The following is a 72,089-nucleotide window of genomic DNA, read 5'->3' as shown; positions in this document are numbered from 1 at the left end:
TGATACGCAGGATAGCTGTATACAACCCCCATGAAAGGGTCCTTCAACCCCAAAGGGATCGTGACCCACAGCTTGAGAACCACTGATATACAGGAATGCTGGGAGAGCCAGAGGTGTCAGATTCCCTGGCATTGGAGTTACAGACGGTTGTGAGGCACCTGTCATGGGTGCTGGAAACTGAACTCAGGTTCTCTTCAAGAGCAGCAAAATCCAAACTAGAGAGATGGCTTGGTGGTTAGAGCACCAGCTGATCATACAGATGACCCAGGTTCAATTCCCAGCACCCACATGGCAGCTTACAACTGTCCATAAATCTTGTCCCAGAGATCCAACACCCTCTTCTGACCTCCTCGGGCATCTGGTGTATATACATCTCATATAACAAAAACGAACACATAAAACAAAATGCTATATCTTAAGAGGGAAAAAAAGGGCTGGAGTATTGACAAGGAGGGTCAGAGCAAGGACAAGAGGACAAGGAGGGTTCTTGCGGAGGACATGAGTTTAATTCCCAGCACCCACATGCAGTTTACAACTGTCTGTAATTCCAACTGAAGTGGATCTGCCACCCCGGGGCACCAGGCATCTACATGGTACACACACAGACATGCAGACAAAACATTCACATACATAAAAAATTAATAATAAAGAGTTATGTGTCACTTGAATAGTGTCGTGTTTTTACAAGAAAGGGGAAAAAGAACTAACAGCAAGGACTCTTAACACTGGGCAGTCTCTCTAGCCTCTGAGATATTTCTGGGGCTTGTGGGGTTTTCCTTTTTTTGTGTGTGTGATGAGTGGTAATTGCCTTTATGCTTGACCAAGTCAGCTCAGTGAGTCAACCAAGTCTCAAGGGAGGGAGCAAGGATGGAAAAGTGGAAAAGAGGCAGTTAGACGACATTATAACACGACTCCAGCCGGGGCTGAGGCTGACGCGGGTTTATTCTTCTCCAGCCTTCTTTTATACCATTCTACGTACATGCAAAGAGTAAGGTCAGTTCTAAGGTATAAACGGAGAAGCTAGGGAAAACAAAGCATGGACAAAGGTCATGTGATTACTGTATTCAGTGTCTTATCAAGACCCTCCAGGACACAAAGAACACATTCCTCAGTTTCATTCATCTTGAGTCTACTTCTGAGTCTGAGTCCTAGCCCAAAGTCAAATTCCTGCCAAATTCCTAGAAGGCGGCCCCAAAAGCTCTCCACAATGCGTGTTCCCATGTATGTGGGCACATGCCCACGTGGAGGTCTGAAGTTGATATCAAGAATCTTCCTTGATGGCTCTGACCTTTTAATTTACTTTGTTTCAAAATTGCTTGAGAGCCAGGTATGCCTTTAATCCCAGCACTCAGGTAGCAGGGAAAAGGTATCTCTGTGAGATCAGGGCCAGCTTGATCTATAAAGTGAGTTCCAGAACAGACAGGGCTGTGTAGAGATACCCTGTCTCAAAAACAAAAAACACATGTGTGTGTGTACATGTGCAACAGAGGGACAACTTGTAAGCATCTGTTGTCTTCTTCTCCTGTGTGGGTCATGGGGGTTGAACTTAGGCTTGACAATAAGTGGCCTCACCAACTGAACCATCTCCCAAGGCCTCGATGGTTTGTGATGGCAGCTCCAAGAGAAAAGGAAGTACAAGGATGTCTGTAAGGTGCCTAGCACACACTGCAGCTTCTGGGGTCGCACCCTTACCTCCCGCTGATACACAGGGTCCTCCTAGACTCTGGCTCTACCACCTATGGAATTAGACACAGGATGACAGTTTCACAAGGGCTGCCGAGAACAGTAAAGGTTGGATGTGGCCAGGGCTCAGTCACCTCAGGTCTGTTTCTTCTGCTTATCCTTCCCAAGCAGCTGGTCACGTGCCTGGTTATTTATGACTGAGAAACAGAACAACTCCGGGAACCAGAGAGTAGCTGCTTCCTGGATTTGGGTCTGGATTTGGGTCAGGTGGTCTGGCTTTGAGAGCTGGTTTCTGTCTTCACCTTTAGTCCTTTCTTCCTGCATGGAAGGCAAGTAACAACTGTGACGTCCACAGGTTCTCTCTAGGTCAAGTGGCCGCCCCAAGACCAAGGTCTGTCACTTGGCTCATAAACAAGGAGAAGAGCACAGGAGAGTGACACACTCTGCCCATAGCTTTGGCTCTAGGGAATGTACAGGTCATAAGTTATTTTCGTTTGTTTTTTTGAGACACAGTTTCTCTGTGGAATAGCCCTAGCTGTCCTGGAACTCAATTTATAGAGCAGGCTGGCCTTGAACTCTCAGAGATCCATCTGCCTCTGCCTCCAGAGTGCTGTGAGTAAAGGTGTACATCACCCTACCCAGCCAGGTGGTGAATTCTAGCTATGTCACAGTTGTCACCCGAATCTACTTCACTCTGTCAGTTCTGGGGCACCTGACTGAGACCTCAATAAACCTCAAGGGTAAAGACAGCCCCCATCTCCTTTGGCCAGAAAAAGATATGGTGTAGAACGCAGATGCCTGCCTTGATAACCCAGCATGTATTTCTTCCTGCCTTCCCACCCTCGGCCCACAGAGGCTCTGGGAGTTGATCGCACCAACTTCAGGGTGTATCATTACTCTCATTCTTTTTTTTTTTTTTTTTTTTTTTCTTTTTTCTTTTTTTTCGGAGCTGGGGACCGAACCCAGGGCCTTGCGCTTTCTAGGCAAGCGCTCTGCCACTGAGCTAAATCCCCAACCCCCATTACTCTCATTCTTGTCTCCTCTCTCCTTCCTAGCCTCTGACATCTTCTCCAACATATAGCTTGTCCTCACTGCCATCTACCCTACTCTGCCTTGAACTCATGTTTCCCCGAAAGAAGTTTAGATGAATTCTCCTTTGCCTTCCAGCCAGGCTCCCTCAGGATCTTAGGAACTTGCCAACAGATTGGATCCCCAGCTAGATCCAATCAACTGTACCCAAGAGGCAGCACCCCAGGGTTCCACCTGGCTGTCTCTGAGGGGGATATGCCAGGACAGTTAGTTACACCAACAAGGCTGCCGGCCTGAAGGTTACACCATCTGTCTCCATGCCGTCCCGTCTCCATCCCCCTCTGCATGTGCTAAGCTTACAGTCTTAGCTACAGGCAGCCAGATGAGGTGTAGGCTGCCACTCCCTCCTGCCCCACCCAGGGCAAGCAAGATCAATCAATCATATCCCTCTCTCCCATTGGCTAAGCCCAGAAGCCAACTCATTCTTCATAGTATGTTCCAGGACGCCATCCTAAGCAAAGTTGGTGGACAAGAACAAACTAAATGAGAAGGAATGATCTTGAAGTCGCCGTGGGCACTGGCGCAGTCAGGAAATGAGTCAGCACTCCTTACCTGAGCAGGGTGTGGGTGTGGAGCAGCGGGTCAGTGTCTCTGGGGAGAGGTTCGAGTTACCTATGATCCTCTGGATCTTGACATCAGCCAGTTTGTGAGGAACACCTTCACCAAGGGCAAGACCAGGGTGAGGTGCTGACTCACTAGCTCTGAGGTTGAAGTTCATCATCACCTCATGCAGGAGCTCCTAAGCCTGATAGAGACAGGCTCTCTGCTTAGAGGAGGCACTAAGGAGTCAACAGAAAGGCTGATGGGCCAGCATAGCTGTGCTTTGAACAATAGCAAGCCTTCTCAGAGCTCTTGCTTGCACAGTCAGTAGAGGGGTGTGTCTGTTTCTGTGTGTGTGTGTGTGTGTGTGTGTGTGTGTGTGTGTGTGTTCCTTCTGTTTCTTGACTTATTTAGACACATGAGTCGCACAAGAGTAAAATCATTTTCCCACTCATGGAAGAGAGAGAACCACAGTGAGGGTCAGGACCTTAGCCCTGTCAGGCTTCCCATAGTCCCACAAGTTCAATGATACCAGATTTATCTTCCTTCCTTGACAGGGTCTTACTGTGTAGTCCCAGCCTTACTAGACCAGGCCAACCTTTAACATTTAACATATTTCAGGTCTTCCCTTTAGGTCTGTCTGTCTGTCTTTCTTCCTCCCTGTCCCCCTCCCTTCTCCTCCTCCTCCTCCCCCCTCTTCTTCTTCCTCTTCCTCCTCCTCTTCCTCCTCTTCCTTCTCCTCCTTCTTCCTCTCTCTCTCTCTCTCTCTCTCTCTCTCTCTCTCTCTCTCTCTCTCTCTGAGACAGGATTTTACTATATAGCACTGACTGTCCTGGAACTCTGTATGTAGACCAGGTTGGCCTCAAACTCATAGAGATCTATCTATCTCTGCCTCCCCAGTTCTGGGACTGAAGGCATGTGCCTTCTGGCTATTTTTCAGATTTTCAATAGAAAGAAATTCAGATTTTTTTTTAAGGCAGAACCTCATTCTAGCCCAGGTCAACTTGGAAACCATTCTTTAGCCCAGCCTACGCCATGAGGTCCTTCCTACATCAGCCTCTGAGCACAGTGACTGTACACATGAGCCACTACTTCTGGCTGAAATTCAGATTTTTATGTGAAATGTTTCCATTCTTGAACTTTAGCAACTAACTCAGAACACTGGGGACATTTATTATATATAATATATATGTATATATAATTTTTATTTTGTTTTGGACCAGTGATTCTTAGCCCAAGACCATCTGCATGTCAGATATCAGATATTTACATTATGATTCATAGCAGTAACAAAATGAAAGTTATAAAGTGGCAATAAAAATAATGTTATGGTTGGGGGCCCCACAACGTGAGGAGCTGTATTAAAGAGCTGCAGCATCAGGAAGGCTGAGAACCACTGGAGGAAGAACCCCGGGCTGTTTTTCAAGACCTGCCTCCCTGAGGAGGGCTGAACAGGGACATCACTGCCCTTCTAGAGACCCCTGAGACATGCAGGGTAAGGCATGTGACCTGCCTGCTTTCCACCAATCACGCTCCGGGGCACTCACATTCACCAGGACCATCCGATCGTCGGTGGAGACGGAAGCCAGCAGGCCCGGCCAGCATGAAGAATTGCTTCTCTCTGTGGAGCCCTGAGTGACCTTGAGTGACTCCCCCGGGATGGTTTTAGACCCCTGTGGTGACGCTTCCAGGTTGGTAGCACAGGAGGACCAACGCCCCCGTCGTCCACTGTCTTTCCATACCCACTTCGATGCTGAGACTCTAATGGCCTCGTGTATGCTATCGGGCCATAAGAAAGGCCATGCTTGAGGGCATCAGAGGTTCTCAAGAGAGTCGGGGACAGCCTGAAGAATGCACAGGAAGGCACCAAAATGGCCCTATGGCCAAGGGCCTATTCCTGGTGGCTAGGAACTAGGCTTGGGGAACAAGCCCTGGTTACTGGAGCAAGTCACAGTTGGCCCAAGCTCTCTTCCCTTAGCCTTCCTAGACAGATGTGGCTAGGTTCTGGAACACTGCTAGGCCAAGGCTGGAGTGAGCTATTGAGGCAGACACATAGCATGGCATCCTTCTCAGCTCCCTATGGCTTTGGCATAATTGCTTTTCTTCTTAACACCGTATTTAATAATGAGCTGAAGCCAGTTGGGTCTGGGTGGGCAACCGTTGTCATAGGCAGAGTCTATGAAAGCACAAACTCCACCTCTGTGGCTGCTAGCCAGCCAGGTGACCTTGGGGAATGTCTTACCTTTTCCCCTTCCTTCTGACTTTCCCTTCATTTCTTTTGCAACAATTCCCAAATTAGTCAGTCAATGAGGAATAGCAACACACCCTTTTCACAACCAGACATTGCCTTGCGGGGTCACTTTCACTCTGGGTGTTGCTTTGTCTAATACTAAGGAAAATTTCCAACATAGAGGATAAATCCAGGACCTCTCTCATGCCAAGCTAGTCTTCTATCATTGATGATGTCGCCCATCCTCTTTTTATTTGAACTTGGCAATTCTCTTGCCTCGGCCTCTCAAAATAGCTGGGATTTTGCCGACAAGCCAAGCTTTTTTGTTTGTTGTTTTTGTTTTGAAGCAGGGTCTCTCTTTGTGGCCCTAGCTGGCCTGGAATTTGCTGTGTAGAGGAGGCTGGTCTCAAACTCGTGGTGATTCCCCTGCCTCTGACTTCCAAATGCTACGATTATAGTTATACGCCATCAAATCCAATGTAGATTCTCTTTCATGTATTGAGACAGAGATTTATATGTGGTCCAGGCCAGCCTAGATCTCACCATGTAGCCCAGGCTGGCTTCAAACTTGAGATTCTCAAGCCATTTGAGTGCTGGGATTACAAGCGTGTGTTCCCTTTCCTGACTTAAACAGTTTTGGAATCGTCTGGAATTCGGGGTGAGTGGAAGCTACCATAGCCTTCATCAGTTTAATCCTTGCCCCTCTAGAAAGTTGCCCTTAGATTTTGTTGTGTGAGAAGAAAGGAAGGATGGGTGCTCCGAGTCAAGTTCTGGGCACACAGCAGGGCCTTTGAGCAACTGAAGTTTTCCCAGGTGGGGGACATGAAAGGGTTGGAATATAACTTCTACAAGATAAAGACTGGTGGAATATCAGCCCTTGCTGGGCTAGCCTACTGGTCCATCCAGGGCTCGGTAGCAGGACTCTGTCTCAAAGCATGCGCTAGGCTGGGCATGATGGTATACATATTTGACCCCAGCACTCTGGAGGGAGAAGCAGGTGGATCTCTGTGAGTTCGAGGCCAGCCAGGTCTACATAATAGTATGTAACCTAATACCCTGTCTCAAAAAAGTAGGAACAGAATGGATAAGCAAGGGCTATGCATGTGGCTCAGATGTAGAGCGCTTGCCTAGCATGAGCAAGGCCTGGGGTTAATTCTCACTGTGAAGACGGGAAAGGGAAGCCAGCGCACAAACCCCACGCTCGCAGGCTTCAGGTCTGTGGGCAAGAGTCCAGTGTGAGCGTGCTATTTCAGAGCCCTGCTCTGTGGAACTCTGTTACAACAGACCCAGCTCGCAGCCAGGTGATGCTGTTACTACCAACACTGTAGACCAGGAACCTGCAGCCTACTCTGCCCTGGCTATAGAGGGAGGGTTGGGAGAGTGGTCTGGCTGAAGCAGAGCTAGGGAAGGTTGGAAGGGGACACGGATGGCTCTGTGGTGTCAGGCTATGTACCAGAGGCAGCAATGGCTTTGCAAAATATCTCATTTAATATATGACCAAGAGATTGCTAGGTACCTAATCTGTGTTAAATACTGCAGTTGTCATAGCTTTGATGTCTAATTATGGTCATCACAGATGGGTGACCAAATTGCTTCCAGAACACCCTTTGTCAGAAGCATCGCATGTGTCTAGTGCCAGGATGAGGCTGAATCATGGGGTGAGATGGGAATCTGCTACTGTGTCAGGGTCTCTTAGTGTGGTGGCATTTCCATGACTGGGCAGCAGCTTCCTGTGAAAGAATAGATGACCCTGTGTGGGTGTGTACTGACTCAGACTTCCCATCAGGGAGCCCAGGCTGGCTCTCAAATTGCTGCCTGCCCTCAGTATTTCCTCATTCAGCACTTTGTGGAGCTCAAGAGAGTCCCTGAATGAGGGACCTGATAATGAATATGGTGACTCAAGGAAGGTGCAGCCCTTTGATTATGGAGCTGTGAAACTACCCTGCCTGGTGTGTGCCTTCTCATATTTCTTCTGGGTTTGTGGCTCCCTGTGGCCATTTACAAAAAGTTTTTGCAAGTTACAGGAAGCCAGACATATAGCTAGGTTTTTTTTCTTTTAAAGATTTATTTATTTAATGTTATGTGAATCCACTGTCACTGTCTTCAGACACATCAGAAGAGGTCACCAGATCCCATTACACAGATGGTTGTGAGCCACCATGTGGTTGCGGGGAATTGAACTCAGGACCTCAGGAAGAGCACTCAGCGTTCTTAACCGCTGAGCCATCTCTCCAGCCCCTATAGCTAGGTTATTAGAACACCTGTCTATAGCATGCTCAGAGCCCCGACCGAGTTCAGTCCATGAATTCAGCATAAACTCAGCCTGCCGGTGCATGCCGAGAATCCTAGCATGGGGAAGATGGAGACAAAGAGGATCAGGAGTTCAAGGACATCCTCGGCTGCATAGTGGGTTTGAAGCCACAGTGGAGTACGGAAGACTCTATCTCAGAACAAAAATTCAAGAAGCAAGAGTTCAGAGGTCGACTGCACTATAGCTGTAAGTCTAGCTAGCACTCAGGAAATTGAGGTCAGATTAGGCTACATAGTGAGTTCTAGGCCAGCCTGAGCCACATAACAAACCTGAAAAAAAAAGGGGGGGTGGGGGAGGAGGTAGCTCCTCGGCAGAGTGCTTTTGTAACATTCAGAGGGCCGGGAGTTCAATCCTTGGCCCAGCAAAAAGAGAGCAGTCAGGGGGTAGGGTGGGGGTGGTGACTATGGGATGGGAAGATGTGGCAAGTGAAAGAGTGTGTGTGGCTGCAGTGGAGGGGGCGCAGGTCAAGAAGAGGGTTCAGTGGCTGAGGTGCTTGCTATGCAAGTGCGAGCCCCTGAGTTCAGACTTCCAGCACCCACGTAAAGGCAGGTGTGTCTGTGTGACTATAATCTCAGCCCCCAGGAACAGAGACAGGTGGATCATGGAGAGCCACAGCGGGCCACAGCCAGGAAAAAGTAGCCACATCTGTACACCGACACACTCACGGACACACAAAACAGACGTTAGACAACAAAAACGGGTAGCAATGTAGCGCCTAAGTTGGTACAGTGCTTGTCTGCCTCGCGCAAGGCCAAGTTTGACTTCCAGCACCCCATAAACTAGATATAGTGGGGTGTGTGATCCCAGCAGCGACCCAGAGAGCAGAGGCAGGAGGGTCATGAGCTCAAGGTCATCTTTGAATACATAGGCATGCATGGGCTATGGGGAACCTTGCCTCAGAAAATTAAAACCAGCCCAAACAAACAAAACCACACTGCAGATTGGGCAGGCTTCGTGGCGACCCAAGACTGTACTCTAAGCGTTTGGATGGCTGAAGCAGGAGTCAGAAGGACTAAGAGTTGAAGGCCATCTGGGGCTTTAGCACAAGACTCTGCCTCAAAACTGAAGTGATGCCATGGAACCCCTACTGATTTCTCTGTATCTAGCCTTCGTAATTCCCACAAGTCTGCGTTTCCTCTGCCTGACCCCACTCTACAGCAGCCTGTGGGATTCCAGGACTCCCCAGCTCCCTTCCAAACCGCAGACTTTTGACTGCTCTATCTGGCTGGATCTCTTTCCCTGTGTTGCACCAGACATTGCAGAGCTCTCACATCATCTTGAGGAAGGAGAAAAAGGCAGGGTAAACAGAGGGGAAGTAGGAAGGGAAAGGAGGTCTCTAACCACAGAGTCTCCCTCCCCATTATTTAGGGAATACTATATCAGTTTCTGTTATCAAGCCCACAGAGATAAACCTTAGCTATGTAAAACAGTGCATTACCCAAGTACAAATTCATATCCCAGAGTATTACATCATCATCATCATCATCATCATCATCATCATCATCATCATTAATGTGTACAAGTGTTTTACCCTGTAATGCATGTGTGTCTGCACCCTGTATTTCTGATATCTAGGGAGCCCAGAAAAGTATGTCAGATCCCTGGAACTGGAGTTACAATGCATGCTGGGGGTTGAATCCAAATCCTCTGCAAGAGCAGCCAGTCCTTTTTACCTCTGAGCCATCTCACCCGGATCCCAGAGTCTTTACCGAAGCCTCTTAGCAGTGGAGGCTCCATCATCCCAATAAGATGAGCCACAGCTACTTGTAAGGCTGTCCCCTTTACCAGGGCAACATGTCTTCTGCATAGAGAAATATTTCCAAAGAACTTGAGCAAGCACACGAGGCCTTGAGGTCTTGGCTCTTTCCCAGATATTTTCTATTTTCCCAACAAGCAAGCGTAAACATTTGTCTACAGGAACATTTTAGCTTCCCCTGTAACCCTTGTCACCCAGAGACTTAACTTACTGGCTCTAAACTCTACCCAGGGCTCCTCGGGAGCCACCCCCACGATCTCATTCACTGAATAAGAACCGGTTCCTTAGCAACACTCGAGATGGAATTTCAGAGACTGCCAAAATCTCACATAGAGCTATTGTAAAGACCCGTAAGGGCGACTCTCCTTTGAGAAGCCTCCAGACACCTGGACATGTCTTATTCTTTCCCTCTGTGCTTAAATCTGCAATAAATCCTTTAAAAATAAACCCTGCTTCCTATTGGTTTGTCCTGAAATTCCTTCCCGAAGTGAGGTCTAGGACGGAGGTCTCTGAGACAGGAACTGCCCATGTTGCTGTGGGTGGCAGTGTGGGCTGTCTCCTACAGTCTATTAAACACTGGGTCTGGGGGACCCTGGGAGTGTTGACTCAGCCTTTAGAACTTGAAAAGCTACATGATTTGTCTAACACCCTAATCTATGGGATTTATGCCTCAGCCCCCAAACCATGCAGCTGCCTTGAAATGGGGAGAGGGGGGTCACTCTTCTCTGACCTGGTCACTCTTGTTTAAGGGCAGGGATCAGAACCTATCCTGCTCCCCAGGGTGGATCATCTTTGTCCAAGTCCTGCTCTCTCCCCAGCTCCATTAGACTGTAGCCTACTGTCCACCTCAGAACTGGACAGACTCTTCTCAGCAGCCATCCAGCCCGGGCCTTTCTTGCTCAGGTGGCCCTGGAGTTCGTGAGGCTGGCTGCGACCACTGTGACTCATAGGCAGGCTGAGTAGAGAAGAGTGGTGGACATCAGAAAGCCGGGGGTGACCTAGCAAAGCAGCCTGTCTGCCCACTCTCCCTGCCTATGCAGGCCTCAGCTGTGGCCCTTGTTTTCCTCAACGTGGACACAGCATTTCATGAGATAAAGCTTTAACTCTCTAGATGAGCCCAACAGCCAGAGCTGCCTCCCTTTGTGAAAAATCCATGATGGCGTGCACCTGTTGTGCACAGTAAAATTGGAAGGTAAAGGCAGGAGGATTATGAGTTCAAGGCTAACCTGTGTTATATATCAAACTGAAGCCAGCAGAGGCTATATGAGACCCTATCTCAGAAAACAAGGAAGCTAGAGATGGTTCAGTGGTTAAGAGCGTAAGCTACCCTTGCAGATGATTTGAATTTAGTTCCCAGTACCCACATCAGGTGACTCTCAAAGGTTCATAAGTTCAGTCCTGGGACATATGGCCTCCAGAGACGCTTGCACATACATCACACACATACACATTCAGGTTTTTTTTTTAAAGTCTTTCAAAAATAATGAGCAACAACAAAACAACAACAACAACAACAACAACAAATATGGAAGCAGTGCCTGTTACAAGGCCTAAAAAGAGGGAGTGCCTGCTGGCAACCTTGGCAACCTAAGCTTGATCCTCAAAATCCAGAAAGAAAAGCACTGACTCCACACAGTTGTCCTCTGCCTTCCACCAGCACTGTCACACGTGCATGCCTCTACATACATCACGCATGTGCACACCTCTTGCACATGTGAGTGCATGAGCACATACATACAAGTAATAAGGTAAAAATTAAAAAGGAAATCCGTCAGTGGTTAAGAGCACTGACTGCTCTTCCAGAGGTCCTGAGTTCAATTCCCAGCAACCACATGGTGGCCCACAGCCATCTGTAATGAGATCTGATGCCCTCTTCTGGTGTGTCTAAAGACAGTGTATTGAAATAAATAAATAAATAAATAAATAAATAAATAAATAAATAAATAAATAAATCTTTTTTTTTTTAAAGAAAACCATCAATTAACAGATGTGGGTGTTCATGCCTGTAAAACTAGCACTTGGGAAGTAAAGGCAGGAGGATCAGGAGTTCAAGGTCAATGTTGGTTATTGGATGAGTTTGAGGCCAACTTAAGGCTACTGAGACCTCATTGTATAAAAAGGTCTTCAAAAGACGCCACCAACCCTGAAGATCTGAGTACACTCCTTAAGACCTACATGGTGGGAGAAAACCAAATCCTGCAAGTTGTCCTCTGACTTCAATACATGTACCATGGCACATGTACACCTACAGGCACACACACCATTTTAAAACATCTCGAATGAACCTTGGTGCTTTGAATGAGAATGGTCCCTATAGGCTCCTGTATTTGAATACTTGGTCTCCAGTTGGTAGAACTGTTTGGGAAGGATTAGGAGGCGTGTCTCTGAAGTGCTTGCTCAGCATAAATAAGACCTCGAATTTGCGGGGGTTGGGGATTTAGCTCAGTGGTAGAGCGCTTGCCTAGCAAGCGCAAGGCCCTGGGTTCGGTCCCCAGCTCCGAAAAAAAGAAAAAAAAAAGACCCCAAATTTGACTTTGTAAGCACCCTGAAACTAGGCATGGTGTCTGTAATCCCAGCAGTGACCCACAAGATGGAGGCAGGGAGGCAAGGTCATCTTTGAAGACACAGTAAGTTTGAAGCAAGCACGGGCTGTGAGAGACCTGTCTCAAAACAAGTACGAAACAACAAAAAGCCACTACAGACTTGACAGGTTTGTGAGCACTTGGATGGTGAAATGGGGTGGGGAAATAAGAGCTGTAGGCCACTCTGGGCTGTATAACAAACCCTATGTTTGTCATGAAATGAAAACCATGTCATGAAAACCCTACTGATTTCACGATGTTCTGTTGTGAAAACAATCAAGTTTTTGCCTTGATCTTAGGGAGAATAGAACAGAGTGGAAATTCATGTTTTAGTCTTGTTTGTTTGTTTTTGTTTGTGGGGATGGAATCCAGGACAGGGCACAAGCTAGGCAGAGGGCCCTGCCATTGAGCCACAGAGCCAGGTTAGAGCGAAAACTGTGTACACAGTCTTTTAGCCACAAGAACCATCCACCTTGTTTTATGACAGGGTCTTGTGTGGCCCAGACTGGTCTCCAACTCACTAGAAAGCTGAGGATAACCTTGAACTCCCGATACTTCAGCCTGTTCATCCCATGTCCTGTTGATACAAGAACTATCTCAGAATAAAGAAAGGAGCCAGCCTGGCTCACAACCTGTACCCAAAGTCTAGTCCGGCCACCCATGCTCAGTGGGCCGACTAAAACTGGAAAGCAGAGAGGTTGGAGGGGTGGCTCATCAGCTAGGAGCACTTGCTCTTGCAGAGGATCTAGGTTTGATTCCCAGTGACATAGTGGCCTCAATCATTTGTAACTCCATTTCCTGGGGATCTGATGCCTTCTTCGGAATTCTGTGGACACCAGGCATGTATGTGGCATGCCTACACAAACACTGATACACATAAAATAAATTTTTAAAAAATTTGAGTTTTTACGTGGAGAGCAGAAAAAAAAAATCTCTTCAATGTGGCTACCTCGGGAAGAGGGGCAGAGAGAGCCAGCGAATTCTATTGAGTCCATCTTCCAGGCTCCTGAAGTGAGATCAAAGTTTAGAGGTCCAAGGAGATGTAGGTGGTCTTTGCTACTTTGTGGGTTCTTCTTTTTTCCATACTTTTTCTCCCCTAGTTTCACCCCTACCACTAGATAGAAGGAAAAGAGGGACAGAGGGAAGAGAGGAATTAGAAAAATCCCTGAATCTAATCTTTTTCCCTTTGTTTCTTCTTTGAGCACAACTGCTAACAAACTACAACCAATCTGTCTAAATGACCAACAGCCACCGACCCTAACCATGGTGGGGAGGGGTCCTGGCATTTATGTACCCTCTGAAAATTTCCCAGAATTCCGAACATCACACAATCACAGAAATTATCTTCAGCTGGCAAAACCATGCCTCTGCTAGAGCTCGAGGCAAATCATAGTCGGCTGCTGCGGACAATCCAAAGCAGCCCTGTCTCCTTACACATAGGATTAAAACAAATGCATATTCTTATAACATTTCTGTGTTTCTTAAAGAAGCAAAAACTCCAAACTTCTCACTACACTGATGTGCACATCTAAGCAGTGAAGGCCAAGGTGTGGTTCCTCATCTCCAGCACGTCACTGTCTGGGCTTTAGCTTCATCTGTAAGACAGTCTGACAAGTTGTTAGATCTGTGTAAAATCCCTTTACAAGTTTTCCACCTGGTTGGTGCATTTTCCTTCTCCCAGCATGATTTCCTGGGGGGAAATCCCCATTTCTCTGGGATCCATTGTTTTAATAGTCTGAGATTATCTTTGTTTACCAGGTCAGTTACAATGTCATAATGAAAGCCAGGGGCTTGTGGGTATGTACGCTGAGGGTCAGAGGCCTTGGGTTCACACACACACACACACACACACACACACACACACACACACACACACACAGAGACACACACACAGACACACACACGCACGCACACATGCACACACACACATACACACACACACGCACACGCACACGCACACGCACACGTACACAGTCTAGTAACTGGGTTTCATCCTCACCAGCCTCAGTGCTGTCTCTAAGGGATGGAGCTTCTCCAGGAAGAGGATGTGGCTTCTGGTTAGAACAAAGGCTAATGCACAAGAAAGTTACCAATGCAGCTGCTTTGATGTTGAGGCTTTGCCTTTATTAGACATGGAAGGAAGCCAAGGAGAGAGCTCTAATGCAAACTGAGATGATTAATGTGGCCCAGAAGAGGCAGGAATCCAAGCAGATTCAGATACAAAAGCCAAGCTAATTGTGTGAGTGAAAATGCTAAGGGCACAGAGTCAGGGGCCAGCACCAGTCTCTGGAAAATTTTCCAGAGTGGTTCAGTGACTTAGTAGACGTTGCATTGTGTCAGCGCCAGTTGTAAATAGCTCCAACAGCTGACACCAAAAGCTTCCAGCAAACTGGACTTTGAAAAGCACATCACTGGATTATTGGGCTCATTGCAAGGGCCGAGGGCCCAGTCAGTCTGGCGGAGGCAGCCAGCTAGGTTGCTAGGCTGAGGGGCAAAAAACCATCTGGATTTTTCAGCCTAAAGGAATTTCAGGAATCAGACACAGCAGTTCAAACCTAAAGAAGAGAGGCAGAGCCCCAGGGGTCTCAACCCCTTAGAGCAGACCATGCCAAGAAGAAACCCCAGCGAACAGATTGCAAACTTGCACCTTCTGTTCTTGTTCTAGAACAGTGGTTCTCAACTTTCCTGATGCTGCGACCCTTTAATACAGTTCTTCCTGTTGTGGTGGCCCCCAACTGCAAAATTATCTTGTTGCTACTTTATAATTGTAATTTTGCTACTGTTAGGAATCACGTGTAAACACCTGATGTGGAACCCCCAAAGGGGTCATGACCCACAGGTTAAGAAACACTGTTCGAGAAGCTACTTCAGAACAGCCTCCAAGAAAAGAGGTAGTCAGAGCATAAGATGAAGAAGTTGCTGGGCTGTCCACTGATTTTAGCTCAGGCTGGCCTTGAATTTGGACTAGCCCTTTTGCCTCTGCTTCCTAAGTGCTGGGCTTACAGGCAGATGCACTGTGCCTGGCTTGTTTACTGCACTTGTATTCCAAGTTGGCCTTGAACTCACTGCGTACCAGAGGGTGACTTTGAACTTCTGATTCTTCTGCCTCCACCTCCTGATTGCTAAGATCACGGGTGCTCAGTGTCGTGCCTATTGTACGTGGTGCTGGGGACTGAGGAGGGCTTCGTGTACACCAAACAAGAATTCTGCTGCGCGAACGACATCCCTCCATTAGATACTACTTTGTTTATTTTTCTCTGCGTAATGGCCCTGGCTTTTCTGGAACTTGCTTTGTAGATCAGGCTAGCCTCAAACTCACAACAATTTATGACTCTGACTGTGGAGTACTGGGATCAAAGGTGTGTGCCATCACATCCAGCTGCTATTTTTTGGATAAAAGATCTTTCAGGCTTTATTTATTTATTAATTTATTTAGCTCATGATACACAGAACTCTGGTGACCAAGGGATTCAGACATTTACAAATGTTGCGCAGAAAAAGAAAGGGGAGGTCCTTGGACAAGGTCCTACAGCTATCAGCAGCAGCAAGGCTGTGTGACAGTTGGAAGGTGTCCCAAGGACCATTAACTCTAACAGACACAGGAAATTCGACTCCTTGGGCCTACAGAGTAACCGAAAAGGATAAAGGCCTGACATTCCTGCCTTCCTTTTGTGTTCCTCCTCTCTTGGAACTCAGGGTCAGGCTGCTATTGTTTGTTTGTTTGTTTGTTTGTTTTTGAGACAGGTTTTCTCTGTCTTGACTGTCCTGAAACTTACTCTGAAGATCAGGCTGGCCTTGAACTCAGAGATCTGCCTGCCTTTGCCTCCTGAGAGCTGGGATTAAAAGTGTGTGACAGCACCACCCAACAACACTGCTGCTTTACATCCACACATGGACATACGGGCCAGTCACAGACTGTTTAAGAAGGGACTCTCTGAGCTCCCTTCTAGGCTCCAAGATACAAAATATAAGACATGTAGGCACCTGATTGCTTCAGTCCAGAGAAGGAGCAGAGAGTGTTCTATAAGACCCCTTGTAATCCAGGACCAGTGCAGCCCTGAGAACAGATCAACCCAAGATGAGCTCACTCCCTGCCCTCGTAGCTTTGAAACTTTTAGATTGGCATACACTAATTATAATGTGTATTTATATTATTATAAGTTATAATATATAATAATTTCATTGTAATGAAATCAGTCACCCCCATTACTCTTCCTTTACCCCTTAGCAGTTCTGCTGATTCTTTCCTCTTTCCAACTAGCTTGCTCCTGCTTTTATGCTCACCCAGTCTGATGACATTAGAATTACTTCTAATGGACAACTTCCCAGTGTCTACACCCCTTGAGGGCTCTTAGCAAGCATGAACAGCCTTCGATCTTCAGGGAGGGGCAGGACTTTGTGACCTCCTCTTCATCCTTTAAAGTATACATGTAATAGGTCAATCCTGTACTAAGTAAGGATTGATAGTCTTAAATGTCTAGCAATGACATTTTCAGATTCTTCCTGTCTTAAATTGTGTTTGTGTTTCCTTGAGTGTGTCATGCCCGGCATACCTGTGGAGGTCAGAGGACAAGTTTGTGTGGCTGTCAACTCTCTCTTTCTACCATGTGGGTCCAAAGATTAAACTCAGGCTGCCAAGCCTGGTCTAGCGGCAACCTCTACTCACTGAACTACCTTGTTGGCCCATGTGATTACTTAAGTCACAAAATCTTGCATTCTGTGACCTTTCTGGTCTACACCCCCTCTTGAAGAAGGATGAATACATCCTTGGGTGACAGATACACTCATTCTTGAGACCCTATGTCCGATAGATTTTTACCTGCCTCAACACATAATTGGCTCTTTGTGAACCTATCACAGAATTCACCTTGGCTCTAGTGTGCACTCCTTTGAACACTGAGGACAGACTCAGACATGGATGAGTCATGACACCTGAGGGGCTCTCAGTCTGAACAATCACAGAAATATGATCTCAATATAGTTAGGTCAGAGCTACTGTGGGGGCAGGGGAGCAGCTTTCCTGATGAGCATGGGGAGGCTTCCCAGAGACATGCAAGTTGGTAAAGTGCAAAGCATTTCTGAGAGAGGCCGGATGCTTGGTGCGTCCTAGGAGACGCAAGTGCACGTGATGTGGGAGGTACCGCCATACGAGCTGGAGCTGGGATTGATAGGAGCCAAGATGTAGGGCTGGGGAGACTCGTGAGCAGGGGTCAGAACCAGGGAGCCGTGGAAGCAACACATAAACAGGAATGTCATGGGAACGGGGCATGATGACGCGCACCCGCCAGACGGGGTAGATCCAAGAGGATCAGGAATTCAAGGTTACTCCATCTACAGAGTGCGTTCAAGAGCAGCCTGGACCACACAAGCTACATGAGCCCATCTCAAGAAACCTTCGGGGCTGGGGATTTAGCTCAGTGGTAGAGCGCTTACCTAGGAAGCGCAAGGCCCTGGGTTCGGTCCCCAGCTCCGAAAAAAAAGAACCAAAAAAAAAAAAAAAAAAAAAAAAAGAAACCTTCAGAAATGAGAAAGGCTAAATTAAGGGAGGCAGTGTGGATGGACGTGATGATATGCGGATGATAGAAAACATAACTAAAGAGGCAGATTACATTCCCTCTGTAGACGCAGTAGCCATAGGGAAGCATGGGCTTTGACTTTCCCGCACAAAACTCTCAAAATTAAGCTTTCAGGGGGCAAAACACTGAGGCACTCAGTGAACTAGAGTAACCACCTGAAGCCCAGGGTGGGCTGTAGGACCAAGTTGGAGGCAGAGGGAGACTTCAAGTCACAGTCATGTCTTGTGGGAAGAGACACCAAGGCATCGAACAGTAGGCGAGTGTGAGAAAACACATTGGTTGTAGGACTTGCCTCACCTGGAGAAAGAAAAGGTTCAAGTTACCAAATTTAGGTCTGTAGCACTGGTCTTCTGAATGTGAACTTTAAAAGCCAGACTCTCAAAATCTGGATAGGTGTTGTTACAACTTCGTTTGATGGCTGGAAGTGGTGGCTCCTGCCTCTAGCCCTGCACCCTGGGGAGGTTGAGGCAGGTAGATGTCTTTTCAAGTTCAAAACCAGCCTCGTCTATGGTTCCAGGTCAAGCAGGGCCACACGGTGAGACCCCCGTTTTAACAAAATAAAACAAACAAACAACAACAACAAATCCATTTACGGTCAAGGAGACAGCACAGCACAGTTCCTAACCTAGAAAGGAGGTTTTGTTGGTTAATGGTAGGGTTCCTTCAGAGTTTAAGATTCTATACGGGTGAAAGCTTTTCTCTCCATTTTGGTAGAGCCCAAGTCCTATGAGCCTACAGCATGAGGCTGCTGGAAAGCAAACTCTGTTCTGAGTGGGTGTTCGCTGGCATGCTTGTTCTAGAATTTGAGGACAAGAAACAGCTCCAGCAGAAATTCTTTCCTTTCTTGTTCCTTTGCCACCAGCACAGAGATATGGCCGCCGACTCCCCCTGCTTCCTCAAACAGCTGTTTGTCATTTATGGGAAAGCTGCAACACTAAACCCTCAGTAGATTTTTTTTTCCTGGCTGTGTTTGTACATCTCCTAGCAACGGAGGGAGTTACACAGCTTGTTTTCCTATGTGACAAGCCCTGAAAGAGAGGCAAGGAGCCAGTACAAAAGCTGTGAGTTTACCAGGCCTGGCCTCTCTTCCTTCCTGGAAGGAAGACCTAACTCAGATCCTGAGGATACAGACAGAAACTGCCTCTCAACTCCTTCCAACTTTTTCTGCACAGCCCGTGACACAGAACGTTAGAACCGAATACCTAGGGCAGTCACTATCAAAACATGTCTGGCTGTCATACTCCCTGAGATGAGATAACTGGTTGCTGGTCTGTTTCTACTGGCTTTCCCTGCCTCATCCACTTGGGGGGCTCAACACAGGGCTCATGTTAAGGAGAAATCCACTTTGCCCCTGTCCGTTGCAGTAATCCGCATTAGGTAGTGCTGGCTAACCAAACAGTAAAGTCTCCTCGTTGACCTGTCTGTATTGTCCTGTTAAACCCACTGGGTTTAGCTTGCTCTGGTACATTCAATACCTTCTGTCCTTGTCTGTCCTTGTGTATCCGGCACTATGTTCAGCTGGTCAGTTCTAGAGCCAAGTTTTCGGTGTAGGATTCACCTTGCTCTGCATGTTAGCAAAGTCACAGTTCTGCCCCACACTGTCTCCTCGGGTGTCACAGGGTTCATGGAACTGTAGCTTTTGTAGAAATGATAGGTAAGGGATAGACACGGTGAAGCTCAAAAGGTACAGTACATATGTATGTATGTATGTATGTATGTATGTATGTATGTATGTTTGTATGTGTGTATGTTAAGCTGTAAGTATGAGGACTTGGATTCTAATCCTTAGCACACAAGTCAGGAAGCGTGCACATGTAAGCCCAGAACTGGGGTTAGAAAACGGTGATTGGGGGTTGGGGATTTAGCTCAGTGGTAGAGCGCTTGCCTAGCGAGCGCAAGGCCCTGGGTTCGGTCCCCAGCTCCGAAAAAAAAAAAAAAAAAAAAAGAAAACGGTGATTACCCAGAGCACACTGATTGGGCTAGTTCAGAGAACTCTAGCAGGCAAGCCAGCGCAGCAGGTAAAGGTGCTTGCTGCCAAGCTTGAGCCTGAATACACATAGTGAAAAGAGAGAATCAGTTCCCACCAATGTATGCATGAGCCACCCTCATAAACGTGTATGTATTTATGAAATGAGAGCTATGATGACCAAAGTGGATTTCATTAACATTTGAGCACACCCTTAACCTGACTTCATTCCATTCACGACCAGCAAAATGCAGAACATGTATAAAAATACAAACAAACAAACAAAAAACTACGGCTTGTCATCTCAGACTAGGCCATGCATTAGGTCCTAATTTATTCTGTGTTTGTTTGTTTGTTTGTTTGTTTGTTTGTTTGTTTTTGAGACAGGGTATAGTCCTGGCTGTCCTGGAACTTGCTCTGTAGACTAGGCTAGCCTCAAACCCAGAGATCCACCTGCCTTGCCTCCCCAGTGCTGGGATTAAAAGCACGCACCACCACGCCTGGCTTACCCTGCTGTCTACTTAGCATCTCTTTTTGCCAGGACTCTCAAAGATGACTGTGCAAAGTATGTGTGAAATTGCTGGACCCTACCCATTCTATGGGTCTAAGTCAAGGTTTGAGAACGTACATTTCTACAGGGCATGTCTTTAATCCCAGCATGAGAGTTCAAGCCCAACCTGGGAATAAAAACTGAGATACTGTGGAAGGGGAAGAGGAGGAAAAGGAAGAGGAGGAGGAAAAAGAGGAGGAGGAGGAAGAGGAAGAGGAAGAGGAAGAGGAAGAGGAAGAGGAAGAGGAAGAGGAGGAACAGCTCTGTGCCTAAAGTTCTCTTTTACCTCTTTCAAATTCAATGGTCCTGGGATATATAAATATGTGTATATATGTATGTGTGTGTGTGTGTGTATGTGTATATATATATATGTATATATATATATATGTATATATATGCATTTGTATGCGTTCCACATTTTGTTTACTCTTTTTTTTTTTTTTTTTTTTTTTTTTTTTGGTTCTTTTTTTCGGAGCTGGGGACCGAACCCAGGGCCTTGCACTTCCTAGGTAAGCGCTCTACCACTGAGCTAAATCCCCAGCCCCTGTTTACTCTTTTCTTGGCATTTCATTCTGTTTATTCTTTCCATCACCATTTTGAACATAGTACTTGGAGACAAAACAACAACAACAACAACAGCAACAACAACAAGAAAGGAAAGGAGTCCAATTTTTAAAAATGATTTAGCTGTCTACATCTGGAGCTACGTATGTGTACGTGCCCACAGAGGCAGGAGGACATCAGATGTCCTGGAACTGGAGTCACAGGTGGTTGTGATGCACACACTCGTGATGTGGGTTCTAGGAACTAAGCCCAAGACTTCGGGGAGGACAGCAAGTGCCCTTAACACTGGGCCATCTCTTCACCATTCAGAATCCAAAGTTTTCACCTTAAGTTTAGTATCCTCCCGGGTGGCAGTGCATGTGGATTTCCGAGACCTTTCAGCAGTAGTTTACTGTATGGGGTCTCCTTCCCCATGTATACAGCACCTCTCCTCACTGCAAGGGTGGAAACAGTAGAAAGGTCCAAAGCTGAGCATTACAATGTTTCACAGATGAGTTCTGGGTTTGAATCTTTACCCGGCTACAAAAGCCTGGGCAGACAACAGCACCCAGAAGACATTTACATGTATTTACCCCAGCAGGGCATTTTACCAGCCTAAAAATGGAAACATTCTTCAGGATAGCATGGTACTTTCCCATTCGTGATGTGTTTTTTTCAGGTTTAATCAACAGTTGGCAGAACAGACATGGCTTTATTAAAGGGCCAGCTGGCTCAAGTGTGAACCTGTTTTCTGACTGCCGCTGACCACCCCTCCATGCTGCATCCGTTGCTTCAATCCTCCAAACACCTTCTCCTGCTGCCAGGTTCATGTCAGGCTCCTCATTGGGTACCCCCCACCCCCAACATGGACACTAATAGAAACCGTGAAGAAAAACAGACAGACCCCATCACAAAACCAAAACCATGTTATTGGCTAGGGAAAATGGCTAATTGGGGTTTCTCCTAATATTTCATATATATATTTGAACTTTTGTCAAAATGTACATACTGTGTGCACCCAAGGGCACTTCTTTCACGTAACACACACCAATCTCCAGCATTTGCAGAAGGAAAGGCTGTTATGCTGGCTAAGATTATTCAAGAGGCTGGTGTTTGTACATGTAATTCAGAGCATCCTACTCTGGCCCCTACCTGCTTCTGTACTGTTTTGCTTCACCATATATTCACTTTATATGGGTCCCATATACAACACCATGTCTGAATTCCTAGGAAAGACCAACAATGCTGGCCACTGAAACTCTTCCTATTTAGGAAACGGTGAGAAAAAATAATTTGTTACTGTTTGTATAGTATTGACAATTTCACTTTTATACACACTAAACTAAGATGTGACCATGGTGTGTGTACAAACTTGTGCTCTTAGCTGCTCAGGAGCTGAAGGACAGCCTGGACAAAGCAGCAAGACTCCATCTCAGAGCCAAAACCTGCATTCAGTCATAAACCACTCATAGCAGCAGCAACTTACATGGTCTCCACGTTGCAGATTAAAACTACCCAGAGCCGGAGGCCAAGTCGGCCAGTTTTACAAAGTCTGGACTACGTCTTTACTTTCAGTAGTCGTGCATGTTAGCTAAGTAAATCAGCTTTGCAATGAAAACCCACCTGTCTCTCCGGATTCTAAATAGCTTCAGAACACAGTAACCTCACTGTGTCAGTGTCCAGTGCTATACACTAGAGCCAATGGCTGATGGGCTCAGGTCCACAGGGATTGTTACAACTGTTTTCCTTCCCTGAGCCAGTAACACTTCAGACTTGATATTGTAGAGAAAGGGCTACATTCTGGAGGAGGGGCTTTTGAACCCCACTACCCACTTAGGATTGACAGTGAGTTAACTACAGCAAAGAGGGAGGGATCACGCAGAAACTTTAAGCCAGTGGTTCTCAACCTTCCTAATGCTGGGACCCTTTAATAAAGTTCCTCATGTAGTGACCCCCCAAAACCATAAAAGTATTTTCATTGCTACATCATAACTAATTTTGCTACTGTTATAAATCATAATGTAAATATCTTATATGCAGGATGTGTTTTCATTGTTACAATTCGAAAATAATTAAAGCATAGGGATTAATCACAAAATGATATGTAATTTTATATCATGGAATATTTATTTCGAATTACAAATAAATGAAATTTTGTCCTGAAGCATGGTGTAGATGGTTAACAGTTTTAATATGACACAGGTAAACTACGCAGACAGTGTGTGTAAACATCCAACATCGGTGTGAAGGTTGAGGCTGCTTCTTTCTCACCTAATCAGAAATTGCCCAGCAATCTTTGCAAGAGAGTGCAGCCTAGACCTCTTCCTACGATAAATCTATTTCTGTTTGTAGACGTGAAAACCAACGAGCTGGAAAACCCTGTTCCGCAAAGATGCGTTGTTGGAAATGGAAAAGGTACAATAGAGTCTCAGACAGAACAGGTGTGACTGCGGACGCATGATCCAGAATCTTGTAACCGGCATTGTAGAGAAATCAGTTCTCCCCGCATCTCTGTTAATAACTTCACTGAAGTCATTTTTGCTTCCTCAGGAACATATTCAACTTTGGCTGTGAATGGGCTTCTGGAGAGCACAAGTGGGATGTCAGGTAGATTAAATACGAAGAAATTCTTCAAGCATGTGCGAACTTCTCACAGAAATTATCACCATGACCCTTTTGTCTGGTTCAATGTCATGTTTCCGATCATAACTCCGACAACGTCTCTGGCCGTTGGCAACGGAAAATCGTCAGCAAAGGCGTGAGGTCCCATAGCTCTGGCGATTCTGAGCGCCATCAAATATGAAGCTTCCACGGATGCTATGTTTTGTGTGTGGTACTTGCCACCAGGGTCAAGTCTTGCTTTCTTGAGTCCCTCAGCTTTGCTTCTAAACTAGTTGGTATCCTTGGTAGAGTTTGGGTGTTCGCTATCAAGATGGCGCGCTGTCAAGATGGCGGCTTAGTTTGTTTAGCTTCGTAGCTTTGACTGACAGAACTGCAGGACAAATCCCTGTCACGATCCCAACTCCTGCTGTAATGTGGTGCTGTTATAATTGAGGTAAAACTGAAAGGACTGAGTTAGCCAAAACCAGCCTGACTCCATGACAGACTGCAAACTGGCAGTTTGGGAGACTAGGCCTAAGTTTCTGTTTCTCAGAAATGAGGACCCAGATCCAGGAACCAGGGGTCAGCAAATGACAGATGTGGGCAGCCAATCCCAGGGCGCCTGGTCATCTGGCCTGAAGCAGGAATAGGTAGCTAGAATGAGTAAGCAACCCCCTGGGAAGTCTCCAGAGCCCAACCAATTGTAGAACCAGTCAGACGCGTAGAGATAGAGCTGACCAACCAAGGTAAAAGAGTACACAGCCCTCCCTGGAATTCTCCTGACAATAAAACTGGTCCTGCAAGGCCAACCAGAGGTCTCCAATCCAAAATGTGGAGATCCCTGCAGGCAGGAAATTCAGCTGAATAAATGCTCTTTGCTTTAGCATACTATTTGCGTCTAAGCTGTCATTCTTTGGTAAACTTTGGATTTGGGGGCTTGTCCGGGATTCTATGGAGACTCAACCCCCACCCTTCAAATCTATCGAATCATGGACGAGCTGAGTATTTTGGGGAAATTTCTCTCCCCACCAATTGGTAAGTTAGGAGTGTTCCATCTGTGTCTCTATCTCTGTTTTTATGTTGTCAATCTGGAGAATGAGGGGGAGCGGATGCATACTCTGTCACCAGGCCTGGGATTAAGGAAGACGCTCCTGGAAACTCATCTGGGAGAATTTGTTAGTGCTTATCTGATTTCTGAATCTGCTGTAGGTCTGTGGGCCTCTTGTGTGCAAGGAGAAAGACAGCCTGCCGGTGAAAGACCATCTATCTATCTGTCTGTCTGTCTGTCTGTCTGTCTGTCTATTTATCAAGACTGTGGGTCTTTAATCCTCATATGCACAGAAAGGAAGAGCATCTGAGTCAGCCATCCTGTTTTGCTTTCATTTACCTGGGAATACAGTTCTACGTTTGTCTGTAATTTTTTTTCCCCTTGTGTATAAATTAGGTTTTGATTTCTAAGATGGGACAGGCTTAGTCCTGAGTCATTTCAAGGACTTCTGCCGAGTTGTGGAAGACTTAGGTCTATTCTTCCTGGCAAACTATCCATCTTTTGTAAGAATGAATGGCCCTAAGTAGGATGGCCTGAGGATGGAGCCTTCCATCTCCCCACCCATCAAACTCCATTGGTTGTCCTTGGGGCACTGTCTGCCGTGTCTGTTTATGTCTATAGTTTCATTTTGTTGCTTAATTGCTGCCCTTGGTTCATATTCAGAAGGGAAAAATTGGTTAAGGAAAAATAGCCTTCCTTTACTATCTGAATTCACAAAGGAGAGAAAAGTTTGCCATGCAGGAGGTCTGAGGCATGCCCAGCCCATTGCCATGGCTCCAGCCCTTACCTTTCCTAGCCCTGCAAGAACGATGTGTGCCCCCACATTTTCTGCTCCATTCTTCTGCCAGCTTGAATGGCTGTCTGAGGGCTCATTTAACCTGCCTGAGATGTCATCCTCAGACTCCCTGGGAATGCCAGCCAGTCTTAGTTTGGACCGATTGTTTCATACTCAAACAGATGGCTCAAACTTATCTGCTTGCTGTTCACCCTTAACTGAGTCTTAACACAGGGATTTCTAAACTGGTGCTGCTCTCAAAAGCCTTGCACCTGCAGCTAGAGCTGAACACTGCTAGAAAAAACCGACCTCCTGTAATGAATCAAGGTGGCATTAGGCAAGAGATTGCTTGATGATGAAGTGTAAGCTGCTCTTAAAGGGACACGAACGGCTTCCCAGTTTTCCTGGTAAGAAAGCTGACAGGTGGGGTTGGGGATTTAGCTCAGTGGTAGAGCGCTTGCCTAGCAAGCGCAAGGCCTGGGTTCGGTCCCCAGCTCGGGGGAAAAAAAGAAAAAAAAAAAAAGAAAGCTGACAGGTGATCCTGCTGCTGAACTTCGGCCCCACGAGAACTGGATTCAGCACACAGCAAGGTGCTCCTTCCTTGAAATTATAGCTTAAAGAAGTAAAAAGGTAAGGGGTTGGGGATTTAGCTCAGTGGTAGAGCACTGGCCTAGCAAGCGCAAGGCCCTGGGTTCGGTCCCCAGCTCCGGAAAAAAAAAAAAAAAAAAGTAAAAAGGTTTTGTCTGATTTAAATATGAAAATATATATGGCCACTGCATGTTTACCTGATTAGTCATATATATAGTTATGCATGCCTTAGTAATAAAATATTAATTTGTAATTTATAATATATGGTTAATAATACGTAACATCAGTAACAGAAAGTTGGTTTAAAACAACTCAGAGTTAAAGTCATCCTGGGCAACAATACATGACATGAGCCAACTAAGGTCTCTAAAGGTATCTTTAAATTGGGATAATATTTTGTCCTAGAAACCAGACAAAATTTAAAAACGTGTCTTTAATGAGGTGTTAAAACTGAACCTTCATTTGTTGGTATACAAGAACTTTACTTGCTAGCAGACAAACTTTGTAACATGAAAATAACATACTTGATATTGACTTTAGAAACACTAAATTGTTTAAACTGCTTTTTAAAAAATAAAGCTAGGGGGTTGGGGATTTAGCTCAGTGGTAGAGCGCTTGCCTAGCAAGCACAAGGCCCTGGGTTCTGTCCTCAGCTCTGAAAAAAAGAAACAAAAAAAATAAATAAAGTTGGTTTTGTCTTCTAAAAGTTGTGGTTATGCTCTATAACTTCATTCTTTAAAAAAGGATATTTTATTTTGGTATTGCAAAGGAAATTTTTAAAATATATAAAACCGTGAGCCATTCTAAATTTTATTAAATAATTAAAATGTCTTTGTTGGTATAATACAATTTTAAAAAGTTTTATTGGACAACAATCAGGTTTCAATCAGGTTATAAACCTATGAAGGGAGACATTTTGATGAAAAAAGCTCAGGCAGTCCCTATAATGATGGCTATATATCTGATGATAAAAATAGTGGATATGGTAACAAAATGTTTTAAAACAAAACAGAAATGGGCTATAATTCTTGGCAAGAGAAAAAACAGAACTGTTGGGAAAACTGCAGTTTAAGACAGTTATTCAAAATGCATTAGAAAAAATATAAAAATCTGCCATAGGAAAAATGATAGTCCATGGTCAGAAAAGTTATTGCAGCTAAAATAAGAAACCTTCTTGTTCAGGGCTGGCATAGCCAGTTTGCAGAAAATACAGCTATTGATTAATGCAATACAATACCAACTAGAAATGCATTCCTGAGGCTTTTATTTGGTGTAGCTTTGTCTTTTTTTAATGAAATAATTTGACAATTTAAAAACTATATTGAAGGGTTAAAACATTAAAAAGGTTAAAAGTCACTGGCTCTTGGAATCCACCCCACTTCCTTTCAATTTGGCTGGACTTTTGCAAGGTTCTAACAGCCCAAAGAGCTGATAAGAATTCTCTCAACTTGAACTTTTTAACATTTTCCTGTCCTGACACTGGTTTCAGCATAAACTAAATCATACAGGAAAGTGTTATGTTTTGTAATGTAAGCCTCCTCATGGAGTATGTTCTCAAGTTTAAAAGTATTATTTTAATACTAGAAGATCTTCAATTCAAAACTGTAACTTTTAAGGCTCAAACCTAACAGGGATAGTCAGTAACCTTATAAATGTTCAGAAATATGTATGAAGTCATGCTAAGTACTGATGCAGTTAATTCTAAGTTAAAGCCTTATTTAGACTCCCATTTTGTGTTTGCAAGGTACAGCTTAGAACAGCCAACTAAAACAAAGATTGTTTAACTCAGATATACTATGTAAACATTGACTCTCAAACCTGATCTGCTGAATATGGCATTTAATATGTTTAAACTTACCATAATGGTCAGAGATTCCCAAGTCCTAACAGTGACTCACCAAGGTCTCCAAGAAGAGATGGGCACAATGACAGAGGACATCATCTAAATTGTGGTATAATAACCATAACTGCCCCAATGCCTCACTAGCTGTCAGGGCCTTGCCTGAACTGTGCACAGCCAGACTTTCTGGGATTCCAAAGACAATATCCTCATGTCACTAAAATATGACATCCATTACTCCCACCTTACAGACTGAGATGCTAAATCAAAAAGGTCCACGTTTTGGCAATAACTTATGGATCTTAGGTTCCAACTGACCCCTTGGTCAATGACTTGGACTTTGGGAAAAAGAACTGACAAACCAATGATCTGATTCAGTTACAAATCAGAGGGGGAGAATGAGAGGACTGAATTAGCTAGAGACAGGCTGACTTCATGACAGGCTGCAAATTGGCAGTTTGGGAGACAAGGCCTAAGTTTCTGTTTCTCAGAAATGAGGACCCAGGTCCAGGAACCAGTGATCAGTAACAACAGATGTAGGCAGCCAATCCAAGGACACCTTGACATCTGGCCTGAAGTAAGAATAGGTAGCTAGAATGAGTAAACAACCCCCTGAGAAGTCTCCAGAGCCCAACCAATTGTAGAACCAGTCAGACGCCTAGAGATAGAGCTCAATCACATGCAGAGCCCCTACTGCAAGCTTAGCTCTGTGCTGAGCCATAGACCAGAAAAACCAACTCTCACTGTGACTGAAGGAAATGACAGTCATAGAGGGAGTAAATGACAAGCTGATCCTGAAAGGCTTGATGCTGTCTCCAGGGAGGACCTGCCTGGAGTTGGATAAAGGAGTTACATCTCAGTTCTTAAGACTATCGTAAATAGTTGACCTCCAGCCTTGCAAGGGTCTAAATTCACAAGTCTGAGAATCACTGCTCTAGGCTTTATTCCAGTACTGCAAACAATTAGTAAGTTGCCTAGAAATATTCTGGGGTAACTGGGTCATACACACAAAGAGACATTAAAGGGGACTGACTGGGAATATAGTAAAAAAAAAAAAAAAAGAGTAATAGGTTTTCCACAATTAAAGTACATATTTGTATGAAATGTCAAACCCACTATCATATACATAATATACACTAATAAAAGGCTTGCACTTTTGCAACAAATGTTCTGTTCCATGACAGACTCTGAAAGTACTGTATTCTAGAGTAAAAGGGGAAAAAATTCTCTCTGCTTATACCCTTGTTTGTATCAGACTAACATATACCTGGATGTACAGAAATATTCTAATGGTATATTTATATTTACAAGCAGAGAGAACTCTGTTTCATGTAACAGAGTTCATACCATTACATTCTGGACCACAAGAACTGTATCTTAAATGTACCCAATACTAGTTTATCAATAGTAACTGCAGAAAAAAATATCCCCAGGTCTGGAAAGACCACTCATCTGTTAAGAGCTGCTCTTCCATCCAGAGGGTCTAGGTCCAGTTCCCATCGCCCACATGGCAGCTTACAACTGGATTTTTCTGACTCCCTCAGAGATGCATGTAAGTAAAACACCAATGCAGTAAAATAAAACTAAACTATACACAGAGAAACCCAACAAACAGACAGTCCTAACTGCGATTTTTAATGAAGTTGCCGAGACAATGCAGGCTGACTTCATTTTCTCACTACCAACACCCAAGGGAGCTGATATCAAGGTACAAACTGCTAAAGGTTAAGGAATGTAATGAGACCACCTTGGCTTAATGGTGCTACTAGGAAACACTGATTTAAAAAGCACCCAGTTCATGGTCAGAAGTGGTACATGCCTTTAATCCCAGAGGACCTCATTGAGTTTCAAGGCCAGTCTCATCTATACAGTGAGAACATCTCGACAAAATAAAAATATGGTTTGGGGCTAGGTTTGTAGTTGACACCTGATCTCGAGCACTTCTGTACTTAATTTAGTGAACCACAAAAGGAACAAACAAGGATAACTCCTTTCATAAAAAAAGGATCAACTTGAAAGATGGGTGAGATGGTGCACACCTTTAATCCTAGGACTCAGGAGGCAGAGGCAGGCAGATCTCCAGAGTTCCAGGCTAATCTGGGTTACCAAAGAAGCCATCTCAGAAAGCCAACCAATGAAACAACCAATTTGAATCCACCTCTCTTGTGGATCTGGTGCTAACAGATGACACAGTCCTATAATCCCAGCACAGGGGAGGAAGAGCAGTTGTTCAAGGTCATGCTCCACTCCACAGTGAATTTTAGGCCAGCCTAGGTTATGCGAGATTATTTCTTGGAAAAACCTCAAAACCAGTGTAAAGGGAGAGACTTGCAAACATCTCACAATACAGTGTCATAGCTCTTTGACCTTAAGGCCTTCTGCTTCTGAATTTCTGAGTGACTTTGTGTTAAGACACAGTCCACTCATGGCTCAAGAACAAGCAAACATACTAATGAAAGTACAAACAAATCCTATAAATCACCACCCTTATCTCAAAAACTTACACCAAAGCATCTCTCTAGCACTTGTGTAAAAAGCAGGTGTCAGTGGCTCTAGTGTGGGAAAGCGGAGACGCTGCGTCCATCAAACACCAGATACAGTAGGTGGAAGTCAGTCTACCACAGTTCACGTCAGGTATGGCAGGGGAAATTTCTCAAGGCCAGGCGAGTCAGCCTACACATCCCAAATCAAAGCTATTAGGAACTGGGCGGCAGAAGTACTCCTTTAACCCCAGCAGTCAGCGGGCAGATGGCACTTGGGTGTGAGGCCAGCTTGGTTTACAGTAAGTTCCAGAACAGCCAAACCAGTGTTGAGGAAAAAAAAACCCAAAACTAAACACCCCATCTCTCAACACTAGGCTTTGGTGTTGTCACATGTGAAAGACAGGGCTCTAACTGACCAATGCACCAAGGGTAGTCAGTCCCACTTACCTCATTGACTTACAAGGACCAAACAGGACATTTAAAGACACCAATACTTGGTGATGTCATTCTCCTTCCCCCTTAGCGCCCTAACCCACCCCACCCCCAGACCAGGCTTGTCCATAACTCCTAGCCTCTCCATTTAAGCCCCCTGAATTCTGGGATTGTAGGCATACATAGACAGGTATGCAGTGTTCCTGCCATTTATTTCTTGACTTCCAAAATAGAACTCCCATTTCTGTAAAATGATGAAATCCTTTACTTTTTAATCACCACCAGTGTTCACTGGCAGACGCCGCCTCTCCAAAACATGCAAGTGGCTTGTTTCTGACAGATGCACATTTTGAAATCTCTGGCAAAGGATGGTCCAAAAAGTCCCTTCTGTTTTCTCCAGGTAGCCCTAGCTGGCCCACAACTTCCAGAGCTACACTGAAGCACTGGGACTCAAAGGCATGTGCCACCTCCGCTTTAGGCCTGAACCTAACCAGCGTTCTGAAATGTAGACCAGCCCATGTTTGGTGTTCGGCTGATCATGGAGTATGTGGTAGACCCATTAGTAGTACAATGTGTTTGCATGACAGGCAGGCTTCCGGTTCCATGCCCAGTTATTGCTAAACAAATTGTAAACAAGCCAATTAAAGCATGTACTAACTATAATCAACAGGAATAGAGAAAAAGCCATTAAAACTTTTTGATACTTGTGACATGTCTCAATGACTGGGTCCCAAAAATGCTGTAACAGCAATGTAGTCAGTGGCCCTTCAAAGTGACACAAGCCGAGAATGTAGTGCAATAGGTCTTGGACCACCCACTCCCCAAATGGGCCAGCACATCTGGTCTAAGTTTCTGACTTAGACCCCACACCCTGGCCATTGTCTTATTCACCATATAAGACAATTTGGTCCAGAAAGACTAAACAAAAGACAGCCCAGGGAAGTTGGAGGACCACTTAGTGCACCCACACTGATGCTGCACAATCTCCATAGCTCATTCTAGTTGAGTTACAATAAACTATTCTTTATTATCCCAGCAATTTCCAGGGAAAACAGCCTACTGGCTTAGACTACACCATCTCTGTGGTTCATGATTTATAACAATTCATCTCGTTACAGTACACTCTGAAATATTTACAGTATGATAGACTTAAAGCAGAGAGGAAATCACAGCAAAGGTAAGCCTTCTAGATCCACTTGTGGGTCATTAAGAGTATATGCACAACCACACGGGAGAGACAACCAGCCTCTCCCTTCATATATATTCCTTTTTATTTTCTTATTTTACCTTCCCAAAACAGAGACACTCAACAGTAGTTAGAATGGTCATCTCCCAACAGTTAAAAAGCTGCATCACCCAATGGGTGAACAAAGGAAGAAGTGGAAACCTAAAGTTCAGCTGAGCCAGCCACTGTGGAGCCTTTAGTGGTGAGGTCTTCCAATCTCAGTGATGTCTTCAACATACACCATCATTTTAGTGGAAAAACAATTGATTTGGTGAAATGAGATTCATTTCCAGACAGGTTAGTAACTGCATTCACTGAATTTCACACTCTTCTTTGTGAACTGTGAAGAAAATGAATGGTAGCTAGAAGATCAATGGATTCCAGCTCCAGGTGAAGATGGGACGACAACATCACAGGACGGACACATCTCTAGATTCTGATTCACAAAGCTAACAGCGGTTTCGAACCTGCAACTTAATGACAGACCAATGACACCACAGCCTTTTCAAATGGCAAAAATACAAAAAAGTGTTACAAAAATATTTCAGAAAAAGTGCATAGTCTAAGTGCATAGTAAATAAAAGCACTGAAAAATATCTTGCTCGAGAGGGAGCTCAGCTTGGAAAGCTGTTGCCAAAGCCGAACACTTTTATTTTACACAAACTATAGTCAAAAATAGCTTTATGAGACTGATTTCCGGCTAAAAGTATCAAAGGGTTTATTAGTCAAGACACAAATACTTTAATTGTCAAGCATGGTTGGGAAAGAAACATGTAGCTGCCACCCCACCATCAGATCCACCTCCTAAGATTATTTCAGCCTTATGGTAATAACACATCTCATGGTGACAGAATGTGGCAATCATGGAATTAATTATTGCTGTTCAAAAAAAAAAAAAAAAAAAAACCACTACAAATCAATTCTGACACAATCTTACCAAACATGGGTCAATTTACAATTCAGGATTATTATACAAAATACCTACAGTTACACAATAGGCTCCTGGCAGCATTTTCAGACAAATGTTCTTTTAATTTATCTTGACATGCTTTAAATGAATAAATTACACCATTTAAAGAATTAAGTTTTCCCTTCTCTTGGATCAGAGAAAAAACTGAAGAGCAACCAAGAACAACCTGGGGAAGCGTGCACAGGTACCTAGAGAGATGGGGCTTGAGGGTCGACAATCACTAACTTCACACTGTATGACAGGCTTACAGCCACTTCACAAGGATTTTGAAGAAAAACATTCTGTAATATAGTTAAACCCTTTAACACTTTCCCTGTCATCAGTCCGTCTGCTAGTCTGGCAGAAGTCAACGCCAAAGTGCCCGTAGCTGTAGCACTGGGTAGTGTGCCTGCGAGCTATGAACAAAACAAAAAGTCAAAGAATGCCTTTCTCTTTAGATCAAGGGAAAACAAAATCTTTTTCAGCAAAGGAGTATCATAGAACAAATGGCTTGAAGTAGTCTATCAAAACTTAGGGAAAGCTAGGCGTGGCGGCTCGTGTTTTCAGTCCCAGCACTTCACGGAGACAGAGGGAGGAGGATCTCTGAGAGTTCTAGGCCAGCCTGGTCTACACAGTTAAGTTCCTGGCTGGCTAGAGCTGCAAAACGAGACTCTGTCTCAAAATATAAAACAAAAACAAATAACTGGGGATGGATATATATGTGTATACACACACACACACATATATATATGTACACACACACTTCATAGTGAGTTAGCAAGGCATTTTTGTTGTTTAAAAAATTTCACTTCCTTACAGAAACAGTTTTTAGTTTTTAATGAACTTGTAAACAAAAAGCTCCCATTTCAAAATAAAAACAAAATCCCAGATCATATAGATGTTTACAGTGATTACATTTATCTAAGCAACACACATACATGTTCAGTTGTAAGACGGTAACTAAATTTCCGTGACAAATATGCTTTTTTTAATAGCAAGAACATTATAGAGTTAATGCAGAGTCCTAAAGATAATCTAGTAGTCGCTATGTTTTTTTTCGTAAGTCTTCACTTTAGATGCTGTTATTTCTAGCACAGTAAGCAGGCAGAGTCTTTCAAATGCTCGAACACTGGAATCTTTGGTTGCTACCCTATCAGCTAGCTTGCAAACAAGAAGCCAGCCATTTAAAGAATGTTTTTACGTCAACAACTTGCAAACCCCAGGGATGGAAAACCCTAAGAACACACAATTGTGAACATTTACAACCATCACAACTGTGGCTGAAGACTGTTCATGCCGTTCTTCTGAAATGAGATCTCAAAGCAGTATAGTTCAAAATAAAAGATTTTAACAAAAAAATTGGCATATGCACAATTTCTCCACCAATTTGTGTGTCAACCATTTAGTTAACTTTTCCACTTGAAAAAAATGCAATAGAAAACCGGACACCATGTTTCACTACCTCAGTTAATATTCACAATTACAGCGGCTACAGCTCAGGATCAGCAGTGCTACCCAGAGCCAGTTTATACGGAAAGTAAGTCCTTTACACCAAGTAAATGGTTGTCCACAACCACTGGCTAGTGTACATATGAACTAAAAGGTCTAGATCTGGGGAGAAACAAATGTTGCTCCAATCTTCTGCTCTGCTGCTTCTCTTCCTCCATGCTTAGAAACCTATTAAAATATTGAAACAGAAAAAAGATGTTACAAGTTTTAAACATTTTTTACAAGTACTCCCTAAATTAGGTAGAAGTAGGGCAGTAATCACTTTTAAGTGCTGTTGCTTTTATCTGGAAAATCACCAACCCAAACTTCTCAAAAGAGTAAGCTCATCTCCTTTAAAGCCTCTCCCAGCCCTCATTCTGAATAACCCAGGAAGCAGTCCACAGTCAATCAGAGCCTCAGCACTCCACTCTAAGCTATAATAGAGTTGTTGTTATTCAAATGTTATTCAATGTTGTTATTCAAATGCTCAGCTCTTCACCTTTGGTACCCAACAAGCGAGGAAAAACAGGACATTACTGCAGCACTAGAATATGGTTCTAGCTAGATCGGAAGCATGAATTATTTCTGATGAGATTATCCAACAGTAAGCTTCAACGAATTTTGAACCTCTAAGAAATAATTTCTATATAAAACGCTCATGTTGATCTTACTACTTCTCTACTTCCATTGTTGCATTAAAAAGATCACACCGGTCACTAACTCCTAAGCTAGGAATGCTTTGTGTACTTCCCAAATTGTCCTGCTATACAGTCCCCTCTCCTCACAAGGGAAACTCAAGGCTGCTACTTTTAATGGCTGGTTTTTTTGCCTAAGACAGAATAAACAGTCCACCTCTTAGTAACATGAACATCCCGTACAGGCCATTTGGTCTACTCCCTCCTAAACCCCCAAGGTGACCTAACTACATACATTTCACACTGTTTCTTGACTTCTTTAGCAAAAACAAAAAATAAACCACCACTACAACAGAAACCCATGTCAGTAATAGATTGCTCCCCTTTCCTTCTCAAGCACTGGTAGGATATTTCTTTTGGGCTTCATGGGATATAAAATTCTCCTACTACTTACTCTATTACAAGTATTTCCAAGAATAAAATTGCAAAAACAGTTATAATTTTCATCCGTTAACTAGGAACTCCTCATTTGTTAAATACAACATTCTAAGCTCTGAGCGCAAAGATGTTTTACTCCCTCTTCTTAGAGTGTCTACTATGAAAGAATATGTAAATAACCAATACTGAATCCATAATCCTAAGACCACATAAAGCAAACAGTAAATAAAGGTTTTGAAATAGCATTGGTGAACTTAAAAAAAAAAAAATCAAAGATGCTCTGTGCAGTATGTTCTCTTATGTGCTGGCACACATGTGTATAGGCACACACATAATGCGTGTCAGAGGCTGAGATCAGGCATCTTTCCAGATGGCCCCCCACCTTGCGGGAGTTCACAATCTGACCAGCTTTCTTTGGGGATCCTATCTCTGCATTCCCAGTGCTAGGGTTACACATGGCCTCCATTCCACCCGTTCTGAAGGGTCTGAATGCTGGTTCTCGCCATCTGCTAGTGCTTTATCTGTTAGACTAGCTCCCCAGCCACAGTAAGGCATACAAAGGCTATCAAACAAGACTTAATTGTATCTATAAAACTCGACTACACCTGTGATCTAATTCCAATTTCAACAGCATTTAAGCTATTAAGAAACTATGGACAAGTTAAAGAAAAATGACCTTTACCCCATCAGGATGTTAAATATTGTAACAAACAAACATGATTTCCTAGCTCCTAAAACTAGGATTTCCCCCCTTTTATAATAATTTGCTGCAATCATGTAACTGTATTTTAGTAATTTGATTGTTACACTGAATATCCCTTCACACAAGCAGATTTGAAGGGAAAAATCATTCACTACAAACTCTAAGCCGAAATACAAGATAACTTGGTTTCTTTAATAATAGGGAAGTTCTAGGTCAGAAGTCTATCTGTGTGGACCTGGCAGTTCAGTCAAACAAGTGTTTAGGGACTGGCTGAAGGTTAGTCTAACAGTATTCCTGGTAGAATAAAGCAGTCAAGTCCAGATGTCGTTCTTCTACTAGTCAGGCCAATAGCAGACGTTCTACCCAGGTTTCATCTCTCCAATGAGCTGTCCTTTGATGGTACTCAAGAAGGAGAGACATCTTGGCAGGTCTCCGACTTTCAATCTTTAGTTACTAACAAGCACTGTCTTCCAGTGGCTTTAGCTTTAGTCTTCTGTTTGTTTTTAAAACCTTGCAGTCTGGGTGGCATCTCGGGCTCCATTTTGAACTGTAATCTCAGTTAAAAATGAGGCATGAACACCTCTGTTCCTACAGGAGTGGAGAATGAAGAATATTACCAACACTGGAGGATTAGTGTGATTATCCAGTAATTAAGGCATATTGTTTCAAGTTTTCAAACAGGAAAAAGGCATTCATTTTTATGTAACATACTTTATCCCTTCAAAAAGAAATTTAAAGTAAATGAATCTTTACTCATGAATCAATTTCAGCCCCCGCCCCCTTTTTAAAAGGTAGAACCAGACTCCATCTTAACTGGACACTGTTATGTTTTGAGGCAGTTCCACCTGTTTCTACATACTTCTGTACTGATGGGATCATAAGGAAGGGCCATCACGTGGTAATAAGGCTTATCTATCTGTGATGGGTGTTTGAAATTTAGACTCCTTCCACAGTGTAAGAATCGAACAGTTTCAAGTTATTTTCAATTCAATAATCACCACACAGTGTCACTTATATTAACTAACTTTTCCTACAATGCTCTCATATGGTCTTCTAGTTATACACAATCAAGCTAGATGAGTTCTGAATTAAGCTGCCTATATGTACAAATCTACTACACCCTACCAACTCCCAAAAAGCCTAGTAACTCACATCTACAAATAACTAAAACTGTGAAAGATTGAATTGTACCAACAGATTAACAGTCTCAATTACTGTTTTCTCTACTCAGACTTCATTTTCTAACAGGTTTCTAGGGCAGTTAACTTAAAATACCTGTTATGAATGAATCCTTCCCAACTGACAGGAGATTGGGCAGTATACAGGTTCAGCAGCACTGTTAGGGTCTTCTGACAGCCATCACCACAGAGGTTGACGTGCTGAGGAGTCAGCAAGCCTGAGAGACCTCTTTGGCTTCCATCTTCATTTCTTCTTGGACTGTGCTACTCTCCCAGCTTTACTGTCCACAATGAAAAAGGGTGACAAAAACCCCAGACTTCAGCAAGACGATTCAGTTCCCTGGTCTTCTTTGGACTGTGTGTATCCAGGGTAGACAAGTGTTTCCAGACATCTTAAGGTCTTCCCTTCCCTGTTTGGGTTAAGTTGCTGAATTATCAGCTGTGTTCCTGGCAGCGGGTGATGAAGCCAGAAACGGTTAGGCTACACAGCAGGTGAAGCCCACGCACTGCTTCGGGAACACTGACACAGGCAGGTGAGGGTGAGGGAAGGCCACACCTTGGAAGGTCGGCACAACCTTTTCTATTGTAATAAAGACATAAATACTTATGTCTGAGACAGTGAGCAGCTAAAGACAGGAGAGCAGAATCCCATGAGAATCTGCCTTCTAAATGATCTAGCTAAGTTTCTCTCCTATGCTGTCCATAGCTGAAGAAACAGTGATCTTAAACTTTTTCTATATGTACTGTGCTTCTAATAAGAGATCTCACTAGGGAGCCCTCCAAATTATTCTATTGTTTTAGACATTTCAGCATTGGAAAAAAAAATCCAAGAGACATTAGAAAAAAAACATTGTCTATGAAATATGCAATAACTGAAAGGCCTACAAGTAATCGGACCAGAAACCCACCTTATTACAAAACAAGTATTAACCAAAAAAGCAAGATTAAACTTTCTATAATTTCTATGAAAGAAATATACAAAATGAAACAAAAAACCACTTGTCGAGAAACCAAAACATCCTCTCTACAAACTCAAAGGAACTATAAAAAATTATCAGTAAATGTTAACATTGAGAAGATCTTTGCAGAAGAGAGTGTCTATGATAGAAACCCATTTGCTGAAGATTTATGAAACTCACATGCAAGCTTCTGAGATATGACCAAAAGGAGCATTCTAAGAAGTAAGTTCTACATTTTTGTCTCGAAGACAGTTTTCCTACACAGCCCTGGCAGTCCTCAAACTCAAGAGATCATACCCCCGTCCCCTGAGGCTGAGATTAAAGGTGTGTGCCACCACTTAGCCATTTTCTCTGATTTTTGAGTAGATAGATATGAAATAGCCTATAGTTCTATGTATACACTATAACCTAGAGTTTCAAGTCACCATTAACCTACATGATGGGAGAGGCAAAAGGTCTAAGACTAGGTTTCTCATGCTTGTTTCAAGCCACCATTGGGGTAGAAGCACTTTCTTAACTTTATGTACACAGAGAGCTTTTTGTTCTATCTAGACACTAATTTTTACAGATGTTTAAAGAAATCTCACCTTTTATAATCAGGGTCTTCCATTGGGGCCCTGGAACTCATTGATTAGGCTGACTCAGGCCTTTGCTCACAAGTACACATCATTACAGCCTGTTAGCTCTGTTGTGTTTGAGACAGGGTCTTAGTCACCTTGGTTGGCCTTAAACTCAGAGATCTGTTTGCTGGAACTCAGGGCATGTGCTGCACACGATGCCCAGCCCTTGCTGGCCTTTTTCTTCCTTTCTTTAGTTTTTTCTTTTCCTGAGACAGGTTTTCTCTGTGTAGCTTTTGCTTATCGGAGCTTGTTGGCTTTCTAAATGTGGGTTCCAGGGATTAACTCAGGTCCTATTTCTTACAAGGCAAGCACCAACTTATCTCTCCTGCCCCAGAATCACTTATTTTAGTAGCAAGCAGTATTGTGCTTAAAGAAAATACCTCTTGGTAACCTACTCCACCCACCTACTGTTGAAGGAACTCTTTCTAGTGCCTGATCCTCTTGCCTCTGCCTCCTAGTAGCTGAGACCATACGCAATTATGCCAATGAAACTGGTCTTAAATGTACCTTTGAACACAGTCAATAATAATGCAATTATTTCCTTAAAAATCCCTTATTTCAGAACACTACAAGTCCATGTACATGTAATAATTTGCACTGTGTCTAGTTTGTTAAGATTTCAAGTTACTTTTATGAAAAAGTTACAATACAAAAGAAGGCTTAAACTTAAGTTTAATCACTTTTCTTTTTCAAGGAAACATACTAACTCAGTGGATCCAACTTCTCGTCTTTAATACCTAGATAAAGCAGGACAAAAATTCTGCTTGTTTATTGAGTAAGAAACACATAGTAAATTGGAACAATAAAACTAGGCAAAATTAAGATACTTCTTTCTGAAGGCTGCTGAATGCCTGAAGAAAATTGTTCTAGGCCAGATGAGATCTCAAGCTTAGCTTCTTTAACGCAACATTAAAGAATTTGATTGAAGGAGGCATCCAAGTCCCAATTTAGGTGAGAGTCAAGAGTGGCCTCAACACTACTCTGCTCTTAGCTTAGGCCGCATCATCTAATCCCACCCACAGCAAATCTTCAGCTCAGTCCTTCCCAAATAGACTCAAAAAGGAAGCCTCTCTGGACTTTTTACGTTAATAACTAAGCTGCTGGGATCAGGATGACGCCAGTTTAGTTTATTTTTTCAAATGTTCCTCAGACACTAGAAGTTTTTCTTTGTTTCTTTAAAAAGACAAAGTCTTATTTAGCCCTGGTCATCCTGGAGCTCTGTAGACCAGGCCAGTTTTTTTTTTTTTTTTTTTTTTTTTGGTTCTTTTTTTCGGAGCTGGGGACCGAACCCAGGGCCTTGCGCTTCCTAGGTAAGCGCTCTACCACTGAGCTAAATCCCCAGCCCCAACCAGGCCAGTTTTGAAGTAAGAGATCCGTCTGCCTTTGCTTCCCAAATGTTGGGATCAAAGGCCTGCCTGTACTACTACACCCAGCTCTAGAATCTATTCTTAAATTTAAGAATCATTTAAATATAACACTGAAATATAAAACAAATACTATTATTTGAAAACCATGTTCAGACTAGAGCAGTCTTTCAGAAATTCAATAGTTAGAAACTCAAAACCCAAGTACCTGCCCACCACTTGCACAAAGCAGGCAGGTTTCAGTAGGTGAGCCCCACAGGGAGTCAGTAACACGGAAGGAAACAGGAGTTGAACTCTAAGGCACCAGGAACAAGGAATGACGCTGTGCTCTAACAGTTCCACTCCTCAGAAGCACTCAAGATGCAAGACAGACCAGCAGTTGAATGGCATTTGCCTCAGTTATCTTCAACCGACACAGTCTAACTGCAGGCAGGCTTCAGGTTCCACACCGAACCCTAGTGCCAGAAGTTCCTTAGCATTTAAATAAAAGTGCTCCCCTTAAGAAACATCATTCTGAAATTGAAATGTCATATTTCATTGGCAGAGAGAGAATTTGATTTCGGAAGCTATACTGAGATTTCCAATTATCAAGGTGCTCTGCAACTGAGAAGACAGACATGCTGAAGGCAATGCCAAGACTCACCTCTGGAACTGAGATCATGTTCACCTTTCCCATTAAATGCCAAAGCATTAACATGCAAACAAAAAATTTAAATATCTTAACACTGTTAGTTTGAAAGTAAGTCAAAATACCATGGCTAACCAGATTCTTTATTAAAAATCAACAAGTGTTAGGTCTAGGATTTTGGATTGATTGGCAATACCATATTCCCAACACCAAATGTTTATTTTGGAAAAGGGTTAATGAATGAGTAAAAAAGATGCAGTTGTTAAAAATGACCCAAAATCCCAAGAGAAATGATATAATATACACACATATATGTATATATAAATACATATACATATACATATATATGAACAAGGACATTTGGGTTTAAAGTTAGTAGTCAAATTTTCCAAGGACGTCTTTTTTTTTTAAATATGAAGCCAAATTTTATGTTTTAAAACCACCTCCTTGATCTAACACTGTTAGAACTGAATGAATTATCCAATTTGCATTTAATTTCCCTGTAACGTCACTTGGTTCTTGGCTACTAACCTTTCATGTTACTCTTGGTTTTGTCAGTTTGCTTGCCTGTGGGGGTTTGGGCCTGCTGACCCTGCCCACTGGAAGAGGCTGCCTGCTGGGCTGCTTTCTGCTTTAACATCGTCCAATCAAACGTGTAGTCATACTGGTGGTTCAGGGTCCTGAAAACAAAGTGCTGTGTTAACCTCTGAATAACACTGTCCAGCTAAATGTCAGACTCACTTTCTAAGACAGCTGAAAACTCAAACTGTTCAGGAAATTCTTCTATACAGATAGCCAGCCCCAGCTGGTCTGGAACCCTCAAGCTTGGAGACCTGCTTGCTTGTTTCTTGACATCTGAGATTAAAGGCAAGCACTCCTGCCAGGGCTTTTCTTTACACTTAGTTTTTTCTCATAAGCTTGATAACTTTTAGGATTTCCCTTCCTATAAGTAACTTTAAAAATTGCTCAGTAAGGGGTTGGGGATTTAGCTCAGTGGTAGAGCGCTTGCCTAGGAAGCGCTAGGCCCTGGGTTTGGTCCCCAGCTCCGGAAAAAAAAAAAAAAATTGCTCAGTAAGTAGCTATTTCTCACATGTCATAACTGAGGAGAAAACCTTAGATGTATTAGATTAAAAAAAAAGTAATAAAAAGTAATAGTAACTTTCCAAAGTAGCTCAGAATAGTAGCACAGGTCCTTAACCTCCACATGCACAAGGTGGATCTCTATGAGTTTGAAGTCACATAGTTGATAGTGAGACCAAAGGCGGGGGAGGGAGTCAGCGCTTTGGCGCACACTTTAATCCCAGCACTTGGAAGGCAGAGGCAGGTGAAGAGCCCTGTGAGCTTGAAGCCACCAAGTCTACAAACCAAGCTCCAGGACAGCCAGGACTGTTACACAGAGAAACCCTGTCTCAAAAACCAAACCCACGGGTTGGGGATTTAGCTCAGCGGTAGAGCGCTTGCCTAGCGAGCGCAAGGCCCTGGGTTCGGTCCCCAGCTCCGAGAAAAAAAACAAAAACAAAAACCAAACCCACCTCCAACCCCATCTCTTGGAAAGGGGCATGTTGGAATGAAAAAGCAGAGTAAGGAGAGACCGCAGTTAGGCTGTCAGTTATACCTAGAAAGACTCATGAAGAACCTCCTAGGGGAGCATGCACAGAACTGGCATCTTGTGAGGGAAACAGTATCCTGGGACATCATTTCTGAGACTAATGAATTACTTGTTGGCTCCTTCAGAGAATCTGAGTCCTAAATACTCTAAAGTCTAGTCTTAGTGCTGAAGTTTCAGGTATCCTCTGTCAGATTCTGTATTTTAACACCCCACTCCCAAACTGCCTTAAGACAAGCTTTCTCTGTGTGGCCTTGGCTGTCTTGAAGTCAGAGATCTGCCTGCTTCTGCCTTCCCAAGAATGAATGCTACCATGCCCAGTTTTTGCTGCTTTCTATTTGGTACTGAATGGGGTTCTGTACCCCAGCAACTGTTTTTCCCCCCCAAAAAAATCATTAAAATTTCTACTTTGAAATATACACTATTTCTTCCCTCCAAACACACCTACATATTCCTTTTCTTAAAGAAAAACACCAACACCAACCATGATCTTTTTTTTTTTTTTGATCAGTTGTTATTCCCCACCCCCACCTAGGAGCACAATCCACTCAGTATGTATGACATTACTTGTATGCTATATTTTCAGGGCTTCCCTACGGAGCATGTCTCTGGCACTCAAGATTTCTTAGTGTAAGCAGTCATGTTGGTGAAACTATGGGTATAGCCTCTGATATCTAGGATATACAACATTCCAGTCTATTCCACTTGCTTACACACTTTTACACACACCCCCACACAATCTTGGGTTATCGGCAAGAACATTCTGCCCCCTTTCCTGGTAAGCCATTTTTTAGCCTCTGTGGCCACTTCTCTCTGACCAACTGACCTGAAGAGGATGCGGAACAGCTGCCTCAGATACATGTAATCCGGAGCTTCCTCAAAGCGCAGCCCACGACAGTAATTTAAGTACATGGCAAATTCTGCAGGAAACCCCTATCAATTTAACATTTAAAACAGAGTGAAAAGCAAAACACCAAGTTAGAGAAAAAAATTACCAAAGTTTCAAACTATAAGCAAAAAGAAATGTATACGCTGTTTCCCTACTTTGTAGGAACCTATGCCTGATTTTCTCACCAATTTTAAACGTCACCATCTACTCTAGAATATTCAATGCCGTTGTCATTCTGGTTAGTCTTTTTTGTTGTTCTATTTGTTAACTTGGCAAAAGCTAGAGTCAATTGGGAAGGAACCTGTGGGGCATTTTCTTGATTGATAACTGATATTCGAGTCTTTCTCAGGGGCTAGTGCCACCCCTGGGGAGCAAGCAAGCAAGAAAGCATCAAGTTCTCCACTGGCTTCTGCTTCAGTTCTCACTTCAGATTCCTGTCTTAATTCTCTGCTGATTTCCCTCAGTGCTAAGAGATGAAACAAACCCTTCTTTCTGGAATTGCTTTTGGACAGTGTTTCATCACAGCAATAGAAACTCCAATACAACTGCAAAAGAAACAACCTTTCCCAGAGTCCTGTGCTCCCAAACATTTCAGGTCTTGAGAGCAATACAAAGACAACTGACTAAGATCAGACGCCTCTCTGTCCGGGTCAGATCTGCCCGTTTCCTCTCAATGGCGTGACTATTGTTACTTCACGCACTGTGTCTGTGAGTGCGTGTGCATGTGCTACGGTTCTTGCGTGCGGATCAGAGAACAGCCTTAAGAGTTGGTTCTTGGGCTGGAGAGATGGCTCAGTGGTTAAGAGCACTGACTGCTCTTCCAGAGGTCATGAGTTCAATTCTCAGCAACCATATGGTGGCTCACAACCATCTGTAATGAGATCTGGTGCCCTCTTCTGGCCTGCAGTCACATATGCAGGCAGAATGCTGTACATAAAATAAATAAATAAATCTTTAAAAAAAAAAAAAGAGTTGGTTCTTTCCTTTCACCACTTGTCCCAGAGATCAAACTCAGGTGATCAGATTTGATGGCAGGCATCTTTAATTAATGTGCCTCCTTGCTGCCTGCCCTTTCTACAAATTAGTTTTATTTTTAAAAGATTTATATATGTGTACATATGTATGCACTGTGTTTGCCTCATGTATACTTGGTGCACAGAGGCCAAAGACAGAAAATCATGTCTGGAGCTTGACCGACTCCAGAATGCTGGGATTAAAGGCACAAGTGCAACACACCTGACACCTCTTAAAACTGAGCCACCTCTCCAGCCCACATCATGTAGCCCATACTATTTATTAATTTATTTAGTCTACCTCCTTAGCTCTGGATGCACTGAACTTGCTATATATATAGATCAAGGCTGTCCCTGCCCCCCCCCCAGCCGTAATTAGGGTGTATGTGTACCACATTTGGCCTACATTAACTTTCGTTAAGCATGCATCACGTACACTCACCTTACACAAAACTTCAACAGGAGTGGACATCTTCTTTTCACTAATCTTTTCATATTTTTGTTTCTTTGTTGCAGCCTATAAGAAAATGAGGAACGCAAACATAAATTGATTTAATATTTAGAAGTGCAACAAGTTAAACTCATTGAACAGACATATACTAGAGATTCAGTATATGAAAACTAAGTAAAAAAAACGCAAGTTAATATTAGATATTTCTCTTCTCCCCTTACAAGGCTTTCTTTGCTTTGAGATGGAAGGGCTCCTTATGTTGCCTAGGTTGCTTTTAGTCTACTAGGCCCAAGCCACCCCCAAATTCTGCGATCACCTGCCGCCTCATTATTTTTTCCTTCAAGTAAGATAAAACAAAAACAAGCCCTCAGCAATTTGAGTCTTCTTACCTTTAGCCCTTGCCATGGCAGACTGGTTCTATTAAAATACATCAAAACATATCCTAAAGATTCCATGTCATCTCGGCGACTAGAAAAGAGAATGTTATTTTATAAACCAGATTATGGGAAAACATGAAAACTTAAGCATTGTACACAAAAGAAATGCTCATAATGAAGATAAAGACACTACAGTGTCTTACAAAACTGGGCAGTAAAAGTAACACAGCTCAAAGTAGACTGCTACTCAAGACTGTTACAGGACTTGAAATTATTTTTTTTTAAAAGAATGTCAATATAACTAGACAACTCTCGCTCCTAAAGGCCACAGATGCTTAAGTAAATGAACAAAAAACTGAGCACGCACGCAGAGGAAGAAATATAATAACAAAAAATACCTTTTTAGGGGGATATTTATTTGGACATATAATGCCATAAAATACATAAAGTGCAGTCCAATCACAGTACAACAGGAATATTCACAAATTAATCTCTATTCTCATATTCCACTTATCAAGTTTCCGACCCAAACACACAGCACTGACTCACCTCTGCTCAATGCCAAGATGTGCATTGATGCTGGCATACCGGGCAGTGCCAGTGAGGTTTTTATCTTCCCTGTATGGTATGTGTTGCCTTGTCCTGTTGTCTCTGTACTTTTTGGCCAAACCAAAATCAATAAGGAATAACTTTAAAAGAGAAATAAAGAGACATTAGGTTTCTCACCTTGCTCAATTAAACATTCTCTTACTCAGTAGTATATTCAAATATCAAAATGTAGTCTAAATAGAACAGATTATAGATTTAACATCCCAATAAGCCTTTACTATTCTTCACCAGTAACAACCACCCCCCATTCATTATACCTAGTAATTTATCCTTATCTGTGTAACTTCATCTGCCTAGCTTTTATACACAGAGTAGCCTGTCTTCTCACAATAAGAATATACATGTCCCACAGCAGAGTTGTCAAGGATGCTCATGAAACTTGACAGCCCATTTTTATGGATAAAACAAAGCATGCCTCAATCAAATCTAGGCACAGCTTTCTGCGTATCTTCTCATCCACAGAGACTCTTCAGTACATCAATGTCAATAAAAAGCTAATTATTTCAATAACATAATCCTCAAAGTCTGATATTGTTAATAAAATATTTTTTAAAATAAAAAAGCATGCACTACATTGTTTCACAAGATATCTGAAAAATATAAAATGTTAATACAAAAATTAAAAGCATAGCATTTAAATTAAGGTGGCTTACAAATTATCTGCTTAACCGACCTAACCCAATCACATCAGCATTTTAGAAGCAAATGTTTAGTTGTATATAATCTACATGGTGCCCCAGGAATAAAGTACTAACAGCACATTTCACTAAGTAATTCAAATTTGCTTACAAAACTGTAGCTTTTAAAGGGAAACCTAGTTTTTGATGAAAAGGTAATAAAATTCATTTCTATTTACCAATGTATTTGAAGTTTTAACTTCCTATTTATCATACTATGTTATAATAAAAGTCTATCTCCAACATTATCAACATCTCCACGTGCACATAGAACACATGAAGACTGTGTCTTTTCTAATTCTATCTGTACTTTATTCTTTTTGTTAAACTATTGGGTCTCTTCTGCCAGTGTGGATTTGTGATGTTTTAGGCAGTGTGTTAACTTAATCCCCCCCTCCCCCCCAGCTGGGGACCGAACCCAGGGCCTTGAGCTAACTTAATCTTTTAAAACACATTAAATAAGTAAACAAATTATCTATTTGGGTTAATATCAGCCAGGGGTAGCAGCACATGCCTTTATTTCCCAAATTTGAAAGGCAAAGACAGGCAGATCTCTTCCTTCAAGGAGAGCCTGCGCTACAAGGAAGGTTCCAGGTTAGCCAGGGCTACACAGTGAGACAACACCCCCTAGCCAAACAAAACTTGTTTCTGCCAGCTATTATGAACTATACACTTTCATTTGGTCTACTATAATACAAAACTAATGAGAGATTATTACAAATCTCTCATTATTTACAAAACTGTAAATCTAATATTACACTACCTAAGCAATCGAGTTATTTAGGAATATGGGTAAGTATTTTAATTGACATTCAGCTCACACTGTCATTCCTCTTAATAGAAAACCAGCGCACCGTTTTGCAGACTGACACCGAAAACAGAAAAACAAACAAAGGAGTCTTGTTACTCCCCTCAGTTTTTCAGAGAAGGGAAAGGGAGCTAATGTGGATGTAATGTGTCTGAGAGCTGGTACTCAATAAGCAAGTACTGTGTAAACAACCAAAAGCTGATACAAGAAACTCAAGTACTCAAGTTATTTCCTCTACAAAAATGAGGAAACAGTATTAAAAACAAAAGTATAAACAAAAAAACTCCCCAAAGCAAATACTACCTCCTCAAATGCCCGATCTTTACTAAGAAACTACCTAAAGGTAGAGAACCAAGTAAGGAAAGTCAGTATCAGTTAAGCATAAGCACTGCACCTGCAAAGACACAGGCAGTCATTAGTGGGACCAGTTACTTTTCTGGGAACTTGTAGTAAGTATTTGCAACCTAACTAGCTTGTATAGTATTAATAAAATTTAAAACATTTAGTAGACTATCAAGCTGTCATGCTACAAAATGTAAGCAAAATATACAGATGGGAAGGTAAGTAAAAATGAGGCTACTGAGTTTTTACAAATTGTTTCCTCTTATAATGGATGCATCAAGTCATGTGCTCTTACCCCTAACCAAGATTAAGCCACAGCAGTAAGTAAGGTGTTTGGAAGTTATTTATTGAGAACCTGTCTGGGTATACAGATAACAACTCCCTAGGTCATCTGGAATTCCTTATGCAACTAGTCCCAGTCTGGAACTTTTGGTGATTTTCCTCTTCCTGCTGGATTACAGGCATGCACCACAACTCAGTCCAATACTGGTGTTTCTTTGTCTACATGAGGTTGAGTATATGAAATCTTTCCACAGTAGGCTATTCCCTCAGAGTACTGAACACACCAAAAATCAGAAACAAAACTGGAGCAGTGCAGAGGATCAGTGAGAGGTCATCTAGACAATTCAACCAGTGTGCAGCATTGCACATGCCTTCATTTTTTGGTTATTTATGCCAATATAATCTTTTCAGAGAATATATTATCAAAAACTAAAGACTTGTTGGTTCCAGAAGCACAAATAGTCACATCCCTAAAGTAAATGTTCCTTTGTCTCTATAAAAATTCCTACTGGAGCTGGGTGGTGGTGGTGCACACCTTTAATTCCAGCACTAAGAAGGTAGAGGCAGGCAGATCTAAGCTCTCCAGGCCAGCCTCATACACATAAAAGCTCTGCCTTGAAAACCAAAACAAGCGATTCCCATGGACATGTCAGTACAGGCAGGCAGGTGTTACGGCTCTCGTTTGGAGGCCAGCCCGTGTACATATTAAGCTTTAGGCCAACTGGGCTACAGAGACCTGGCCTCAAAACAAAAACAAACAAGTTCACATGGCAGGGGGTGAGGTTGGGTGGACTACAACTTCTAGAGAAGTAAATAAAATATAAAGTAATTAACTTACTGAGTTGTTTGTCCTGCCCAAATCTAAATTCAGGTCATATATTAAGGTACTGTGTTGCTAATTGTCACTGACCATTTAGTTTCTTTACTCCTTAAATTGTCACCATTCTATTATGAATACAGTGCCTTTTAGTCTAGAGCATAGAATGCTTTTTAAGCAAGCATTTGGTTGAAGCTAAGAACTGACAGTCTGATTTCAGAATCAAGTTTGAGAAATACTGGCTATGAAGCCTGACTATACTTACCTGAGGTTCTTAGGGAAGGAGAGGAAAGTACAGAGGAGCAGTCACTACAACACAGTGAGACTCAATTTCTATACTAAGTTCTCTGACTCCAAACACATTTTAAAGCTAGTCTACCTCAGGTTTATTTTTTAAGTAAAGGTTCCAATACTAAACTAATAGCATTTCCTCACATCAATGTTAGCAATCTAAAATAAAGACAATATCCTATTTTCATTCAGGCTTGATCTAAGCTTTAAAAGTTTTAAGCAAAAGCCACGAAAATATCTTAGTAATGTTACATGTTTGCCAAGTATGTCTGAATAATGCCAACGTAAGAGGTGCTTGAGCGAGATCTATATTCCCCAGAATTAAATAAAAGGTAATTAAAATAAAACAATAAGAAAGAAAAGCACATGAATTTGGGGTTGAGGTTGGAATAGGAGACAGTTTCAGACCTGGTTTAATCCTGAGAAAGATGGGTCCTGAGAAGGACTAACAGTCATGCTTCTTTTCCTCTTCCCCACTGGAGATTCTAAACACTGAACAGACAATAGAGGTGGCAGTGCATCAAACAGTATTGCGTACATTGCAACAATGGCCGGCGCAGACAGGCAACACCGAGGCATTAGAGAAAGAACAGGGTAGCCAAATGCCATCCTTCTTCCACCAAGCACTGTAGCTTCTGTTTTCCAAATAAAAATCACATGCTCAAGAACATTGAATTCTAGAATACTTCATTTTTAATGCCACTATGATTGTGTCACTGCCTGAAACAGGGATATCAATGGTGACATTTGGCTCTTTAATTTTTAAATTAAAAAACGGGGAATTTGGATCTGCAATCTTTAAAACCACAATCTGCCCTTCCCCCAAAAAAGAATGAATGGGGGGAAAAATCTTCAGTAAGGAAGAGGTAGAAGGCATTTAGTCACCTTAAAATTTATTTTTAAACCATGCAGGGCCGATTACTTGAATAGATGAGCAAATTCAGTAAGATTGGAGTAGCTACTCCAATATCAAATTCAGAACAATTTCCAAGTAAGAAATTTAACTTCAAAAGCCAAACTTGGAAGCTGCCCCCACCCCATCAAGCCTGATCCCTTGCGTATACAAATCTACTGGTACAAGCTGACTGAAGGAGCCAGTCTTACACAATGGGCACTTTCAAACTACAGTAGTACAGAAAACAAAACAAAACATAACAAAAAAGAAAAAAAAAAAAAAACCAACTACAGAAACAAGACACTAAAGTGTCCAAGAGGAACATTTATATTTGAACTTAAACAGAGCACTTTATATCTATGGTCTCTCTCAAAACTGCTACAGGTAAGCAGTGCCACAAATCCGTTTTACTATCTGTACCGAGGACACAGATTCTAAAAATGGAGCATGGACTTCCCAAGACATCTATATAGTTAAACAGACTATTCCTAAGAAGGGGAAAGAGTGGAAGGTGTTACTATCTAGGCCACTGTTTAAAGTAAGGGCAAAAACCATGCACTCACTGCTCTGCCGCTATGCAGAACAGGGACCACGTGGGCATAAGGGGTGTTTAAGGACAAGAAACAGGGAGGAGATGGCCAAAAGAAGAGTCAAACTACCAAAACTACAGGAGGAAAAATTAAGGCCGATATTTTTTCCAACCAATTACCAGGTTTACAGTAATAACTAAGAACCTGGATGCTTCAAAGAGAGAAGGTACGTTTCTTTATATGCAATTTGGGGATGCAAGATAAATTATATGGCTAAAAAGCCATTCAATATATGAAATTCGGTGAAAAATCTAATTTCCTAAAACTTGGTCAGACCAACATTAATATCTCTAGCATTAACAAGTAACACCAGTTCTAATAATGGCTCCAAGTTGGCATTCATACAGGCAAACAAAGGTAAACATTTACAGCTGGACCTAAAACACCACATCCCCTACCTGGTTAACAAATGGGAAGTTTCCTTCCAAAAAACAAACAAAATAAAAAGCCCCCCTCCCACCCCGTTTGTCCTGAAGTTGAGAATTTCTGAGATCACCAGATCGGAGCATGCTTCGTGCATTGCCAATGCTGCCTGTCTGCCCGAGCTCAACAGTGAAGGAATAAAGAAAGCAATTCACTCAAGAAGACTAAGCATTGCAGACAAAATCAATATCATTAGTTTCTAACTGCAATCATGCGTCACAACCTAATCACCCCATATATGGAATGATCACCAGGAACCCCAATAAGCACTCGTTTTACTCTACAAACGTTCAATTCACTAGTCAGCATTTTCTTGTAACAGCAGGGAGGAGGGTTGCAGAACCCACCCAACCTGAAACCCAAGTAATAAACTGTAAGTAATAAACTGTAAGCCACTTGTGAAGCAGGCCCAAGAGTTAGTCTTTTAAATACATCAATCCAAGGAGTGAAGAATTCTCAGTATCAACCACACTCAGCCATAGTGACAGATGGGTCAGTGGTTGCCACATTGGCACAAGCGCATGTATTACAAAACCCACACTTTAGAGTCTAAGGTTAAATATCTGATTTGTTTCACTCAGGAAGGATTATATGTAAGTATTTTCACTATTTAAGTGAATGAAAACTAGATTCAATTGTCCAAGTTAAATATAGTTGATTAAAGCTCATTAAAAAGCTTCACATAAATAAACTAACCTTGGTTGGATAAATTGTAGAGAAGATATTTCAAGTTACTAAGTTAATAGTTAACTCATTATCCTTCTAGCACAATCTCTTAAGCAAATCACAGCAAATTCAATTTACTATGGCTTCTTAAAGATTTAAAGTTTATCAAAGCAATTCATATCAATATTTTACTCTTTGTTCTTTCATGCAAAGAGCATTTAACTAACCTTATTACAGTGACGCCCAATACCCATTAGGAAGTTATCTGGTTTAATGTCTCTGTGTATAAAATTCTTTGTATGCACATATTCAATTCTACTGATCATCTGAAAGAGAAAAAGGGTAGAACAGGTGATCAAAGAAGCAGCTGAGATTCTGAAACACTGCAGTAGGTCAAATCCCTTAACTCAGCACTAGAAAATCCCTTAAGTCAGCACTAGAACTACAGGAAGTCAAACAACAAAGCCCCTCATTTATTTCAAGCTTGCTGGCTATTCAGGCCTAAACTAGTAATGGCCTTTGGCCTGTTTTGAGTGGAAATGATTAAATACATGGGGCTGCTGGATGTGGTGGCACCTGCCTCTAATCCCAGCACTCAGAAGACAAAAGCAGGTACATCTTTCTGGGCTCTACACACCAAGAAAAGAGTAACTGCCAAGGACTACATGGCAAGAAAGCCTTTGCTACAACTTTAGCTGGTCTTCCCCTCACTAGAGTGTTGGCTCTTCTAGGCATTAATTTGTCCAGGTTCATTGCTAGTTATTTGGGTGCCTTATTAATTTAAAAAAGAAAGAAAAAAAGTTCTTTGCTATTCTTTGATCATCATAAACAAGATCTGGTATAAAGTCCAAGCTGGAACTGAATTGGTAACCCCTCTTCAGTCTCCTGAATGCTGGGATTTTAGAGTCTATGCCATCATGCACAAAATAAAACAAAAATAAAACCCCAGTTCTATGAAATGCTGACATTTTATAAAGAACCTTTTTGTTTTTTGTTTTGTCAAAAGTTCACATACCTGGTCAGCTAACATAAGTACAGTCTTCATAGTGAACCTTCTTGAACAGAAATTGAAGAGGTCTTCGAGGCTGGGTCCCAGAAGATCCATGACTAGCACATTATAGTCTTTTTCTTGCCCATACCACCTAACAAAACAAGAAGAGTCAATACAAAACATTAATCATCACTTAATATCATAAAATTTAAATTGTTAAGGTTAAGGCTTAAAACCATTTCTTAGGCATGGTAGCTCACACCCGTAATAACCTCAGCACTTGAGAGACTAAGGAGAATTGGTGAGTTTTAAGCCATCCTCAGCTAAGATGGCGCTGTTTCAAAGACAGATTTATACTTTTAATTTAGGGTAACCTTTCCTCCAGTCACAAAACAAACTGGATAATTGACTACACTGTTACACAGAAAATAAGGAGCAACAGAATAGACCTTTCCCTCCTACACAGCCACCTAATGACTGCACCAGCACAGCTAGATTTTGTAGCCTTCTGCATCATTCCCCTGGACCTTGGACAAATTCTTTGTAATAAGGAAATGGCTCCATCAGCCATCCTACAAGTCATCAGAAAGGCCTATCATCTGCTCATGACTCCCTCCACACCAAACTGTACTTTGATTGGCAAACATGATTAATCTTTTCAAGAAGGATTGTTTAACTATCCTGTTCTGTACATTAGGTAAATTTCCCCAATAACTCATGTGCTATTATTAATTTTTCTTGTCCCAAGGACTAGAAATCACCACCCTAAGTTTTTCACATTTTAATGTCTGCAAATACATATTCTTCTCCAAAATAATATGGAACCAACTGGGCTATGTATACAGCAAGCCTTTGTCTCCAGGAAAACTAGAACTGTTGTGACATAAAAAGCTTAACCTGGCTCAGTTTGTTTCAAATATAAATAGGAACTAAAGCCAAGATTTGTTGAAAATAAAAACTGTGAATGTTGGCTGTAACACCAGCCTTCAGGAGCCTGAGGTAGGGCTGAGTCCACCTAAGCTCCAGGGTAAGATGAGATGCTATCTCAAAAGACACACACACACACACACACACACACACACACACACACACACACACAAAAGAAAAAAGGAGCATTACTTACAGCTATTTAGGAAACTACTTCTTAGGTATTTTAATGTTATTTCTTTTTTACACTTGTGCTCTAATATGCTGCACTGTTGATAAATAGCACTGACTTACAAACATTAGTATTAACCTAAGAATATGAAGACTTCACTATACAATGCTCCCAGGAAGTAATTCACATCTGGTACTATGAACTTGGTCAAAAGCCTGTGGTTTGGGAACTCATGGGCCCTGCTAGGGAAGCCCCCACTGTTGTACTGCTGACTAAAGACTGCATGCAGATCAGAATGCCTTCTAAATATTCTTTTTATGTCCATGCACCAGTGCTGCCATCAGCTGCCATCAGTGACTTCTTTTGGCAGTCGGTTATGTGCAGTTATGCAGAGACTGCTAACTGGTCACAGTGCTGACATTAACTGTTGCAAATGGGCCTTAAATGGAGACTTCTGTATCTTCTTCTCCAAGACCCAGGGAATATTCCCAAAGAATATAAAAGTGGACCGAGATGTAGAAGGGTATTGTTGTGGAACATTTTCTTCTGGCTATGTACTCTTGAATTCTCTCATCAGTCTAAAACCTGCAATACTACTCAAGCTACTGCACATGTATGAATTAGATGTTTTTAGTAGCTAATAAGACAAAATTAAATAATATCTTCTCTCACAATTATATTTGTTTACTATGCAATATGTATGGTCAAATAAGATGTGTCAGAGAAAAAAAATCACACTATAAAGAGTTTTTGCAGGATGCTTGACCTCATTGTAAACACCAAGATTTTTACTGTTTTACTGAAAAGCCTGTCTCTAGTTGTGCTGTGGCTTAGCCTTTAGCACACACCTTTAATCCTTCTGGCTGGAATAGATACACCCTTAGTATACACCTTTAATCCCAAACAATGAAGGTCGCTTTAGTTTGCAGAAAGAAGCACCAATGGCTGAATGGCAGACAAAGTGACATCAGATTAAGATTTGACAGAATAGGATATGCCCAACTCTCATGAGAATCGAGGAAAGGGAAGCTACTTGAGGGGCAATGCAGAGAGAGGGTGGTAGGGGTTGGGTGGGGAGGGACACCAGGCATTTTTACTGGGAGGACTTTACAGACAGTTCAAAAAAAGCAGAAGGGAACAAACTAGACACAAATGAAGACTGAATAAGCCAGAGAATGAGAAGGAACCAGAAGGTCAGAATAGACTGCTAGATTTAGTTTGAGGCCAAGCAGAACAATTCATGAGAGGACAAGATAGAAGCCAGACTGATTCAGTCAGCTTGGAAAGAAGTTTTCAGCCAGTGTAGAGTTGAATCTGCCAGCCAGAGCTCAGAAAGAACTAAGAATGGCAGAGTGCATTTATTCGGTGGCAGCTCTCAGAGGCTGAAAACATTCTGGGCCTAGATTAGATTGTATAGAGGCTAGATGCTTCCAGGACCAGGCCTAGGCTAGCAGACAGATGCAGAAGGCTTCAGACAATTTCTACTTGAGAAAAAGTTACTTTTACTGAGTCAGGCGAAAGCATGAATGGTCACAATAAACTGCAGGTAACCAGTGTGGTTTGTATACAAAGAAGAATCAGTTACCTTATCTTATTCACTAGTTAATTCACTAAAAAACCATTTTATATCAGCTATTTTACTAATGTTTTTCTTGGATAAAGCAACACACTCTTATTATACTACTTAAAATGTGACAAAAATCACAATGAATGAATTTTTTTGGCAGCTCATGTTGTCACTACTTTAAACACTGCTAATAGTGGTAGTACTATGGGGCAAAGTGTAGACAACTGAAGGTCAAGAGATTCAAGTATTGGGGTTGGGGATTTAGCTCAGTGGTAGAGCGCTTGTTTAGGAAGCGCAAGGCCCTGGGTTCGGTCCCCAGCTCCAAAAAAAAGAACCCCCCCCCAAAAAAAAGACACACATTAAACAGTTCAAACTTTTCATTAGCAAATTGTTATTTTAAGTTATTTCTAATATTTCTCCTATACTCTAATTAGAAGTTATAAAATCTTAAAGACAGAGTATTTATGGAGGCTCATGATCATAATTTTAACATTGAGAGAGGCTGTGAGGGAACTGTTTCCCATGTCAGTATTGAGCAGTGGCCCATACCTGTAGTTACGGTATTCAGGAAGCAGAGGTAGAGGATTGCCAAGTTAAGACAAACAACTCTGCATGTATGTATACGGATACACAAGTCTACACATATATGTATATACATATACACACAGAGACAGAGAGTGAGAGTGTGTTGTGTGTTATGGATGACTGTGAGCTGCCATCTTGGTGCTCAGAATAGAGCTCCAATCCTCTCAAAGAGCAACAGATGCTCTTAACCAAGAAAAGATGGTGAGCCATCTCTCCACCACGTCATGTAGCTAATTACTACAAACGTTAAGGTCTGAGAAAGGCTCACTTCACCAGATTCAAACAGACAACATTAATGCAATCTGTCTCTTAAGTCTGACTGTGCCAGCAAGGAGTTTTTATGTCAGCTTTACACAAGACAGTCATATGGAAGCAGGAACCTCAATCTGTAAAGTGTCCCCCTAGATTGGCTGTGAATAAGAAAGACTGTGGTGCCGTTCCTTCAGGTCCCACCTGGCTGTCCTAAATGCTGCTGTAAAGCAGTCTGAGCGAGCGAGTGAGCACTTTTGCCTCCAGCTTTACTCTGACTTCCCTCAGTTGTGCTATGGAACTCTAAGCTAAAACAAACTCCTCCCAGTTGTTTTTGGTCATGGTGCTTTGTCATAGAAACAGCCACCTCTAAAAAAGACACTGACCAATGAAAGCAACCGAGTGTTTCTAGGTAGTTTGAAGCTTATTCTCTCTTATATATTATCCTCTTGAAAACTCTCACGCCCTTACACATTCAATCTTATTGTGAGACTGAGACATGGTTGTGTGAATTTTCAGAGGAAGTTACTGGTGCCACATGCTTGACTCATGACACATGTTAAAAAAAAACAAATTTTTTGACTCTTCATTGAAGTGTGCCTATTTTAAACTCGCTGTTACACAGTGGGAGCTCAAAAAGAGCTTTTTATATACAGCTTACTTAGATATGCTATATTAAGTATGCTTATAAGTTTAAGTATATTAACTTAACTGAGACAGTTTCAACTATAGATTTGAAGCTAATATTCATTTCTGAATTAAAAGTACAGAAGTTCAAGACTGGAACACTGATTTCACTAAATACAATTTGGTGTTAGGAATAACTTAAAGTCAGTGTCAACAGACCACACACAAACCAGTTCCAACTAATATATAACAGGCATAATGAAGAACAGAAAAAGGAAGTCAGGAGTTGTGGCACAGGCACACATTCAATGCCAGCACTAGGAATGCTAAGGTTGGTGGATCTTGAGTTAGAGACCAGCCTTATCTACATACATCTCAAACAAAACAAACCAAAAATAATGTGAAGGAAAGAAAAGTAGGAAATGATAGTAGTAAAAGTATGAGCTCTAGTCCAGAAGGCTCTCCTCCATTTTTACCAAGTAGGAAGTATGAGTGAAGCTGTTTCCAAGCCTTTCAATCTCAGATAAGCCAGATAAAGCTCACTTGTAGATTTCTCCACTGTACATTTAAAGGCAATGCCAATTAAACATGGGCAATTGATGCTACCTATACTTCAGCCACTGTAGCCATTTTCTTAAAAAAAAAAAATTACACACCATACTCAAATACCCAAAGCAGCAACTGCCTCTTGATATTAACCTGGAAATTTTAAATAACTAAGATAGTAATTAAACTTATAATAAGCTAAAGATCTTTTAATTAAAAAACAAAACAAAAAAAAAACCAAAAAAACAAGGTATCACTTGTGGCCCAGGTTGACCCAGAATTCTGAATTCTGGGATTACACGTGTGTTCTATCACACCTGGTTCTTGACATTAAATTTCAACAATACAATGGTTTCTTTACAACAGTATTCAAGGCAAAAAGAGCATTAGCCCAATCTTAGTTTAGAACTGGAGAAGCTAAGGAACCCAACCATACACTCTATGTACAGTGTTTATTCCTACAGCTGGATAAAAAAGCAGACACATACAAAGTCAGAGCAAGAGCTGCTTTATCCCCGAAGGCTATGCTGACCCTATCAGCAAGACCAAGTTCTTTTTTCAAAGCACTGTAGGAATGCAGGAAAAAGTGTTTTCAATTCAGTTTTAGATATACCCCTCATCAAACAACAAAAATCACCAAACCATTTGGTTGTATGAGGTTAGCAGCACATAAAGAGTACAGAAACTCTGGGACAGTTTCTCTGGATAGCCCTGGCTCGCCTGGAACTAGCCTAGTCTCAAACTGGAGGCCCACCTAAGGCAGCCTCCCAAGTGCTGGGATTAAAGGCATGAGCCAACTCAAAGGTCAAGGTCTTACTGATCTGTCGTTCAGAAAAAAATAGGGATAAGTTAGCTGAGCAGACAGGCAAGTTATTAAAACCCTACACAGTGTAGTATGGCTGTTCCTGTATTTTTGACATCAGACTCACCCTATGAGGTCTTAAATATCTGTTGTCACACACTATATGAGTTTTATATGACACTCCTAACTCGTAGGCCTCTTGTTTAAAAGAGATAATTAATACATAAGGCCTGATGTGTGACTCCTGCTCTTCATCTTATTCATTTCTTCAAAACGTTTATATGTGCCGTGCGTGGAGTGATCACAGAGGAGGAGCTGAATTCCTGGAGCTGGAGTTAGTCATTAGCCACCCAAAATAGGTGTTGAGAAAATAAATCAGATCTGCTGTAAGAGCACACATTCTTAACTACTGAGCTCTTTTCTGTTTGATAGGTTATTGCTGTACTGCTGCTGTTGTTGAACGCTGTAGCTCAGGCTGTGCTTGAACCTCCTGCATCAAAAATGCAGTTTGACTTTTGCCTTTTCATTTAGTATCTAATGCTTTTCAACAAATTCTTTCTGTATGGCACTTTCAAAATCCTTATGAAAACAGCTACAATACATTTCCACTCACTGGTCACTGAGACTAGGGAATGGCAATATTCTAGGTCTAGGGAGAATCAAATTAAAGTTATCAACTATCACTATTCACAGGAGCATCACGACCACCTAGTTATTTTGTCAGGTAACCTCTACAGAGTACCGAAGGGGAGAAGCACAGTAGCCACCTGAAGGCTTTCTTGTTGTTAGTACTTTCATTAAATTCAGAAGAAACGACACACAACTATGATATAAAAATTACCCTAAAAAGGTCACAGATTGTAGTTTATACATAATTCTTGTATCTCAGTAAGGGCGTGCATTTGTTAAAACTAATTCAACCAAACATTAGCATCTTTGCACTTCAGTATATATAAATATATCTAAGCCTTAACCAAAGAGCATTGTTTTAAGCAGTCATTTATTCACTGGTAGCTACGAAAGATATTCAAGTAACTTACTTAATAAACTTACTTAATAATCTATTTTAAAGATTGAATTAGTGAAAAGTACCGGGGAACAAACATCTTTAATCCCAACACCAAGAGAAAGGATATCTGAGTTGAAGGTCAGCCTGATCTAGAAGGTGAGTTTCTGGTCAGACAAGTTACACAGTAAGACCCTGACTCCAAAGGATGCCAACAGATTCTAGCCTTCCGTCTATACATGTTTTTCTTTGCAGACAGGTCCTGCTATGTTACCCAGGCTGGCCTCACAATGCCCGAAATGCTGGGAATACTGGTATGAGTCACCAAGCCTAGCTATATTGTTCCTTGGAATACTGGTACTTAAATTTAAGAGTGTCCTATAGGCTAAGTGAGTGTTTCATCACTGACATACAACTCTAAGCTACATTTTGTTTTTTGTTTAATTATGTGTGGATAGAGACATAAGAACTGTGGACAGCGAATGAGAAAGTATATCTCTCTCAGTATCAAATAAAGGTGTGGAGTGTAGTGCAGGCAGGATATGACCTTGACGTGGAGGCGATAATGGCTCTCAGGAGAACATGGAGCTAGGAACTCAAGGTTTAATTTGTATCAGATATTCTCTCATGCTCTCACATTTTGTGGATTCAAAACACCATCCCACAAGTTAGCAATACAAAGCATTTTTAGTATACTTGACCTGAGGTGCAATTTGAAAGTCACTTTTCATAATACTTTCAAATGTTTTCGTCTCTAACATTACAACCTTATTCACAACATATATACTTGAAAGCAAAAGTTTAAGACTGCAATTGTCTAAACTCCTTTTAGCAGTGAATGTAATAACTAATGCTTCATAAATATAAATACAAATAAATGCAGGAAGATGTGGTTGAAAAACACAGGTAAAATTTATTTTCCCATACCCAAAACACCCTTTATACACAATTTTCCTATAAAAGTATATTTTACTATAATGTCTTCCTAAATAGTTAACCTAAAAGTTGCCAGAAGCAGATGGTAAGTCTTGGAGGTAGTTTCATAAAAACACATTTAATGGTATGACTTTGACATAGCACCACACTCTGACAAAGAGAATGCTTCTAATGACCACCTGGAAGCAGGTCTTACAAACTCACGAACTGAGAGGTCTGCAATTAAGCAATCAAAACACTTTAAATAGGAAATCTTTATTCACACCAAAACTTTTGACTATAAAAAAAACTGGGAAGGAGTTCTTTTCCCAGAAAAATACATTTCCCAAACATTTTTTCCTCGGGAGTAAGAAGTCGTGTAACTATGTGACTGTGTGTCGTGTGAGTGAGCGCAGATGCCTGGGTGACAGGGGAGAGCAGCAGGAGCTGGGAACTCAATTCAGACCTAAATGCTCTTCACTGCCGAGTCTCCTCAACATTCCCCACCCTCAACAAAACTAAAGACAGTAATAAATTAGTAACTTTTTAACTGTATACATGAGGAAGCTGATGAGCCTTAAAGAGGATAAGAGACCAACTCTAGATAACCCTAGCTTCAAGAGCCTTGAGCAGATATAGAGCTCAAATATCCAATCCCTAACTGTTTCCACTCAGGTAAGAACTCTTCCTGTTTATTTAAACCTTTTCCCTTAGAGGAAGTGAACTGACTTGAGAACAGCACACAGAACAGGAATATAAAGGAGACGGCAATTCTAGATGGGCTTCCAGATGTTCCACAAGCCAAAGGAATTAGTTTCTTGTACCAACAACTGAATGTCATATTTCACTCTTGAGGTTAGACTTCTAAGTGGCTGTACGTCCCTCAAAGTACAGAGGAAGAGGGAGGCCACCACCTTTGTAGGCCAGAACTGAGTTTCTTTTAGGATATACCAGATAATCTTAAAGTCAATCTTATAAACAGATTATATTTGTGTACACAAACCTAAGTATGAAAGGGGGATGGGTACAATGAGGTGAAAATTTAAATTTTAAATTATAAAATATCAACTAATGGATAAAACATATTGCTTTATTTTTTAAAGATATATATATATTATTTATATATATATATCTTATATATATATATTATATATATATATAAGTACACTGTTGCTGTCTTCAGACACACCAGAAGAGGGCATCAGATCCCAAACAGATGGTTGTGAGCCACCATGTGGTTGCTGGGATTTGAACTCAGGACATCTGGAAGAGCAGTCAGTGCTCTTAACCTCTGAGCCATCTCTCCAGCCCCATATTGCTCTATTTAGCACCAACTTGGTAAGTACCAATATTATATGTGTGTGTGTTTGTCTATCTACCTACCTACCTATTATGCATAAGTGACATAGAAATACTGAACAATATACAAAAAGAATGGGAAAATGCTACTTCCCTTTAAAACCAATGAACTGGCCAGCCAGGGTGACCAGCATTAGAAAGATAAAACAATCTGAGTTTGAGGCCAGCCAGAAACTACAATCAGACCCTTGTCTCAAAGATGATTAAAAACAAAACCTAACACACTGAATCTGTTTCTATGTACCAACTGCTCCCATTACTAAGTATCCCTGTACACTTTCCCCACCCCTACCTAATTACCACATTCTGCTTTAGGAACCACTCCCAGAAGCCATCTATTCTTGGATGCCCTCCCCAACCAGTCCACCAAGCTTTCTTCCTGAAATCTCATTCCTTTCCCAGGAAGCCTTAATTTAAAAGCCAGGTTAATCTATTTAGCCACACCCACAGAAAGCTTACTAAGGCCTTAACTCTCTCTGCACTCACTTTATAGTAAGCACCTACTAGTCTGCTGCCAAGTTAATTTATTCATCTGCTCATTTAGAATACTACCCACTGCCCTTAATGATCTGTATCTGCAAGGTCCTTAAATAAGCTACTAGACTAAACAACACATTAGCATTTGTTTAGCATTGAAAATACTATGCCCGTTTTTTTTTTTTGAAATTTACAACTCTCCCAACAGAAGGCAACATACAAAAAGAATCAAACACAAATGACCTGATACAGGCTGATAGTACTTCTAAGAAATCCCAGGGAAGATTTAGCTCAGTGGTAGAGCGCTTACCTAGGAAGCGCAAGGCCCTGGGTTCGGTCCCCAGCTCCGAAAAAAAGAACCAAAAAAAAAAAAAAAAGAAATCCCAGGGAAAACAATGGTAATAAGAGCAAATCAGTGGAGGCCAAGGGCTTTATTTCCCCCCATGTATATTAGGGACAAAAAGTGGTCAGAAACTCAAACTTAGACCTCCAATTTCACTGCAATCTTTTGCCACATAAATCTGGATTTTTTTTCAAAGAGCTCATTTACAAATGACTGGTGGTTATTTATCTCCCAACATCTTTATTAAAATGTTTCTATTTAAAAAAAAAAAAAAAAGGCTAGGCGTGGTGCAATTCTTTACTCCCAGCACTAAGGAAGCAGAGGCAGGCTGATCTCTGTGAGTTCCAGGACCAGGGTGTGTGGTCTATATAGCCCATTCTAGTTAGAGGAGAGGGAGGGACAGAAGAGAGAATACGTTATGTCCATTTAATTTTCAACTATTTTTCTATCTGCAAATGTTATCTTTGAGTACTGTTACGAAACAGTTGAGATTTAAAACTAATCTTAAAAAAGGTTAATTTCAAATCAAAATTTAAAATTATCCCAATAACATTAAAATATTTCAAAGAGCAGTTTTTATCCTGATTATTTCTATTTACCATTGAGCCCCTTCTAATTCTCTTTAAATGTTACCAACAAAATAACTCAACAGGTTGAAACTATTTATCAAACTGTTATCAAGCGAAGCTTTCTTTTATTCAGCTGACCAGCAGATTTCAACAGTTGGTGCTGTTCAAAGCTGCCTTTGCAATTACACATAAAGTTTGTAGGAACTGAAACATATCAAACATTGCCATTCACAGAAGCAGAAAGCAATGAGTGCATTGGACAGGGATAGTAAGAATTTTACACGAGTAAAAATGTCCCAAGTTTATGTTGCATCTGCTGCAGAGATCACATACTGTCATGTCATTTCCTTCCCAGATTCTCATGGCCTTATGAAACTCAATTCTCGGCTTTTCAGGGTTAAGGCTGCTAAAGGAAGCTTATTTTGTGGTTCCAAGCTAAGAAAAAGGCAGGAATATGGGGGTTGAGTCACGTCGCTCCGCCATTTTCTAAGCGGAGGAGGAAGACATGTTGGAACAAAAACACAACAAAAGAGCAGCCATTTCCCAAACCAGCTCCGATAGCAACCCCAGTAGACCAAACTCACGCACATCCACACCTTCAGGGGACACACTTCAGGGGACAAACGTGTGAACACCAAAGGTACCTCCTTAAAAATAACAAAAAGCCAACCCTTCCGCGTAGGGACCAAAGACGACCCGCACAGTTAACTGCAAACGAAAGCCTCAGGAAGCGGAAAAATGACAGAAGCTGAATGCAGCAGTACAACAAAATTTCAACTAAGTTGGAGAACTAAAAATTACTCAACGATTACGGTTAACTATGGAATCTGGAGGACGCAGTACCAAGACCGATTCATCGCGTCCAATTACCAGCCTCAACCCCTTTCACCATTTCGCAATTCCCAGCGATCGACTACGTGCTCAAGGTTCTTACCGTATGTGAGGGATGCCAACCCCACCTTGAAGAATCTTATACAGTTTGCTCTCGTACAGCAACTGGGGATGCCTGGCCTTCTGGGATTCTAGTTTCACTGCCACTTCCTGCAGAGGAAAGGGGACGATGGTATCAAAATCCCTACGGATTCAAACTCACTTGGGAAACGAGAAATGTTAGCAATGCTTGCTTCCAGTTGCCACTATGAGGACGTGAAGAGACGGGCATGTCCTCTAAATCTAAAGTGAGTGAAACAAAAGGAGTCATCCAGAAAACAGGCAACCTTGGAACGTAAGGCGAGACTTTTTAAAGGAAACTGTTCTAACTGGAACAAGAACCCCAGACTAAATTTGAGAAATACAAAGAAAACCATGGCGATCATACACGACTTCGCCCTTCTCCTCTTAAATAACGGTTAAAATGAAATACTTTGAACAAGGTGGGAAACCTCAGAGCTTACCCTCCCTTTCTATCGGGTTTTTCCTTTTTAGGGAAATAGTGGGGGAGGCTGCTAAGCCAGGAAAACTGGCTCGCTCTGGACTCCCCAGTGCGTGCGTGCGTGCGTGCAGTGGGAAGGTTTGGAGTACTTAGGGGGGTTGGGGGTGAAAAAAAGCCCAGCGTTAACGTTCCCCCAGAACCGGGTGATTACCTCGCCATTGGTGATGTTGATCGCTAGATAAATGTCCCCGAAGGAACCAGATCCGATCTTCCGCACCAGTTTGTATTTCCCACCGACGATAAATTCGGCCTTGGAGCCGCTGCTGCTCGCCATCCTGAGACGCGAAGATGGAGGCGGGGGCCAAGCCCCGACACCTCTGGAAGAGGATGGAAGCCTCCGGGGCTGTTCCACCCGGCAGATCTGAGGAGCGCGGCAGGCAACCTAAAACCAAGGCTTTGTTGGCGTTTCAGGGCGCAAAGGCGGCTGAGAGAAGCCGGATCGCCGCCGCTCGCTGAGGGCCTGGCCGCAGTTAGTTAAGGGTGGTCGCGGCTGCTGAAGCTCGGCCACTTGCTATTTGGGCGGCCGCCGCTGTTTCTTGTTCGCGGCGACGTCGCGGGCTGGGGAAGGGGCGCGGTGAATTAGGGCGGCAGTACCGCTGCCACCACTGCCGCCGGCTCCGGCCCGGAGGGAACCCGTCACTCCGCCGATGCCGCCATCTTGTTACTCCAGCTCCAGCCAACACAAAATGCCCCCAGTCCCCGGGAGCCGCTTCTTCACGGCGCGGAGCACTCTGGGAAAGGGATCTCGGGCGCTCTTTCGGTAGGGTGGGCTGAGAGAGGGAGGGCGGAACCGGATCCGCGAGAGTCGCAACCCACGCTCCCAGCGTCACCCAGCCACGCCCAGGTGCGCCTGCGCACTGAGATGCCTGCGGGCTGCGCAGGTCTGGTGTAGCCTGTGCTCTTCCCCGCCCGGGCTCACTTCCACTTCCGGCCGTCCGGGGCTCTACTCTTGCTACCTGTTAATCACTTTGGACCCCGAGGGCAGTGTCTTGCTATGCGTCAGGCGAGCGCGTTAGGGAGTCACCTTCTTTTCAAATGTGGCCAATGAAAGCTTCTGGTCTCCTTGGGAGTTGAGTGATCTTTTTTCCGCGTTTGAAGCGGTTTATAGCCTTTGATCCTTTTTCAGGTCACTCTGGAGCCGTCCTTTTCCTGCACAGTGTGTCGAAATAGGTTGTGGCCTCTGATGAGAAAAGCTGCGCCGGGCGAGCTGGGTTTAGGAAGTGGCAGATTCCTACTGATTATTAGTAATTAAGGGTTCAGGGCTCCGTGAAATGTCGCTAATTCCCCTTCCCCCATTTTTTAAGGGAACATGAAGAACCTGGTATTAGTCTCACCCTGTGTCTGTTCGTATTCCTTTGAATACACTTGATCTGAAAGGAGCAATTCTAATAGAAACTTCATTATCACTAGCGTTATGAACAGAAAAACTTGACAATAAATTTGCGCATAATAAAATTTGCTATACTTATCCTTCAAAGAAGCAGTTTCGTCTTGGATCATGTCGAGAAGTACATTATTAGTGCAAAAGGTACAAATGAATATTACAAAATAAAACCGACATCGTTTAAAACAAGGTAATTTTTTATTAAAAACTGATAAAACGGGACTTGTCTTTATTTTCAAGTACAAAATTTTACTGAAAATTAAGGTTTACAAAAGCTCCCTCGGGCACTATGAAACATGAGTATAGCCTGTAAAACTTTTTTAAGTCAATGCTAAAATAAACATTAAAATGGAAAAAATGGTGTATTTTTATTTTGTGTGTGTGTGTGTGTGTGTGTGTGTGTGTGTATGAGTTTTTGTGCATCACATACATGGATGCAAGAGGGAACTGGACTGCATGAACTGGAATCACCGGTGCTTGAGAGGTACCTGATGCAGGTAATAACTGGTCTCCAGGTCTTCTGTAAGAGTAGTTAAGTTCTCTAAACCACTGAGCCATCACTCCAGACCTAGGAAAAATGAAAAAAAAAAGTCTTAAATACAACTTTGAACACTGGTACAGTAGTTAGAAGTAGAGACTGTCTAGGGCTTAACAAGTAGTTCTGAAGGATAAGTGAACTAGGGTTGGCAAAGCATACGTGACACACACACACACACACACACACACACACACACACCACATCTTGATGGAGGATGAAAAATGCTGTGTTGGTGCAGTAGTGAGAGCACTAGAGAACTAAACTGGGTGATTTTCAAAGGTGTGCATTTAGATAGGTGCAAGTCTAGCAAAGTGTTCCACAGAATTATAGAGGAACAGTGCTTGGTTCTTCTGCAACCAATCTAATTTCATGTATTTTATTGAGATTCTTATCTTCCTACATTTGTGTCATTAAAATACATTTTCGGAGGTTGGGGGGCTGCCAGAGGACCGGAGCTCTTGCAGTTCTCTTAGCAGAACCTAGCATCTATATGGTGATTCACAAGTGTTTGTAATGTCGGTTCCAGAGGATCAGATGCCCTCTGGTCTCTGAAGCAGCTTACCCACATGGTGCACAGGTATGCATGCAGTCAAAACACATATACACATTAAGTAAAAAACAACCTTTTTTTTTTTTTTCTCTCGGAACTGAGGACCGAACCCAGGGCCTTGTGCTTGCTAGGCAAGCGCTCTACCATTGAGCTAAATCCCCAACCCCAAGTAAAAACAACCTTAAAAACTGGTGCTGAGGGTCAATGATTTTCATTTTAAATCTTTATTTGGAAACTTTTAAAAGTCAACTTATATATCTAACTTGTAAAAAAAAAGGAATTGTTAGAAACCCAACCCCCAAAAACCTCACTTTTGGACCTTCTAAAATTACTTTAAAAATGACTAAAAATTGTAGGCCCTGGAGAAATTTAGAGATCGAGTTTGATAAGTACTACATTTCAAATACAACTTGCAGAGTGCTTTCACACACACCATTTGTGCCCTCAAACTGTGGAGCCCAAGGTCCCGGAGACCTTAATGACAAAGGCGGGACTGGAATCTCAACTTAAGCAAGGGAGAACTTTTGAAAAGAGTTGAACACAAGTTTGAACAATCGTGTCCCGGCAATTACATCTGTATTTATTGACAAATCTAGATTTTTGAGTGGCTACAATTGCTTTGAAGCCTGTGCTCCTCAAGAAAAGCTCTCTGGTTGGTAATCAGAGTGTGTTTGGGGTAAAATAAGAACAAACACAAGAAGTTGAGGTGGATTCAGAAAACGCAAGCTGGCTTGTCCATCGCTTGGATCGCAAACCTACAAATCAGTAGAAAAAATGCAACACCGTTAGAACAAGTACATCAAGCGCTGCCCCAGGTGCTGACTATCAAACACCCCTGAGGATACTCAAGTATCAGAAGCAGGAGTCGATGGAGGGCTTGAAAAACTGGAGGAGACCGGAAATGTACTTTTGGGTCAGAGTCACCTACTCAGCCTGTTTCTCTATATTTGACAGCAATTTTATCTTTCTTCCTTCATTTCTTCCTCTCTCTCTCTCCCTTAGTGCATTGTTCAGAGGATTTTGTTAATGTGGATCGCTATTTAGTGTCTTCTTCTTTTCTTTTTTTCTTTTTTCTTTTTTTTCCGGGGCTGGGGACCGAACCCAGGGCCTTGCGCTTCCTAGGCAAGCGCTCTACCACTGAGCCAAATCCCCAACCCCTTTAGTGTCTTCTATATATGACAGTAAGTTACCTTCCACTTAAAGATGGCCACTTAAGGGCTGGAGAGATGGCTCAGTGGTTAAGAGCATCGACTGCTCTTCCAAAGGTCCTGAGTTCAAATCCCAGCAACCACATGGTGGCTCACAACCATCTGTAATGAGATCTGATGCCCTCTTCTGGTGTGTCTGAAGACAGCTATAAGGTATATAATAAATAAACCTTAAAAAAAAAAAAAACTGTAAAAGATGGCCACTTAAACAAGACTGCTGTGAACAGACACCATGACCAGGAAACTTTTTTTTTTTTAATTTATTTATTTCATGTCTGAGAGTACACTGTCGCTGTTTTCTAGCAGAGCAGAAGAGGACATCGGATTCCAGCAGAAATGGTTGTGAGCCAACTTGTGGTTGCTGGGAATTGAACTCAGGACCTCTGGAAGAGCAGTCAGTGTTCTTAACCGCTGAGCCATCTCTTCAGCCCGACCAGGCAACCTGTATGAGGATAACATTTAACTGGGGCTGGCTTACAGTTTCAGGGGCTCAGTCCATGATCATCAAGGTGGGGAGCATGGCAGCATCCAGGAAGGCGTGATGTAGGAGTTGCTGAGCGTTTTACATCTTGTTCCGAAGGCAAACAGGAAAAGATTGGGTTCCCGGCAGCTAGGATAAGGATCTTAAAGCTCAGACCCACAGTGACAGACCTCCAAATAGTGCCATTCCTTGGGCCAAGCATATACAAACCATCACGAGGAGAACACCAGTTAATACTCAACATGGTTGTGGGAAATCTCAAGTACACAGTACTGGAAAAAGAAGTTTAAAAATTATATTGAAGTAGCCCCTTAACATTTAGGACTATTCTGTAGTTTTCGAGATCCTTACTCCCTGCTGGGCTCTGAACTTGGCAAGAACTCCTAATAGAGCTTCTTACTTATACCTCAGTGGGCAAATGATATAGATTTAAGACCTCTCTACTTACCCGTTAGCCCTTTTAGCTTATGTAAAACTCACATCTCAAAAAATTTAAAGATTGTTTAAAATTTCAAGTATACATGTGTGCACACACATGTTTAATTTTATTTGTAAAAATTAACAAGATAGTCATAGTTCTGTCTTGAGACCAGTTTCCACCCCTCTCCCCAAATCGTTTGTTGCAGCTGTGGTCCCGTATAACCAGTCTTCTGCAGAAATAGCCCTAATGTCTATGGAAATATGAATGATATAGTTGGGACACTGAACCAATCCCAGCGGAATATTCTGTTGTTTTCCAGACTTTTCTAGTCTAAACCAACAATGCTGTAATGAATATTACCATAGCTAAATATTTCTTATCATGCGACGTTAATCGGCGAGAGCATGAAATGTCTCTAGAAATGCCACTGGCCTAAAAACACTCTGTATCATATATGATCAAGCAGGTTCACCAGAAACTGATTCTGTATTGATACACTCTGCAGCGATTCAGCTCACTCAAGGGCTCGTCTAGCTTTTCGCTTGATCTTATAGTTACACACTCTAATCCAAGTCTTTTCATTTTATTTCCGGAAGGGGCTGTTAGGGTCTTCCTTTCTGACTAACATAACGGATTTAATTTTGTAGTTCCACTTTGTAGCTACACAGAGAAGCCCTGTCTCTGTCTCGGGGAAAAAAAACCAAACCAACCCAAACCCAAAACAAACAAGCAAACAAACAAGCAAACAATAAATGGTCCTCTGACAGCAGCTACAGTAGCAGAGTCGTAATTAGAAGGGACTGAGAGACATACTCCCTTTCAGGATCTTTAAGAAAGACAGCAGTTAAGGGGTTGGGGATTGGGCTCAGTGGTAGAGCGCTTGCCTAGCAAGCCCAAGGCCCTGGGTTCGGTCCCCAGCTCCGAAAAAAAAAAAAAAAAAAGAAAGAAAAAAGAAAAAAAGAAAGAAAGACAGCAGTTATAACTCAGTTTTCAGAATAGCTATTCCTGAAGATAGGAGAGGGACCTGGTGTTAAATAATCTCTAAGAGCCCCGCCCCTTTTGCAAAAAAAAAAAGCTTAATGTAGAGTGAAAGGAGAAAATGACTTATACCACCAACACAATAAAGTAATGAACTTCAACAATGAAGACCCACCCAAGCCTTCCTCCTCTTTCTCGGGATTACTCTGAAACAATGCTGGAGGCTTTGACTTGTTTGTCTGAACCGAATGTCCGCAGTATAATGCACAAAAGCTGGAAATACATCCTGACTGTTAACAAGAAGGCGTGCATCCCCGAGTCCTGTCCTTGCTGACCACCTGACTAAGGCCAGGCCTTGTGCATCAGGTTGTAAAAGACAAAGTGCCATCACTGACTGGCCTTCTCTACCCTTCTCCCGCAATTCTGGTTAGATCAACCTGACAATATTTAGATTATCAAATGATATCTTTAATGGTTTTGCTCAATTCACATGAACCATTTAGCGCACCGCCTGGCACTTTGGGACGTTCATTAGCTATTTTTAACCGGAAGACAGGTCCTTAAAGTCTGGAGTTTCTGCAATTGCTGTGTTCCTTTCTTTTGTCCTTCGTGGCCTCTCCCTCTGCATTGTTCACTCGTAAGGGCGTGAAGCCGGGCTCCTGTGACTCATGGTTCACTCTAGAAATCCACTTTTCTTTGTGAGACTAAATGTGCAGCCACTCGAGTTACCATTCCTGAGGAGCGCTGGTCCTAAAGCTACATCCTGTTAACTCTCAACTTGCTGGGCTGAGGCCGGGAGGCATTGATGGTTATCACAGGAAATGGAATAACTGCTCCACTTGGTGCCCGCTGAGACTCACTGAAGTGCAGGGGACAGAGCCAGAGTGGTCATGTGTGTGCGCAGTGGTGACGTTTTTTGGCTGGTAGGGCCCTGATCCACCAAGATAGAAGATCCAATTACATTGAAACAGCCCTTTACGCTTCTGAGTGTACTTTGTAGTTTATGACTTCCTTACTTCCTGTTGGGCTCTGAGAGTGGTCAGAACTCCTAAAAACATGTCTTACCTACATGGTCAAATAATAGACAGGATTCTCCTACCTACCTAGCAGCTTGTTTAGCCCATAGGAAACATATTTTAATATGTATGTATGAATGTGTGTTTGTATGGATGTATACATATACATATATATACACACACATGTATGTATGTATGTATGTATGTATGTATGTATGTATCTGTCTACCTATCTATCTATTCAGGGTTTTCCAAGACAGGGTTTCTCTGTGCAGCCCCGGCTGTCCTGGAACTCACTTTGTAGAGTAGGCTGGATTCGAATTCACAGAGATCCGCCTGCCACCGCCTCCCTCACAAGTGCTGAGATTAAAGGCATGTGCCACCACCACCTGGCTTATTTGGTATTTCTCAAAGGCTCAAGTTCAATTAGCATCCTTCCTTAGCTTTTGTTTTTTTTATTGTCCCCCACAGCGTCAAGGACCACACTGCTCTACGTTTGTTGAAACAGGATATGGGAGAGCATTCTCTCTCAGCCATAAACCTCACGGAAATATGTGCTGCTACAGTTATTATTAGACAATTCAACAAACCAAAGGCGACATTCTCTCACCTCCTAGAGGGAGGAGATAGGCTGCCAGCTAAAAGAGGAACATCACAATTACTGACTGATGTTTGAAATGAGAAAAGGCAGCGATCAGGACATTTCCACAACTCGTTTTTCATGGGGACAATTCCTGATGACAAGGTATTTATAGGTGTTTAAGTGTGTCACAGGGAATAGAAATAAGAATGTCCAGGCTACTCTAAAGGTCTCTGACCCTGACTCAACGTGATAATGTTGGGTTTTTACATGGCACCTTACGGCAACATTACTTGCCATATTTACTGCACCCATTATACAATATTTACAAAAATATATACCATGTTTCTATTATATAATTTTTTTAAAGTAAAGTCTCACAATGTAGTGGCTGACCTGGAATTTACTATGTATCTCAGGCTGGCCTCAAACTCAAAGAGATCCTCCTGCCTCTTCTTCTGGAGTCCTTGGATTAAAGAATTTGCCATTATATCCAATCTGTAATATTATTCTTATACATTCGCTTATGCCATACATATTGCATAGGAACAATCTGTCATTAAAATGTTTTGATAGAACAGCTAAGGCTCATCTGCTTAAACAGATTCTTTTTTTTCACATTGAAAATCGTGCTTTTTGGGGTTGGGGATTTGGCTCAGTGGTAGAGCGCTTGCCTAGGAAGTGCAAGGTCCTGGGTTCGGTACCCAGCCCCGAAGAAAAAAAAAATCGTGCTTTTTATTACTTAAGCCCCTCCACTTCAGGATTGCAAAATATATCAAGGAAGGAAACTGTAAATATATGTCATAATTAAAAGAAGCTTCAAAAGCAGACATCTATTTAATAGATTGAA

General features: G+C 42.3%; 1 protein-coding gene across 12 annotated transcripts; it reads right to left on the bottom strand.

The window, feature by feature from the left end:
• Positions 1 to 31,595: 31,595 nt before the first annotated feature.
• On the bottom strand, positions 31,596 to 64,850 carry Csnk1a1 (casein kinase 1, alpha 1). 12 transcript variants are annotated; one of them, XR_015642101.1, is made up of 12 exons: positions 64,235 to 64,816; positions 63,586 to 63,692; positions 52,532 to 52,658; positions 51,744 to 51,842; positions 49,351 to 49,434; positions 45,666 to 45,805; positions 45,129 to 45,207; positions 44,731 to 44,805; positions 43,213 to 43,319; positions 41,312 to 41,460; positions 37,307 to 37,490; positions 31,596 to 36,619 (listed from the first exon to the last, which is right to left on the bottom strand). XR_015642101.1 is itself a non-coding variant. In XM_087592011.1 (11 exons), exons 1-11 carry the CDS (start codon positions 64,355 to 64,357, stop codon positions 34,437 to 34,439), a joined length of 1,098 nt encoding a protein of 365 aa, XP_087448137.1. In that variant the 5' UTR covers positions 64,358 to 64,816; the 3' UTR covers positions 31,596 to 34,436.
• Between the last annotated feature and the right edge of the window lie 7,239 nt (positions 64,851 to 72,089).

Source organism: Rattus norvegicus, chromosome 18 (assembly GCF_021556685.1).
Source record: "Rattus norvegicus strain SHRSP/BbbUtx chromosome 18, alternate assembly SHRSP_T2T, whole genome shotgun sequence".
In the NCBI taxonomy this organism is placed as follows: Eukaryota; Metazoa; Chordata; class Mammalia; order Rodentia; family Muridae; genus Rattus; species Rattus norvegicus.
This window is presented reverse-complemented; position numbering and strand designations above follow the sequence as displayed.

Bases quoted from the DNA above. Each gene is read 5' to 3' on its own strand.
- Csnk1a1 (XM_087592008.1), bottom strand. From the start codon at position 64,357: ATGGCGAGCAGCAGCGGCTCCAAGGCCGAATTTATCGTCGGTGGGAAA. The intron at 63,693-64,234 runs GTAATCACCCGG...TTTCCTCTGCAG, and splicing joins TCAACATCACCAATGGCGAG to GAAGTGGCAGTGAAACTAGA. The intron at 44,806-45,128 runs GTAAGAAGACTC...ATTTTCTTATAG, and splicing joins TGCCATGGCAAGGGCTAAAG to GCTGCAACAAAGAAACAAAA.